General features: G+C 42.5%; 1 protein-coding gene across 3 annotated transcripts; it reads left to right on the forward strand.

Moving 5' to 3' along the window:
• Positions 1 to 632: 632 nt before the first annotated feature.
• Positions 633 to 44,700, forward strand: pkn1b (protein kinase N1b). 3 transcript variants are annotated; one of them, XM_023957994.2, is made up of 22 exons: positions 633 to 1,581; positions 23,279 to 23,576; positions 26,909 to 27,054; positions 27,143 to 27,263; positions 29,425 to 29,570; positions 33,161 to 33,374; positions 33,461 to 33,655; positions 33,728 to 33,837; positions 35,046 to 35,189; positions 35,406 to 35,481; positions 36,459 to 36,591; positions 37,815 to 37,908; positions 39,222 to 39,313; positions 39,553 to 39,625; positions 41,415 to 41,506; positions 41,585 to 41,761; positions 41,849 to 41,911; positions 41,979 to 42,055; positions 42,129 to 42,271; positions 43,560 to 43,667; positions 43,751 to 43,831; positions 43,903 to 44,700. In XM_023957994.2, exons 1-22 carry the CDS (start codon positions 1,558 to 1,560, stop codon positions 44,104 to 44,106), a joined length of 2,811 nt encoding a protein of 936 aa, XP_023813762.1. In that variant the 5' UTR covers positions 633 to 1,557; the 3' UTR covers positions 44,107 to 44,700. The 3 variants fall into 3 exon arrangements, with proteins under 3 accessions (XP_023813762.1, XP_023813760.1, XP_023813761.1); XM_023957992.2 differs by lacking the exon at positions 633 to 1,581 and adding an exon at positions 15,852 to 16,116; XM_023957993.2 differs by lacking the exon at positions 633 to 1,581 and adding an exon at positions 16,793 to 17,155.
• The last annotated feature ends 8,897 nt before the right edge of the window (positions 44,701 to 53,597 follow it).

A 53,597-nucleotide genomic window follows, 5' to 3' on the forward strand; every position in this document is an offset into this window, starting at 1 on the left:
TACCAAACTAGAACCTAAGACATCATCCAGGTCTCCCTCCATCCCAGAAACCACCAGTTCCAGCTGCTCCTGCAGGATGGCGCTGCAGGTCTCACAAGGCAAACGGACTGAAAGACTTTTTTGTCTTCCCAGAGCTGTCAACCCACTGAACAAAAAATAAGAGCTCTAAGAAAACCACTGGGTCTCCTTATCAACATGTGCAATGTTTGGTTCAGAAATGAAGTTCACAATTCAACTATTTTATATTTTTATATTTTACATTTTATATTTAAAATGCCTTTTTATTTCCAACCCTGACTTTTTTATATATTCTTTTTAAACAACATCCTAATTGTCGATACAATGGCAAAAAAGGAAATTCTGATTATGGAGCAGGTATTGCACTTTTTTTTTTAAGGAAATATGTTTCCTTGTAAACTTCTAAATTAGACGCTTAAAACCATTTATTAAATAAACCTCAATGAAAGAAAACAACAGATTATTGACTTTATTTGTCCAAAGTCGTGAAAATGTCTTTTAAAATTGATTTTCAAATTAAAAATGTGAAAAGCAAAAAAATATAATGAAATAAAAAGAATTACAACGAATTAATCTTTACAAGTAATTAGTATCAGGAGTAATAATTAGTTGTTTGTCATTTCTGCTCCAGAGTTCCTATTGGCTCATCTGAAGACGTCACGGCACTTACCTTTCTAACATCTTAGGAGCCGCTCGCTATAATGTAATTGTATCCTGTAAAAAAACGTTTCACTTTGGAAAAGCAGGCTGCTGCTGACGTCTTAACCACATGGCAGGATGACTTTGAAATGCAATCAACAGGTTGCGGCAGGAGGGCGCTACACTGCTGCGGTTCAGTTTGCGGCTCCATCAAGTTACAGGAAGTTAGCTACGGCTGCAGAGCAGCCTCGCGAGGGTGTTTTCAAGATAAAAGCACTGCCTCCTCAAAAGTAACAATTTTAACCACAGTTGGAGAATACGAGCAATTTATTTTTCTGATTTAAATATCTGAGAAGCAAAAATTAATGTAAAATGAAGAACGTAGAAAGATTGTGGGCAGCTAGAGTAAATCGAACGTTTATTTTGAAAGTGCCAGACGGAAGTGGTAGGAACATCCTCTCTCTTCGCATCTCTCACCGGTTCTCTCAGCCCACCACCAGAGAGGAGCGCCGGGGAGGACGACCCGGCTGTTGAGCGGAGCTGTGGTGGTTCCGGGCGGGCTTTGGTTCTCCTGACCATGAAACGGAAGCCCAGCGGCGGCGCCCGTCCTCCCGCCTCCGGACACCCCCTTCCGCGCTGATGCGGACCACCGTCCGAGAGTTGACATCCTGCCGCCGGGAGGTGATGGAGTCCTCTCCCCTCTGCGCCTCATGAATTAATGACTCGACTCTGTCTGTGCCCTAAACCCTGGCACGACCGAATGTATTATTTTGAAAATTAAAGATTCATTAATGTGAAGGACTATTGACTCACCGGCGGACTTAACCCAGCATTTCTGCGATGATTTGAGGCTATAACCTGCGATAATAAACATCAGCTGAAGCCGTCTAATAACTGGGGATGGCCAACAACAACGAGCTGCAGGTGAGTTTCCCCAACTTTTGAGCCAAACCTGAGGGATTTAACCACCTTTTCTCCATGTTTAATGGGCCATACATTAACAAATAAACTCACTTCTGCATTCTGAAGGTTAACCTTTCATTGCTCAGCATAGTTTTCTGCTGTGCTCAACACATGGAAACCACACAGACACTGACTGCCTCAGCCTGGCACTGACTATCTGGTGAGAAGTAACCCCCAATCCCTCAGTTTAGGCTCCAACCTCCTCCTGTGATGTGCCATGAAAGCGGTTGTGGGGTCAGGGGGTCGGCTGTTGGTTACACCGGTGTCAGATCCACTCACAACAGGAGGGACTTGTCAAAAATGGACAAAGCTTTTGTGCTTACAGTTATGACTACATGCAAGCTTTGTTTTATGAATGTGTTGCTTTGGACCAAAGCTATGAAGATGTTGGTGGAAACGCTTGATTGACGTGTGATGTTCAGTAATTATTAGGGATGTGTAAACGATTCGCTTTCCCTGTATGATTTGGGTCAAACCGTAATTTTGGGGTCAGGCTTTTATTTGAGTTTAATTTTACAAGACAACGCCAAAAACGTAAAATAAAACACTCTTTGAAATGTACTAATAAGTCATGTAGAAAAACTTTTATTTGGTTTATGCTAAGCTTGATGTGATGTAATAAAAGCAATCAATGATCAATCCACCTTACACACGTGTGTGACACTTTTAACATAGACGTGCTGGTATGCAGTAGGATGCAACGATTCACTTTCCCCATAATTTGGTTCAGTAGTGGTTTGGTTTATCCCTGTGTCTTGCTGAATCCAGCTTTTAGTCGTACAGTGCTGCTCTGGCAGTTGTTGTGACAACTCGGTTCTGCGTTACGGGGAACGAGGAAAGCCCCTCCTGTTTTTCGTGGAAAGTCTGATGTGGGCTGACAAGAAGTGCTCAGACTTTCAGAAACGCAGAGGAACTTTTAACCCAATTTACAATCAGTTGATTGGCTGTTCAGCCCCTTTTTAAGGGTCACGGGGTTGCTGGAGCCTATCCAATTGGGCGATAGGATAGGATAGTTCTCCTGTCTATTACAGGGCTCTTCAGATCTGCATAAAAGTGATTTAAGCAGACTTAAAATGCTCACTGAGGGCTGTAGAATCTGAGATGAGATTCTCTAATCATTTGTTCTATTAGGTGAGTTAAAAGCTTGTTTCTGGAAGAACGGAAGACCAACTTCAAATCTTTGAATCGTAACAGACTGAGACCCGAGTCTCAGCCTCACACTGATAAATCCGATTTTTACCATCTCAAGTCACTGATTGAATATTTATGATGGTTTAGAGAAGCTGATTCATGCCTCCGTCTCCTGTCTGCTCTTCAGCAAACTGCAGCTCATTTACAGCACTGCTGCCAGAGTTTGGACCAGAACCAGAACCGATCACATCCCTCCTGCTCTCAAATCCTCACACTTGAAGTCCAGTTTTTGGAGGTGCTACTACGACTAGTGTTTAATCATTGAATGGCGTAGAACCTAAAGCACTTAACGGATGTGCTTGTGGCACCAAAATCCTGGAAACAGTTAGTTAGTAGAACCTAAAGTCAGAACCAGAACCAGGCAGGATGGAGCGGCTCTCAGCTGCTATGAAGGAGCTGAAACCATCAACCAGAGCATTTGTTTATTTCTGGTTACGTCCAAACATTTTGCAAAGAGGGCCAGATTTGGATTATTTAATGAAAATGTTATTGCAATTGAATACTTTTCTTTTTTTTCCCACAAAAACAGGTAGATGTCTAAACACATTATTACCCGAGTTACTGTGAATTTTATATTTGAAGATCAGAAATACTTCACATTGAGTTTTATGACAGGAGCCTGCGGGCCGCTGGAAATTTGAATGCAGTCTTTGCAGACTTTGGACATCCTCTAAAGGTATCTAAAGGTATCATGCGTATTTCCTAATATGGTAGAAAGAATAACTTCCTAAAATCTAGACCTTTGCCTATTCTTTTTTTAGTCTAGAGTTTATGTTTCTGTTGAAAACTGTTTCGGACAAGGACCGCTGTAACAGTTGGGTGATTTCCGAGCTGCAGTGAATGCATCAGACGTGTCGCTCAACACTACCGGCCTCCTTCTATTCTAGATTTCCGTTTTGTTACTTGGACCGGGTGTGTGGCGTCCATCAGCTGAAGGGGGAACAGCTATCGCTGGAGAATGAGCAAATCAGGAGAATCCCGGTTTAGAGATTCTCGGCTGGGTTTCATTTCTTTGCACATGCGTCACTGCAGCACCTTGAACAGCTGTCTGGCTGAATCTGCCCCTGAACTCTTTTCTACTGCAACAGCCTCATCCTCAGTGGGTCAAAAGTGGGTTGGGGTTATTGAGATCACTGGGCCACCCTGGTAATGACCACAGGTTCAACCGGCATGTGACGATGTCCCTCACCTGATTACTGTGTCCTCCATCAATCAGCAGGCGGGAACCAATCCCCAGTCTCCTCTTGCTGGATCCATCAAGAAGCATTACAGAAACGACCCAATTCTCACTCCTCCCCCCATCTGTCAAAAAGCCATTATCCCTTCACGGCCAGAAAGAGACTATTAGTGTAAAACGTAGATAAACTAGCCGGACTTCCCCTCTTCTTCTGAGCGCTCTCATTGATCCGCAGCCTGTTTATGTGTTGGCCAACCTCTCCTTCAGATGGCTTTAAAGAATGTAAATGAGGCCTGAAGCGCTGATTCAATAACACACACTTTGAGGACGGCGTGCTCTCTACCGCCGCCCTCTCATGAATTCTTTATTTCACCCGGTTTCCTGTGGTTATTCTGCTTAAGAGGCTCATCTGAAAAGTAGCTGCTACTCTAAGAGAGGAGGAGGAGGAGGAGGAGGAGGAAGAGGAAGAGGAGGAGGAAGCCACATTAGTTGTTGGTTTTATGTACTCACTGGTGTCATGCATAGTCTCTAGCTGCCATGGAGAGTAGGTTTAGGGGGCCGTGGACCTCATTCATCCTGGATAATTTTGTGTGTCCCAGGAAGCAAACTGTGTTTCCAGTTTGCTGGAAAGCAATTTTTTAATGAACTCCTGCCGCTCTGCAGGAACTATGTCCTAGAAAATTACTCAGATTGTTTCGATTTTGGCTAAAAACTGCACAATTAAAATACCACTGGGAACACAAAAGGTGATTGGAGTGGGACTTTAATGTTTTAACAGCCGTAACGAGGAGCAATGATCATGGAGGAAACCGGTGGCCCTCAGGATCCACGAGCTGCTGGTCCGTTAGATCGCTTTCTGTCCTAAAACGTCATCTCCAGCTGATAAAGCCGATTGAATGATTGCAAATCTTTGGCTGGTTGCTAAAGGGTTTGGTCATGTCGGCGTGCTTTACAGCTCAAACAATGGCGAAACAGCTGACTAGTTTCTGTCCGTGTGCCGGCGGAGGAAAAAAGAGGAAGATGAAAATGAGGATGTGCACTGATTCAAACACAGCTTTGAAAAAAGATTACATTCAAATAAAAAACAGGCTATTCTTTATTGAAAATCAGTGTTTATAAACACATTGTTGTTGATGTGAATTATATTGAAATATATTTATAGATATATAATGTCTGGGTTTTGGATCTCAGTAATATTCACTTTAGAAAATTGGTAGAAGGACACGAAAAAGCGCTTTACAATTAAAACAAAAAAAACACAATATATTTAAATAAAAGCCCAACCCACCATTCAGGCTTCCCACTCCCCTCCGTTAACCCATATGACCCATGACCCCACACTCAATGAATACTAATATAAGTAACTTCTACAAGAAATGTAAGGCTTGGTTCTGCTGTGAGGTAACAGTATTTGGGAATCTCTTCATACCAGGAGCCAGCTTGGCCGTAGGAACATCGCCACAGTGCCCACCCAGACCGGGACAGCAGTGGGGTCCACTCCACAGCCGTGAGGCTGCAAAGTGAAACTCCCGCTGCCCCAGCAGGGCGACAACCGCCGACCAAGCAGGAAAGCGCAGGGAGAAAAGATCCCCACTGGGGCTAAAATCATAGTACGGTGCTAGAATTAAATACTTTACATAAGATGTATGTAAAAACATAAAATTGAGAACAAGATTAAATGCATACAGCATAATTAAATAGATAGAATAATAAGTATTAAAACTAATAGAATAAATATGCAGATTCGATCAACTAAAAGCATAATTAAAAAGTTAGGTCTTGAGCCTTTTCTTAAAAACTTCTACAGTCTCTGCAGGCCTCTGATCATATTTTGAGGACTTACTATTCTATTTTCAAAGTCTTTGCACGGCGTTCCTTTCTCTGCTTTCTTTCTCATAACGCTAACGCTGCCCCACCTGACTCCTTATGATCCAACGCATGAACAGAGTCAATTTTTCAGTTCAACACATGAGGTGAACAAAATGCACAAAAATTAAATGTAGACACTTACAAAATGGAAATATTTTGTGACAGCTACAGGTGATGCACCAAAAATGCTTTTTTTGTCTCTTAAAACATGGCAGTCAGTGTAAAGTTACTTCTGACACCAACCCCCAGTGGTGGTTTAAGGAACTCCCACATTTGGCACTTCCTTGTTTGGATCAAATTTGGAAGGTGGGGGGTTTCTACCAAACATTTTGGGGATTTTGCACAAAATCTGATAAACCAACAATCCTCAATGAAATCCAACATTTTACAGCCAACATGAACCCTATCTGACCTCCCACTCTGGCTGGAGGACTCATGTTAAGGGGGCGTCTAAGGTTGAAAATAATTTAGACGTTTCTGTAATCACATTTATTCACAAAACCTAAAAACCACAAGGGCATTTTATAAGGACACAACGAGAATATTTAAAATTCAGTGAACCTTGAACATTTTTGGGAATGCTTGGGCTACACTCTGGTTATGGGCACCTCCCAGGTTTTAACTGCTTCTTGCTGTTTGATCTAAGGCTACGTTCACACTGCAGGCTGAAACGACCCAATTCCGATATTTTTGCTCCTATGCGACCTGTATCTGATCTTTTCACGATAGTCTGGACAACACAGATTTGATCTTTTCAAATGCGACCCAGGCCACTTGGGTATTTGGTCCTGAATCCGATACGTATCCGATCTTTTGAAATGGGACCTCCGTCTGAACGGCCAGGCCACATGATTCCGAACCGTACGTCATCGATACGCTACAAACTTCATAATTCTGCGTTGAAGTAGGCGGGAACGAGAACATAAACATAAGCATTGGACGATGCTGCTCAGACCAGTCAGTGGAAAGCAAGCCAGGTCACCGATTTGATTGATATTTGGGGTGACACCTCTATTCAGGCCAAACTCGAGGGCTCTCATTGCAACCGGGCGGTTTTTGAAAATGTTTCCAGCGAAATGGCCGAGCGACTTTTTTTCCTTTCCGACCGTGGTCAGAAGCGCGGGGGAGATCTTTTCCAGGGCCAAAGGCAGATCCTCCTCCGGGGTTCACTTCCCCCTTTGGACCCTCAGATTCTCCAGAGCGGGTTAATAAAGAGTCAATAGCATTTATTTTGGGGGAAGCCTTCTTTTATTACCGTTCTCCTTCCTTCGTAACACACAACACCAATGCGCGCACCCGACACACTTCTGCCCCCCCCCCCACACACACACACACACACTCCCTCCGGCGCTCTACGCGCTCTCTCCTCTCTCTTATTACACACACAGTGGGTACAGATGATCCTGGCTCCATTGCCTTCTTGAAATGAGAAGATTGTAATTGTGCTGGCTCCTTTGTGAAAACAAATGTAATAATGCAAAAAGAGCTCCGCTGTTGACAACACTGTTGTTTACATCCATTGTTAACGTTAGCTTCTTCCGCAAACAACGAGTGACGTCGTTCACCGTTGAGTTCTCTTCTGCGCATGTGGGTCACTTCTGGGTCATTTCATGGTCACACAGGAGATCACAAAAATTTGCATTTAACAGAAATGTGAACGGCCTTGCAAAAAAATCAGATTTTTTTCAAAAAATCGCAATTGTGCATTAAGCCCTGCGGTGTGAACGTAGCCTAAGAAGCCCAGTTTTCCAAATCAACTCTTGGTTTTAAAGGTATTGATCTAATATAATTTATAAGTCGTATGCTGTTCACAATAAAGGAGCTTATAGAATCAGAATTCAACAGCCCATTGAGACGACTATTGTTATAAAATTGGGCTATATAAATAAAATGGATTTGAATTGAATTGAACAGAACCATCGTTGTTATGCAGGTGGAGTCCGATCGGAAACTGAAGTAGAGAGGAGGGGGTTGTCTGTGTGACCCAGTTGTGGTTACTTGATGCACTGAGGTGTGCTGTAGCCACGCAGGAGTCATGTGATATCCCGTTGAAGCGGTGTTGGTCGGAGGCTTCATGGGAGCAGCCAGTGTCGGTTCTGTCAGTCCACAAGCTGTGGAAGTGAGAAGAAAAACAGTCATTGTAACCCGTGGAGACACTTGCAGGGTGGCCTGAACTCTGAGCTTTGAACTGTAACCCTAACTGCTGCTTTTGTTGTACTTTAAATCCATTTCTGGGCTGCTGGAACAGGGTTAGCATGAGCAGCCAGATGCCATTGTTCGCACAGAGTTTTTTTTACCCGCTATTAACAATACTCAGGATATAAAGAAAGTCATAGCTGGGGGAGTATAAATATCTCATAAATTTCTCAGTCTACGTAGAAAAATGTTTGAAGAAAAAGGGAGAATTGTATGGGGATTGGAAGTTTTGTCCTTGAAGAAGTCACTTTCAGCTGCTTTTATGGGATAAGTTACAAAAAATCCTTTGTGATTTGCTTGACCTTTTTCTTGGCTTAATTAAGTAAATTGCAACTTGTTACATCACTCAAACTTCTCCAAAAAACGGTCACGATAGTTTCAATCAATTTCTAGCTGCAGAAAATTCTAATTCTGTTCCTTTTTTGACCTTTTATATCCATTTTGTGTAAAATCCTGCTGTTTCTTCATTATGGCTAATTTAAGACGCTTTGGGAGCTAAATTGCTTTCGCTCTAATGTTCTACTGTGAGTCTGCAAAAGAAAGAAGGAATTATATTGTGGTCATAAGACTTCAGTTTAGTTATAAAGCGCCCATTTACAGTCATGGCTGTTTCAAGATACTACACAAAAGCAAAAATATCCAACTTAGATAATCTTTTTATGGTTGTTATAGTTTATTTCGGTCCAGATCTTTCTTAAGAGACTTTATTGTTTGAGTGTTGTTTTATTCCCAGACATAAAAATAAGATACAAGCACTAATGTCTTTAAACTATGCCTTAAGTCTTGTAAATTGGGTTACATCTACAATTTAATAGATAAGTGCAGCTGAGTTTTGTCATCTAGACTTTTCTCTGGAATTTGTGCAGTTTTTACCTTCAACACATGAAGGAAAAGGCTTTTTGGCTTTGTGGCACAGAACTCTGGTCTGCTGAAACATGTTAGAAAGTAAAATGAATGACTCCGCCCATTAAATGACATCACTGCATCAAAGACACCAAACTTGACACAGTAGAGCTGTCAGACTCAAAAATATTCATAGAAACTCAAACCATAAGGAGGTTTACAATACTGAGACGTAAAAAAAGTTTGTAGTTTAAATGATGACAATTTTCCAAACTCCTATTTTACCTTCAGTCTGTCTGCAGGTGAAAAATAAGCAAACAAAATATCAAGGCTGTAAATCCCTCAGTGAACCCATAGAGTGAAAATTTTAATGCTATGGGCATGCAGTAAGCGACAGGTCATAACAAACACTTATGCAGAACGCAAGGGTGAAGTAAGGGTGACATAGGTGAGACGCAGGCGTGTGGTATGAATTCTTTTTTTTTTAGACCCCCCCCTTCACTGTGAAAGGGGCCCACAAGTGCCGGGGACCTAGGTGGGAACTCATTGTGTGACTTTAGGAAAAAATTAGGAAATAAGATGATCAGAATGTAGTTTGTGTGGACATCCTCCTGGCCTCCTTTGGGTACCTACATTTGTTCCCATGATCGTAAAAATTGCAGGTTCGATTCTCGCCTTGCACGCCCATGAGTCGATGCGTCCTTGGGCAAGACACTGAACCCCACCATGCCTCTGGTGGTAAGCGGGCGCCTGTGTTCGGCAGCCGCCACCAGTGTGTGAATGTGTGTGTGACTGGGTGAATTGGACTGTGACTGTAAAACGCTTTGGGCCTTGTAGGTAGAAGAGCGCTATATAAGAATAGACCTTTAACGCCATAGATTTGTACACATGCAAATTTGTACACATTTGTACACATTTGTTCATATGCACACCTAGGTCATTAGTCAATAAAGAGGCAGTACTTGCACCTTACTAAAAGCAGGGATGTCCAACTCCAGGCGTCGAGGAATGGACTCCTGCTGGTTTTCCAGAAATCCTGCCTTCTACTAAAAACTTCCATCAGGCGTGTTTAGCCAGTAAAGCACTTCAATGGCAGGTTGGTTGGATAATATGTTGGCCCCTCGAGGCCTGGATTTTGACACCTCTGGAACAGAGTGTGACATACGGATATGTCATGAATGAGTACAACTTACATGAGTAATTGTGTGATACACTTACCACATGCACAAAAAACCGTATGTTCCATTTTGATGACGTCCCTTAAGGTGGACGAAGGAGCTTCAAGGGAACTGCAAGACACACCTGTGCTCCCCTTAAAATGCTGCCGCTCCTCTTGACAGCCCTCCATGGGCAGGGACAACCCAAAAACCTGTACGAGTGCATGTGACTAAGGATCTAGATGGATCCACGAGAAATGTATAGAACGTTTCAAGATGATTCCAGAAACCAAGGTTTGTCTTTTCAGACAATCACCAGAATGAAGGTCTGATGGTAAAAAAAAAGGCATATAACTTAAACACGTTCACTGCGGAGGTTTAACGCTTGTCTGGGGCAGAACACAGGCTTATGTCATTAAAACATATAATCTGTTAGCGAGGGTGACGGATATAAAAGAAAATAACTTTATAAATACAATTATTTTACAGAGATTACAAAAAATGTGTGGGGGAAAAAGTATATTTGAGTAACTTCAGAGGGGTTGAATTTTATTTTGTTTCACAGAGACATTGTGAAGAATTTTGGGAGATTCTGTTGGTTTTTTTCTCCCTATGGACGGCATCCCTAGGGAAGAGGGATAATCATGTGCTTCATAGAGTGGACCTCTTACCCCCCCCCACCCACCCTGTCATAATCATTATTAATCTTCCCTGCCCATTACCATCAGGCCTGCACAACCGTTCCATTACACCGTGGTGCTCTTTCCACTCGCCGTGTCCAGCACCAGCCGCTGTTTCGGACTCGCTTGAATATTTCATTAGTGTAAAGCGTCTGCGTCAAAGTAGGTCATTGAGTCATTAGAGTGAGCAGTAAGACACAGATCAACACAGCAGGACATCTTCATAACTGCAGATTTAAGCACATGTTTGATTTTGCTGGTGAAATCTCCGGTGAACATCGACGCCTGAATTGGACAACATCAGAGCTTGGATTGGTCCCAGGAAGTGGGGGGTGTGGTAATGGTTCCAACCCTGTAGTGGATGCAGCTCATTCATTTTTAAGGCTGCCTTTTTCTGGAGAGGATTCAGAGCTTGTGGACAATTGGGGTTTTGTTGAACCACATGGGTTGGTTACTTACTGCGAACTGAACAAAAAGAAGTAAGAAAGTTCCAAAGCCGACTAAGAATTGGTTGAGAGTTGGGGGACAGTCATAAAAGAGAGGGGACACAGTTGCTAAGGAGGCGAACTCTTGAACAAATAAATATCCAAACTGCTTTTAGGTTTAAGGTCCACACCTAAAAGCAGGCTTCCACGTCCATCCATCCTTCTGTTAGTCTGTCCATGTGTTCATTTCCAAACCTACTTCCCTGTTTGGTGTCACGGTGATGCCCGAGCCTACCTAGCCACTGAAGGGAAAAGGTGAGGTATGCCCTGGACAGTTCAACAGTTCTCCCTGTTCCTCTGGTGTGAATGTAGGATTATCCTGATGATAAAGGAGTAAAGACGAACCTAATTAGGTGAAATTTACAGTAAAAAAGAAAAACCCCACAACAGGAATCCACAAACCTCTAAGTTCGTTCCACTTCAGTTTTCTCTCCACTCTCAACAGTGCAGTGTGAAAGCAGTGTTCCCAGTTTGCTGGACTATGCCAATGTGAAAGGTCTCCTAAAGTTGGATCACAGTACTTTGACGCCTGGATGTGGACTTATTTAACGCAACATCTTGCTTATGTAGTTTTCTAGCTGTTATTTGCACATTTACTGTTGTATTTCTAGGAAGCGTCTGTTCATTCTTCGTATTTTGCTCCAATTTATGCCAGAATTGAGCTGACTCATGTGTCTGAAAAAAACACAAATATGTTGATTATCGTTGAGGTTGATGATTAAGATAGTGGTGATTCAGATGACTAATGACTGTTTTGATGATGGTAGTGGTTAGCATGCTCACCTCACAGGGCGAAGGTTCTGGTTCAAATCCCAGCTGGGTCCTTTCTGTGAGGTGTTTGCATGTTCTCCTCATGCATGTGTGGGTTCTGTCCCAGAAGTCAAAACACACGTCTCATAGGTGTGTTGGTGACTCTAAGTTGCCCCTTAAGTGTGCATGTGAAAGTGTGTGATTGTGTGGCCCAGTAGTGGATTGGCAATCATCCACCTTCACTTAACAGGGCCTGGGATAGGCTCCAGCAACCCCATGACCCCGAAAGAGAGGAGGCAGATTTGGAAGAAGGATGGATGACTGCTTCATGTGGTTTTGTTTTGGCTCTCAAACCCTGTCACTGAGCTTTAAGGAAGTCTGTTCTGTCTTCCAAACCATGAAGGGCCTCATTAGTTTTTGTCTGCACAACACAGTCATCCACCTTGCTGCCATGCAGGTGGTGCTCACTGAAGCCTTCAGAAAACAGCAGGTTATGTCTGCAGGAGTCTCGTCTCATAGTTTTGATAAACTCAGTTCTTTTTTTTAATTATTATTGACTGATTTTGTTTTACCCTGAAGAGCAACTACCTCTAGACTTTATGGACTACCGTCCTGCTGAAGAAGTCCTTCAGCGTCTCTTTTTTTCCTTTTGATCTCAGCCCGTTTTATGCACAGCAGAGGAGAATTCTGCTCTGTTTTATCCCTCAGACTCCAAACAGAGCACCTGCTTGTTGCTGCCGCACACACAATGGACAATGCCGGGTACACAAACACATTTACTGAGGTCTCTTGATGGTATAGACTATCTCACAAAGACACCATTCATGCCGACGCGCCGCAGCACACAGATGTGCACACCAGCGCTCACAAGACCCTCTTCTTCTCGGGGTTCCTCCGCCTCGTCCACATGATGCCTCCCATCAAAGCAGCACATGTTAAGCAACACTGCACTTTTCACAGCGGCAAAAGGAGATTTGCCATCAGAATTTCTCAGAATATGAGGGATTTTCAGGGATTATCAGGCAGTTGACACACAGTCCAAGGTACACTGCTTAAACTGTTAACGCATTCACGTAAAGGCAGGAAAAAGGATTCAATAGTCACATGTTTTAGTGTAAATCTTTTTATTTTAGCTATAAATTGAATTCGTAATCCAGAGTTAATTTTAAAACATGTGAGGTGGGATATTCCGATGAAGAGATTTTTTTCAAGTCACACTCAGATGAGACGATTTCTCCGTCTTCTGCTGGGATTACGGTACTTCAGAGTTGCTGCGAAATAAATAAATCAATAAAAAAACTAGTGGTAGATTAATCACATCCCATCGACGAAGTGGACATCCAGCTGCTGAGATTCAATCACATGCTATGTGTTCATGGATCACCAGTTGTATCCTCATCGCAATATTGATCACTAACATGGCAAGTTTTCCTCATATCGTGCAGCCCTACTTTAGATCCATTATAATTGTCATCATTTTATTTTCTCTTTGAGATTGGAAAAGGTGTTCCTCAGCTCCACAACAGCTGTACTTTAACCTCTGTTGGGTGTTTGTAGAAGCTGAGCTTTTTGGAGAATCCGACTTCAAATGGTCCTGTTGGTTCCAAAACCACAAGCTTCTGTCCTTTCTCGAACACAGTTATTGTTTAAGAAAAGCCGGCATTCTGTGACATCACATCCTGCCAAGATAGCTATGACCAAACCGCTAAAAAAAATGGGTTTAACTTTAGAAATATATAGAAATATATATATATAGAAATATAGAATTCTTGGAGTTATAGCTCTGATCTTAAATCCTTCGGCTGGAACACCAGTGAATGTGTCCTCTTTTTTTTCAGTTTTAGTCTCAGATTATGCTGCCCACACTCCCCCATAGGGAGAGGTCTGTCCCTGATGTGTTTATGCTGCCTGATCAGACCAGCAGACCACCCTGAAGCTCATTAGAGCAATCAGATTGAAAGTCTGCCCTCATCTCCCGCTATCACCTATCACTACGCTATTACTGGTAGAGTGGTAATCTCCGTTTTTATCTGCAGATGGGATAATCTGGCAGATTATTAAAGACAATCACAGGGGGAAATGTTTTTTTAAATTTTTTTATGCATTGATATCAAAACTTGAACAACATTACATAAAATCATGAATGTTAGTAAATGCTTTAATCGGACTGATAAGCGTGGAGTCATTTGGAAATGCAGCTCCTCCATGTTTTATTTGGAATAATTAGAGCTGGATGTAAAACAATGTCTTTGAATCGATGCAAATTGATGCAGAAAACTTGTTTTTCTGTTACTTTTAAAAATAGACTTCCTCATTTTAAGTTCTGCCATTATTTTGTCTGTACTACAATAACTTAAAGCAAAATTTGTTTGCAAGCAAAACAGTTAAAAAGTTATCAAACATTAAATGAAGGAGAATCAGATCATAAGTAATTTTAACCATATATGTGCCTATTTATGAATAGTAGCAATTCTAAATTCTTTATTTTTTAAGTGATTCATATCTTGAAAAGATCTGATTTTTCTACGTATTTTTATTTTATTTTATTGTCTTTTCCTTTGTTTTGTTGCTGGAATTGCTTGAAATAAATCGAATCAATCAATTTACCAAAAAACGTCATGTTAAATGAAAAGTCCTAATAAGTCAAACTCTGTCAGGATGACACGACAGCTGATTTTAAACGCCCTCCATGTGAATCATAAAGATGAACTACACTTTTGCATCTGTTTTTGTACATTTACCGGCAATTCAGTTGTTTTATTCTTTTGCATGCCTGAACAGCAGATTGATAGACTTTTCGTTTTTGTATCATAGCTTTTTATGACTTAGAGTTTTCTTTACATCTAAATGATTACAGTGCAAATGTCCCTTTAGAACCTATCGTTTGGCTTACATTTCACCAAAACACTTCTGACCTCTCAGACTTGTTCTATCACTTTACAGCAGCCAGAATAAAAGCCCTTCTCACTAAGAAGTCTATAAAAACCAAAATCCATGAATTCTTTGTGCTGGGTTAAAGGTCATCATCCAGTTTAAAAAATGTTTAATGAATTTAGTAGTTCTTGACGTTAAAAGTCTAATTTTGATTAGAAATGATTGGATTTTATTCATCCTAATTAACCTTAGACTGGTTTGATGATTCATGGAATAAAATGTCCAAGTGGTACAAATCTGGCGAATCTTGCTCCAGTTTTCTTTCACAGTCCTGTTCCTATAAACGAGAGACTTTGGGGTCGTATATTTCTGGTCGGGCACAAACCGCATTCATTCACGTCGCCTCCATGATCGCTTTTGAACTGGTTGGCCCTTCCGTTCTCTTTAAAAGGACGCCATCCACATGTCACTACCAAATCGGAGTCCCTGATTGGTCAAAGTTCAATGGGTTTAACTTTCAGCGTGTGTTCAGCTGCCGCACGTTTTGTAAGCAGAGCCTGAAAACTCACGTAAAAACGGGAAGCCTGAAACCCAAATTCCCAGCCCGGTGGGAATGATTTAGGATAAAGCCAAAAACCATCAGAGGAATTTTTGAAAACCAATACTGTATACGTAGATGACTTTCTGTCACGTCAGCAACTTTCAGTTCTGCTGGAATTGAAACATTTTTGTTTTTTGTTCGATCATCTGAGGTTTAACGTTTGGCGTAGTAAATCAAAATGCTGGAAATTTATTTAGATACATTTGAAGAAAGTTGGGTTGTTTGCTTAAAGCACGATGCAGAGAACATTCAGAAAACCACGGCGCCACCGCCACTTTGAACATTTCCTTCAGCGTGACCATCACTGAAGTCTGAATGTTGATGACCATGAGCAGAGCTGTTTCTATATTTGTTCCGTCTGATGGGGGTTAAGAGTCAAACTGTAACTTTAAGAGCAGTGATCGTAGTTCCTGGTAGTGTGGTCAGGACGCTTTTAGCTGCAGCTTCAACTCTGCAGGTACACAGGCTGGCAGGGTTCGGGGCTTCGGGCACAACTGCAGTCTCAGGAGCCTTTCGGAGCTTTCGGCGGGGTTGTGAGCTTTGTGGAGGACAGCTGATCCGTTTCCGTGGAGGTCACGGCCAGTATGGGTTCATGGGGGCTGCTACCTCAGCAGCCACCAGTCCTCCTCCCACGACCACCAGTACCACCAGTAACAGGAGACACAGCAGCTCGGTAAGAAACGATTTGAATACCTTCCTACAAATTCACAGCAGAGGATATGTGAGTGTAACATTATACTTTGTGAGATGGCTCAACTTCATGGTATTTCACTTCCTATTCCCCCTCAAAGAAGAAGTCGGTCGTATTGTGTGGACTTCTCTGTCCACTCTGCCAGTGTGTGTTGTTTGCGATAAAGCATTCGAACCACTGAGAGATTTATTCACATGCAGGTTTGACCTGCTTGGCTCTGTGTGGCAGAAGAGGACAAAGTCAGGAGGGAGCGTTTCCTTCTTCGGACGCCAGAAACCGCTGCAGGGTCTCAGTCCAGCCTGCTTTTAGAGCGTGTGTTTTCAGGATTACTACGCTTTTTCTCACCTCCATGGTTATCTTTACCTTCAGACTTTTCTTCCATCCCCTAAGGTTGGAGCGTCTGTCTCATTCCTTATGTTTCATTGATATGTTGTCACTTGGTGCTGTGGTTTTCCCTTTGACCCCCGCATTGGGAACCGTCGACCCCCCCTGCGTTCAGCCTTCACTGCAGTCCCCCCACATGCACAGAAACCTGCGAGGCGGACGGCCGCCTCAGTGCGGCCTTCTCTGTCACACCGCCTGTCTGTCAGCTGTAGAGAGGCAGGAAGCTCATCGACTGTGAACTCTCAGTTACAAAACCAACCAAATGTGAGTGAGTGCGCGCACAGAGTGCATGACGCCTCGACTATCAGGCGGAGAGCAGAACAGGAAGCAGCGAGGTGGAGCGCGGTCTCCCCTGCTCTTTCTTCCTCTCGTCCGCTTCGTTCACTTGCTCCAGATTTAGACTGGCCCCCGATTCCTGGCGTGAAGGACATCCTGGATTTCGAAGCGGCGCGGATAGTCCTTTGTGTTGGCTGATTGGTGCTGCCATCTGCGCTGATTTTGTGTGGCGGGCTGTGCGGGGCGGGGTGAGGCCTGCACAAGGCCAACGATGGCCGGCGAGGACAGACTGGAGTACCTGCCAGGGGGTCAGACTTTTGACCTTCTGGCTCCTGCCGAGCAGAGTGACTCAGACGCTCCGGTAGGCCACCACGGGCAGAACGGGCCTGAACGCGTCTTTTATGCTTTCTTTCCATCCAAACCATGGCCATCTTTGCTTTCAGCTTCCTCATTCACTTCCTGTGCGAGCCTCTGTTCTCTGCCACAAAAACCTGAGTTTTCACTCCTGTTTGCTCTCGTGCCTTCACCCTGCAGCGGGAGCCGTCTCGCACCTCTGTCCAGAAGTTCTTTGTGGTGAAACGCCGGGGGATTGAGTGGCATTGTGTCGAACAGCAGTGCGTCAGAGAACAAACTCTCCCTTCCTGTTGCTCGTGGAGGAGTCACAGCTCTGTTTTTGCTTCTGCCATCGATGCCACGCTCACTGAGACCTCTGCGTCCATCGTTAGCGCCAGTTTTCTACGGCAAAATCCGCCTGCAGTTTCCCTCCTGCAGAGCTGTTCTGTGACATAACATTGCATTAGGGCAGCAGCCAAAGTCCTGCCGGCACTTAGCCTCAAGCTGTGGGCTTTGACTGGCAGCTCAGCCCTCGCCTGACTGTTGTAGTGCATTGTGTTTGCAAATGGATTATGGTTTTATGAGTATGGCAACCCCCCCACCCCCGTGCGTATAGCTGGATGGACACAGAGACCCGAGAAGTTGTAATCAGAGCTGCTGAGCCGCATGGCTGCTGCAGTGAAAGGCCTGAGCCGCCTGTCTCGATATCAGAGTGGTGGAGGAGGTTTGAGTCTGAATGTCTCAAACCTGAACGACTGAACGTCCTCCTGCGGGAAGCAACAATACGCTCCATGTTTGATGGTAGTCGGTGTTTGGAAAGTCTGTTGCCTTTTATAGCTGCGTCACCTCTGACCTTTGTGCTACTGAGCCACAAAAATGTCGAAATATCTGTGAAATGCTGCAAGAATTTATGTGCAGCTGACCCACTCAGAGGAAAATCATGTTTTTAACATGTTCTTAAGCCGTTTTTCTTATGATGGAGAATATATTTAAAGAAAATTTAGCTTAAAATTGCACTTTTTTTCATCCAATAATTGTAAATCAGGGGCAGACAGAAAATGCAGATTGAAAAACATCATATTTGTGATGTAGAGAATACGCTGGGCAGGCCATAAGCTCCTAGCTCTCAATTATGGGTGACGGGAAAGGGGGAGGGGTTGCTCCCATTGAGTTTATATGAAGACGTCATCCATAGAAATTGCCTTACTTCTGGCTCCAACCTATTGAAGTCAATTCATTCGGCCTTTTTCTCGCGGTACGGACGTCACCACGTTGGAACCAGAAATCATCAGTAACGTGATTGGTCCAAGTTGGTCAACATTTCTATGGCAACCACTCTGGCTAAACGGGAGTGAGCTTATTAGAAGGCCACACCCCTACTATTTAAAACCGGACTTAGGAGAATCTGTCAATCTAACATTCTTAAACGTTCAACGTGAGACCATGTTGAGGCATCTGATTGGACAGTCGAGACCATGTTTAAAAGAAGTATCAGAGAAAGAACGACCAATAGAATGACTTACAGCTGTTTATTTCTCTATTGAAGTCGATGGGATTTGGGCCTCCAGGAGCCGATAGGGACTTTATATTTGGTTTGTGGTGGAGGAGGGGGTCACTTAGTCCAGTTCTTATATACAGTCAGCAGTCCCGCCCACAACTCAGAGGTGAATTTCTAATCAACTCCTGCTGCTCTGCAGAAACTATGTCCTAGAAAACCACACAGTTTTTTGGCCGAAAATAACACAATCACACCTAAAAGACCAATGGGAACACGTTTACAGTAGAATATCAGAGTGTGTCTTTAAAGTGGAGTTTAACATTATGAGAACTGGGGGAACTAATGACGGTAAAGCTGGAGCCTAAATGAGTTTTTTTTGGTAACAAGTGGCAGCAAAATTTCTTTGAATGTGAAAACTTTAGCTGAAAGCATGAAAGCACTGACTGAACGGTCACCACACAGAGAGTCTTGAACCAAAGCGAATGCCCATCCGTGTTTCCAGGAAAGAAAACTCTTCTCTTTCCTGGAAACAACAACCACTTTAAACCATTTTTTCACAGAAAGTTCACACATTGTTTCTCCCCTGCAAACTTCACGTTATTACTTTAGAGGCTTCGGGAAGAAAGAAACAAGATGCAGTGAAAGACAAGTGATTATTGTGGAGCTGGGAAGGCAATTCTCCAAATATGGTTTTCTAGATGTTAACACACGTCTGCTGATATTTAGATTTTGCTGAAAATTCTGCACAGCATCAGGGACTAACTGGCCTTTTGAGAGCTGGAACAGCTCTGGAACTGTGTATTTGAAGAAGAAACTTTTGTCACTTTGGACAGAAAATGGGGGGGGGGTCATACGATTGGTGGAGCCTACCCCCCAGCTATTGTGGGATGAAGTTGGGAGTACACCCTGGATGGGTCACCAATCCTCTTTTTTTTATTTCAGATGAAAACTTGTCCCAATTTCTTAACTTGACATAACAAAAAAATCACCTAGAAATCAAGTTAGGACATTGATCCATGAGCTGTTTAATCAGTTAAAAATGTGGCGGCCCATCTGTGGTCAAATCTGACATAAACTTGACTTCAAACATCTCAGATTTCTTATTTTACTCTAAATGGATTACTTACCAGGTCTTTTTACACAAACCGAAAGATAATAAGTCCAGAATTCAATTTTTTTTTCTTTTGTTAAATCAAATATCAATGGACTTTATTGGATAATTTCTACATTTGATGTCATTCCTTTTGTCTCCATTTGTACAGATTCATAAACACGTGTGTTGATATTTGCACAATTGCTTCCTTAAACAACAGCATATGAAAGTATTTTTGTCTTTCTTTTTGGAAATTGGTGTGGAAATAATTCCATATCCCTTATGGCTTCATAGTTTCATTATTTACATTACTGGGGAAAACATAACATGTAGAATCAGCTGGATCTCAGTGTTACAGGGTAGATGAAATGCTCTTCGTCTTTGATTGTCTGGTGACGATGAATCTGATTATATCACGCCTTTGCTGGTTTAAAGGTGTAGAAACATTGTTTTGGTCTCTTCTTTTCACAGTGCTTTAAAACTGATTTACAGTCATGTTTTTTTTTTTACACATGGTCTTTCCACCTAATATGAATTGATGGAGGTTCTGTGCTTAGATGGTTCCATTCCAAAGAAGCGGTTTGTTTTCCACAGAGGTGGAGTTAAGTCAGTCTTTGTCGTCTACCATGACTTTACACCTGTGTGTAGAGCTTCATAAAGAGAGGAGGAGATTGGAAAGAAAGACTTGATTGAGCTTTAACAAGTGCTGTTCCTGTCCTTTCAGACTTGTTTTGGCATCAACAGATGGACACGTTTTCTGTTTACGGACATTCAGAGGACGTCTGCTTTGTCCAACCAACGTCCTTCAGTTTATTTTTAGTCTTTAGAAAACCACAGTAACATGAAACTCCGGGTCTCTTCTCTTCAGACCAACTTGTGTGACGTTTCCATCACGTTGGCGGTTTGAAGGTTACAGTTTTGAGGTTAATTTCTCTTCTTGTTTTAATAAGCTAATCATGATTTTGACTACATGAAGGGGTTCTTTGGCCTGTGGAGACCTGGTGTGTTCGTCATCATTTATAATGACCAAGAACCAAAAGAGTATTGACACTTTATGAAGTGAAGCAGCTGTACTGTTAGCCCCCTGCTGGTAACATATCTAAGCTTAGGCCAGCAGTGGTTTAATAAAGTTTTCACATTTCTGCAAGTGTAAGAGAATATGTAGTGACGTGTTCATGGATATCAATGGAGGAAAGCATACAAAGATGATACCATCTACTTTTGAGTCGAATATTCTCCTTTTCCCTTTAGAAAAAAAATTATAATTAATATGCTGATACACAAATACACATTTGTATTTCTTTTTACTGGCTAAACTCCTGTAAGACTGTTGTTTGGCTGTAGAGGAGCAAAATTATTTTTTGAAAAAGGCAAGAACATTCCTTAAACAATAAAATGCAGACACACTGACCCTCATTTAATGAACCAAGGTAATAAATAAATCCTAATCCCAGAATGTGAAGTACAAACTATTGTATGTGCTTCTATTGAAAAACGAAACTTAAATCTTAAACTGAAGATCCTACTGATGCTCTCAAAAAATAACCAGTAATCTACTCACTGAAAAGAGAATGAATAGATCAATCAAAACTCTCATATTCATCAGTCAAAGTTTAAAAGCAGATTTGAGCAGTTTAAAAGTGAACCCCCCCCAAAAAAGTCATATTCAGACTATGAAGCTGACCTGGTAAAAAAAGGGGGGGGTACTTGTTAGTGTGATCCCCTGATGGAGCTGTGAGTGACGATCACAGCCACAGTTAGAAACATTGTTAGGGTTAAACTCCTGCCTATCCTACCTCTGAATTTAGTGCTGTTCAGGTCCCATTATAAAGGTTTTTGCTGAGAGCTCATGGTTGAATTAACTTCCCAATCACCCTTTTTTAGTCTTTGGGGACACATTCTTCACTGAGCAGCTGGTAAAAACAAAACAAAAAAACAAAAATAATAAAGTTTATAAATTTGATTTTTTTTTAACCCCCCCAGACCTGTCCACTCATTAAGTAAACAAAGGGATGTGATCATCGAGTCTCTTCTGAGAGACAACAGTCTGTTGTAGCTCAGACTCTGACTTATGTGGCATCTAAACTCAACATTTAGCGGCTGGGTAGCTCGGTTGGTAAGGTGAAGAGCTGCCACGCAGGAATCCAGACCCTTAATGCTACTACTCCTGAGCACGGTTCAGCTGCAGCTCACCGCTCCCCCAGGGGATGGAGAAGAATTTCCCATTGTGGGATAAATATAGTATAATAAAATAAGAAGATAAAAATAAAATCATCAATGCAGACACCGTGGCCTTTATTGTTTAAATTTACCCTTGATTCTCGTTCACGTTTTAAACATGAAAGTTTAACAAGAAAGAGTTTCAGATGTTAAAAAGAAATCCAAATATGATTTTGAACTCATTTCTGTGATATAACATCACATTGAATCAGTACTACAGGGTTCCATTAGCAAATATGTAAAGTAGTAACACTCCTAACATTCTAATAAGTTTAGAAAAACTTATATTAACCTATTTTTTGAAATAAAATGGATTCTGATATTGCAAAACACTGGGAAGATAATGTCGAATGCTTAGTCAACGCTTCTACTTTACTTGAAGGCCCAAAGTGCTTTACAGTCAAGTACACACACATTTACACACTAATGGTGCCAACCTACAACGACCAGGAGCAATATGGGGTTCAGTGTCTTGCCCAAAGCCACTTCAACACATGGGGGGGCATAGTGGGAACCAAACCTGCGTAATTCAAATCAGAGGTCGACCGCTCTGCCTCTGCACCGCCTCTGCACAACTCCTTGGAATCAAGTGTTTAAATGCAAAGTCCCTTGAATTTCTGAGCTGTATAGTGGAATGATGTTCTTACTCTGGGTTGGTGAAAGCGGCAGAAAAATCTCACTGTGGAGGAGTGATAGTGGTATGGGCTGTTTTGTGAGTTGAGTTCTGAATGAAGGAAATGCCCTTTTTCCATGTTACTGAGGATATACAGGTTATCTGAAGACTTTGATGTGGAGGATTTTTGTTCTCTGTCAAAGTTTTCAACCTTCATCCCGATCTTTTGGTTTTTTAAATCATCGCCTCAATTATTGTTGTTGTCTGTTTTCATAATGTACCTAACACGAATCATGACATTTTGTACCCTTGCACATGTGTTTACTTATTTGTGACCCTTCCTGAAGCAGATGAGACCCAGATTGATTTTGGTGAGGATTAATGCTGCTGTAATCTGCTGTAATCTGGTTAGTGTTGATCGTCAGGGGAGCTGAGGCGAGCACTTAAGTGCTGCCTCTGCTTTGTTGCTGCCTCGCCGTCTCCGCTCAGAGCGCGGTCACATGATGGCACACTTCCTGGTTTCCCCTCCTCCAGTGGTCTATGTTCCTAGTTGTGTTTGACGGAACCTCAGCCCCCCTCCCAGTGGAGGAGACTACCTTTCAAATGACTTCTGCTTTAGATCTTATATTCTCTTTAGCTTTCCCTTTTGCTCACATAACTGCATAGCTGGTCTGCTTAGACCTTTCTCCATGCTCTCCACCATCTAATTTCTCTCTCCCCCCTTCAGACTGATCCCAATGGGCTGTCGGTACTCCAGCAGCTCGGCCTGGACCAGAACTCCGACTTCTCTGACTGCAGCGTGCAGCAGCGCCTGGATGAACACCGCGAGCGGATCCGCAGGGAGATCCGAAAGGAGCTGAAGATCAAGGAGGGCGCCGAGAATCTGCGCAGGGCCACGGACAAGAGGAATGTCCAGCAGGTGGACTCGCAGCTCCGCAGCTCCAAGCGCAAGCTGGAGTCCCTCCACGCCCAGCTGCAGGAGCTGGATGCTCACATTGTTGTCAAAGGCCAGGAGGAGAACAAAGGTATCTAAACCACAGAGGAACACACACATAGTGAAGTAAGAGAAGCATTAGAGCCAATAATAAAAAAGACCCCAAAATACTGTATATTTTATTGGATTGGGGTTTTTGAACATTTATCATAGTTTTGATAACACAAACCTACATAAAATAAGATGCACTCAATTGCTGCTAAAGTAGATCCATGAAGTTCTGCTGTGGGATCTGAGCCTCCAGCTTTATTCTATCAGATAATCCCACTGGTGCTGAAACCATTGGAAAGCTGGAGTTATGGAGGGCAGGTGAGCACATGAACTTAAACTAGTTCTGGTTCATAACTGGAGGAATGTTCCTGCTGACGGAGGACGTGAGTTATGTCTGCATCAGGGGTGAACAGGACAATCCTTAGATAGCAGAACGAGTTAAGGTTTCTCCGCAGAAAGTAACACAAAATGTCAGGTTACACACACTGTCCACTTCATTTGGTCCACCTTGCTAGTACGGATTGGACCCCCTTTTGCCTTCAGAACCGCCTGAATCCTTGGTAGCATAGATTAATCAAGGTTCTGGAAACTTTCCTCAGAGAGTTTGGTCCATACTGACATCTCGCAGTTGCTGCAGACCTATCGGCTGCACATCCATGATGCCAATCTCCCGTTCCACCACATCCCAAAGGTTCTCTAGTGGGTTGAGATCTGGTGACAGTGGAGACTGTTTGAGTCCAGAGAAGTCATTGTTATGTTCAAGAAACCAGTCTGAGATGATTCCAGCTTTAAGACATGGCGCCTTATCCTGCTGGACGTATCCATCAGAAGATGTTACACTGTGTTTAGAACGGGATGGACACGGTCAGTAACAACACTCAGGTAGGCTGTGGTGTTGGAACCATGCTCATTCGGTACTAAGGGGCCCAAAGTGTGTCAAGAAAATATCCTCCACACCATTATACCACCACCACCAGCCTGAACTGTTAATACAAGGTAGGATGGATCCATGCTTTCATGTTGTTGACGCCAAATCCTGACTCTACCATCTGAATGTAGCAGCAGCAATGGAGACTCATCAGACCAGACAATGTTTTTCCAATCTTCTATTGTCCATCTATTTTACTGAACATCCTCTGACCTCTGGCATCAACAAGGCATTTCCAACCACAGAACTGCCGCTCACTGGACATTTGCTATTTTTCAGACCATTCTCTGCAGACCCTACAGATGGTTGTGGGTGAAAATCCTAATAGATCAGCATTTTCTGAAATCCTCAGACCAGCCCGTCAGGCACCAACAACCATGACACATTCAAAGTAACTTTAACCCCCTTTCTTCCCCATTCTGATGCTCGGTTTGAACTGCAGCAGATCGTCTTGAACATGTCTGCATTGTGAACCTTGGTTTGGTGTTTGGTCGAGCTCCGTTTTGACTTGTCCCTTTGTCAGTCACACCAGTTTCAGGTTTGTCATGATTCACAGTGGCCTTCGATTCATTTAATTAGCCTCAGTGTATTTGTTTTGGTTTTCACGTCTTTCTTTTCAGGTCATCTGTTCTGCTTTGTCATTCTTACGTTGCTCCCTGAGTTTGGTCATGTTTAGGTTTGCTTATTAAATGTTTCATTGTCTGCCACCAAACCCGGTCTCCTGCATGTGGGGTCCTACATCACCAGCTCCCGACACTCTATGACTAAATGCATTGAGGCGCTCATGCGTCATGTGATTTGCTGATTAGACATTTAGGTGAACGAGCAGTAGGACTTATGAACTTGAACTTTCTTAGTTGAATTTCTGACCTGTCTTCCCACATGTTACTGTCTTCTAATGCTTCTATATGGTTTTAAACGATAACGTGATCTACTGGATCCGGCCACCCTCTTCTTGTTTTGTGATCCCGTTGGGTTCTGTCATTTATGCTCTGCTAGGGCAGCCGAGGTCAGCGTGAACCCCATAAAACATGGCGCCTAAAAAAAACCACAATCCACTGAATAGTTTGACACATTTTTGATTGGTTGGTTGATTAATTTGATTGATTTCTTTTTCTTTCCAAACACAAAATACATGATAAGAAAAAAATCGTATTATTTCCAATCTTACTATATTTTAAGCATACCGGTACATTTTTACACACTAAACATATAATTATTCACTTGAAAACAGAAGACTTTAAGAAAAAAAAAAAGAGCAAACAGCTTCAAGGTACCAAAGCAACGTCACAAAGTCATGATTGTCTGTACATAGTCCAATTAGCCTTCTCATTTTCTATTTGTTTCCAAAATTTTCAATCTATATTTTTTGATACTTTCATCCATGTTATTCCACAACCTCACCCCACAGACAGAAAGGCACAAACGTCTTGTGCTGTCCTTACAAAAAGATTTTTCTTTCTTGGTAAATGTTCTCCTACTCTTTTCTTATCAGTCACCAGTTAATATCTGGATTTATATCTAACTCCATCAAACCCTCATGTTTTTCCATTTTTCTGCTTTCAACCCATCAAGTTTGTGGGAAGAAAGTTCTTGTCCTGTTACTCCCAATTCCATTCAATCCCTCTTTTTTTTAGAAAGCACCAAATCACTATCAAGGTTGTCTTGCTGTATTGCACAAGTCTATAGCGGCATAACTTGAGGCGTGGCTCAGGGTCATCAATGCCAACTGAAGCTGAAATGAAGAGTTTTTTTTGATAAATACCATTCTATTTCTGAAAACTCTAGAAGACAACAAAGCAAACCCCCTGATTGTTCCTGTTTTTACAAATACTGTGCAGATGAATAAAGGACATTCTAGGAACTTGATTTAGATGAGAAATAAAAGAGTCCACGTAAAGGAGATGATGAGAAGTAATAAGGTTCCTCAATAATGTGAAAACACAACAAACACCACAAAGATGAATAAATGAGATTTTATCTTAAACTAAGAAGTGGTTCATGTCTGTTCAACAACTAGCTTGTTTCTGACTATAAATGAATATCTTTTAGCTACTGTAAGCAGTAAATAAACTTTTTTTTACGTGTATTTTGTGGCCTTTTTTGATTTTAAGTGGACTTCTTGGACGTTTGCTTTACACAGATTGATCTAAAATCGATGAAGCTGAAGTCATAGATGTTTTATTCTCTGACTTTTACAGTTATTTATTATTAACGTCCCTCTTATTGATCGTTTGTGGCTTCCTCCCTTAGACAAGCCTTTAAGAAAGCTGCCTTTTAAATGCATAAATATTTGCTGTGATGGATGCTTCATCGTGTTAACTCAGGAAAGCAGTTGAGTTGAGGTGAACTCATCTTCTGGGTTCCGAAGTGGCACTTTTTAGCCTGTAGGTCAGGGATCCTCTGATGAGATACTACCTCCTGCTCTTTGTTGTTCTTGGCAGATGACTCCAAGTCTCCGGGTTCGGTCAACCGGACGTCGGCCAATCAGCACCGCATCGCCGCTTTGGAGCGGCAGCTAAACATCGAGCTGAAGGTCAAGCAGGGAGCAGAGAACATGATTCCGATATACGCCAGCGGTGGAACCAAGGTGCATGTCTGACTGCCTCCATCTGCCACACTCAGAGGCTTAAGCGTAGACTAAACAAATCTTGTGTCTCTTTTGTGATCTTTACCAGGACAAGAAGCTTCTCCAGACCGCTCAGCAGATGCTGCAGGACAGCAAGACCAAGATTGACATTATCCGGATGCAGATCCGAAAGGCCATGCAGGCCACAGAGCAGTCCGAGGACAACCAAAGTACCTGCCGTGCTTTTGTGTTCTTCTTTCATCCCACCTGTCCCCTTTTTGGCCCAGCACCACTGCATTTTTTATGACACGAGGCATAATCGATCGGTTCTTGGCTCAGAGCTTTACAGCGTCCTGGCTTCCAGTCAAACACTCACACATTATAGCCCCCTCACTCCCCCAGGTTAGAGCCTTATTGATGTTCCTACATCTCTGATGTTGCCCAACAACTAAAAGCCGAGGCTCATTTAGCAGGGCTTTGAACGGAGGCGGGACCAATGGGGAGGATGGGGGCAGGGAGGGCGGATGACATGAAAGGGAAAATGACCAGGACACAACAGAGGGAACAACATGACTGAAACCAGCAGAACCACGTTGGATTATTATTCTCGTTCTGCTTTTCTTCCCGTTCTTAGAAATGAACTAAGCTCAGATCCAGCGATCGCCTCTGAAAGAAAAACAAAACAAAACTGCAGACCTTAAGCTCCTGGAAGTGTATTTTTATTCACGAGTCAACTTTTTCATTTTTTGGAAAACCTTTAGAATAATTAGAAATCCGGTGAGTTTAAAGAATTCTGATAGAAATGCTGAACAAGCCGGCACTCCTCCAAACAACACAAAAGAAGTGTTAGGCTGTGTCAGAATTCCCACCCTAATTATTAAAATACTTCATGGTGTGGAACTATCTAGTGCTCTGGATTTTAAAAGCAATTGGGACACCGTGCTCACCACCTTTTTTATTTTTTAATGGCTGATATGATGTCACCGATTTCACGGAGTTAAAATCTAATTGACATGGTTGTTTTGCGACGATTATTTATGAATCTACTGTGTTCTGAAGATAAAAACATTGATAGTTTATTTTAAAAAATACATTTATATACATTTTTTTGGCAAAAATTGTTCAGACGCAATGCATTGTGGTCTATATTCGCCAATCCGGTGAACATCGATACACACTGGTTTTTCACAGAGACTTCTGAGAAATTTCTGAGGGAACTCGATTTTGGAGTTGTAGATTCGGACAGCACTAGAAAATGACTAACGCACTATATAGTGAGTAGGGAAGGAATTAAGACATAACTTTTGAAGCATAAAGAAACTAAATACTTTATGTTAGGGCTCCTTTAATTCACGGAAACCCCGGCTGTATCTGTTTTCCTGTTCTTAATCTCTAAACTTTGTCTTCAAGTCCCAGTGCAATCACATTTGGATCTTTTTTCGAAGCGTTCCCAGTGGTTTTTGAATTATTATTACACTGTTTTTAGCCCAAATAAAAAAGAAAACAGTTTCTGCATAGCAGCAGAAGTGAAGCGATCAGCTATTCATTTTAGTGTCCATTACGTTTTTAAGGGTACCTGGATTATTTAAATTGATATATTTACACCAATTTAATTCAATTGTATTTATATAGCCCAATATTTACTACAATAGTCATCTCAATGGGCTTCAAAGCGATAGTTGTGTAATAAACATGAATCATAAAGAACATAAAGTTTTGACTCTTTGTTATTCTGTTTATTTTATGTAACAAAAAAACAACAACTCAAAAATACAAAAAGTACAGAAAATTTTCAGTCATTTTAGTCAAATTAGTTTTCTTTCAAGTTTCAAGTTTCTGCGCTCCCAGTCTTCCTTTCAGAGTACATGATAGCCCCCGAATGCTTCTGCGAATCAAATGCATCTTCTGAGGAAATATTGCTTTGCACGGAATTCATGAGAATGTCAACTTTTTGATGAAATACTTTTGTGGTTACAGGAGTTCAATGGAAATTCACCTTTGAGTTGTGTTGCCACGGAGCAACCCTGCCCTCTCTTCCCCTCCCCATTGCTGAGAGCTCTCTGTTTACATGCTCTCCCACAAGCTTACAGCTCCTCACACCCCCTACCTCCTATTGGAGCTATCCAGCCACACAGTTTTGATCCAGATTCCAGCTCAGACGAGGAAAACGATGAGGAACTGGATCAATTTGTCTGCAAGTGAATGCATCAGAGGGGAGCGGAGCAGGAAGCTTGCAGCCCCCCCAGTGTTTTTTCTACGTGACAAATACGATGGTTTCTATTGTTTACCTGCAGTAGCACACTATGCTGCGTGTTGTTGGGCCAAATCATGTCTCGGCAAGTTGTTGTTTGGTCCTATGGTGTTAATTAAAGCTGACGCCTTTTGTCCCAGGCAAGCCGGACCTGTGTGGGGTGGAGCTTCGTGTGGAGGAGCTCTGGCATCACTATCGGGTGGAGCACGCCATGGCTGAGGGCGCCAAGAACATGCTGCGGCTGCTGGGCGCCGGGAAGGTCCAGGACAAGAAGGCTATCAATGAGGTGAGGAAGCAGACAGAGAAGGCGTTGGCTTCAAGACGGATTCAGTTTCCACAATTTTTATAAATTCTTTTTGCTCCATTAGCGCTTTAATATCAATAATAATACCAGTTTTATTTGTTTTGAGCCTTTCTAAAGGTCGCCGTACAAAAAATAGGAACAGAATTAAAAAACACAGCAGCAGTAAAAGAAGTCTATTTCTGTAAACTTTTTAGATTTACTGACTTTTGACACAATTCACTAAAGGAGGAAATCCCTCCCCCACCCCAGGACCTGCTGATGATTGGAGGGTATTTTTAAAAGTACTTTTGAGACCGTCTGCAAAGCGACAAAGGAAACAAGTCTGTTCAGATTAAACCCGCCTCTCTAATGAGCCTCACAGTCACAGCAGGCAGCAAAGAAAATAAAAAAAAACTGTTGCTAAAAAGGACTTTGCTGGTTGTCACTTAGTTAAAGTGGATCAAGAGTCAGAAAGATTTCAGATGGAAGAGGCTACAGTAGGTTATGGTTAGAGCCTCATCGCTTGTCCGATACAGTATTATGGTTGCATCATGGTCGGGGTCAACTTTTTTGTCACTGAAACGGGCCACTTTATCATTTTTAAGGAGGATTTTTGGGGGAGAAGGAAACCATGAGCTGATACCAGGGCATCTAAAAGCTAATACTTTGATTATTGACTTTCATGCATTCATTAACAGCGAATTATCCAGAAAAGGAAAAGTGTGATGTCTTTGATGCCTGCATCTGTGTAAATTTCCACAACTACGAATTCCAACTACCGGTAGTCAGGGTCATAACATCACCCAAAGACGGGGAAGGAGCTGGAATGCTGCAAGTCAGGAAAAATAAACTAAACCCTAAAAATAAACAGAAAACTGCACTTTTTATCATATTGAGCGTCCAATCCAGATATGAAGGGCATGACACTCTGATGGTCATTTTGCAAAAAGTATAAAGTCTAAGCACAAAAATTGAGTGGCTGATGCCTAAGATTAGCTGTACAGGACAGAAAATGTTGTTTTTAAATCCTGCAATCATTCACTTATTTTATATCACCTGTTAAGGCTTTTTAAATATGGTTTAAATTAAAGTATGTTAACGAAAACAGAGTTTACCAGAAAAAAAAAAAAAACCTTGCGTTTGTTTACATATGAAAGATGTAAACAATTCCATTTTGAATTTTATGTTCATGTTGAAGCCTTTTCTGCAATAGTTCTGCACATGCCAGAATGCAGAATGCAGAAAAGTCCTGATTGTAACTTCTGCGACGCTCGCTCCGTCAGCTGACGAAGGTTACTCATCTCAGAAATGTTCTCTTGGTTCTGCAGTTCCAGGTCGTTACGGCCGATCTGGACACAAAAATCACACCTACAAGCTTCATGGTCAGATTTGTAACGCAGATAAAAATGTGTTCTTTTGCAATAAGGCAGGGGTCGGCAACCCAAAATGTTGAAAGAGCCATTTTGGACAAAAAAACAAAAAGCAAACATGTCTGGAGCCGCAAAATATTAAAAGCCCTATTTAAACCTTATAATGAAGGCAACACATGCAATATGTATCTATATTAGCTATATTAGCCTACTATCAAAATGACTAAGTTGTTACAAATACATAATGAGCATTATTAACGATTTAATGTTTATTTGCCTTGCAGTGCATTCTTCGGAGAACGACGCGTCACGTGACTGCTCTGTTGTGCAAGTTTAATTCATTATAATATCAATGAATTATGTTTCATTGCTTTGATAAAATTAAAGAAATGTAATAAACAAATCCGATTTTTGATGTCATTTTTATTTTGAGGATTCGAACACAAAACAATAAAATGGAACGTGCATGACGACGGCCCCCATGACAGTCAGCTTGCGCTCAAATGACAGAACAGCTTCAAGCATTTGCGGCGCCTGGAGACTTTCATTCAGCTCTTTTAGGTGGCTTGTCACAGTCATATCCACCAAAAAGTGCAGCTTTTCGAGCCACAGTATCTTCTAGTTGCGGGTAGTTCAGGTCTTTGCTTTTCAGGAATGCTTTCACGTGTTCTAAACAGACAAAGTGACGCAAAACGTCACCCCTGGACAGCAAACGGACTGTGTTGTGTAGCAGGAGATCAGAATATTCGCTTTCAACTTCATCAAGCAATACACGGAACTGACGGTGGTTCGATTTACATCAGCCACCTGCCTAGCGGTCCGCTAAAAGTAAAAAATAAAATAAAATAAAAAAAGCCCTGCTGGTAGAAACGTGTGTCGCAGGCTATGACGCAAATTTTCGTTGACAGAAATGTTGAAATTGTAGTGGCGGTCATGTGCATTTTAGGTCTGTTAGCAGCAGGGGATTGTGGGATTGTGGGATGATGATCTTATTAAGGCTCAGCATGAGCGTTTCTGTTTGCCCACGTTTCTTTTCATATGGCAGTTTTGTTGTTCCACCTTAGTTTATTCTTCCTGTTATGTTGTTTCTTTATGTTGCACCATGAGTGTGGAAGGGAGAGAGGTTGATCACTCCTGTCCAATGTTCAGTGTGGTGTGTTTTCAAAATAATTGGGCTTGATAAGCCGGAAAGAGGCTGCGCTCGCTGCTGCTCTTATCGCGTCTTCCTCTCTGAGGCTGTTCGGTGTCGTGCGGTGTTTGGGACACGGACAGTTCTCCAGCGCGGCTAGTTGATTGACAGCTCAACATTTTTGACAGATTGGCTCCCGTATCGTCCGCTGCAAGTGACGTACTTGCCAGGCGTTACAATATATTTTCTACACATTCTTACAACATTGGCAAACGTTATCACTGTTTGTGTTTTGTTTTTTCTCCTACAGAAACCATATTAAAACAAAAACTATATTTCTGTCCCCCATCTTTTTACATTTTCAAACATTTTGGAAAATGCTCCAGGGAGCCACTAGGGCAGCACTAAAGAGCCGCATGCGGCTCCCGAGCCGCGGGTTGCCGACCCCTGCAATAAGGTGTAAAACTATTGAACATCATGCATGAACAAGGCGCGGCGGGCAGGTTAGATAAATGCTGCTGATGAGCAAGGCAGCTTCTGATGTCATGGATGATAGAATAAACCTCAGGATCTTATCCAGACTTAGAATGGACTCGCATATGACTGAAGGGTTTTCAAGTCAAGTTAGTGTTAAAGCCGAGGTTCAAGCCAGAAAACCTTTAACACAATTTGCTTCAGGAACTAAAATTATTCATATATAAACCATTTTCCACATAAATAGACATTACAGTCCTTTTTTCTTTACAAATTACTTCTTCATGCCATTATTCACTTTTTATTTCAAGACTATTTTCCTAATAGATTAATATTATAACTTTTAAAATGTCATCAAAATGCCCTTAAAATATGACGTTGTTGATGTTTCTTATCTAACAAGCTTCACGTTTGCACAGCGACCTGAAAGTGCAGCAAACTGAACCGCCTATAATCTGTTTTTATTGAGACGCTGAATGTAAAGCTTCAAACTCTGTTTTGTTTTCTACGGCAGATTTGTTGTTTTGACTCAGACAATCCTAAAGGTTAAACCTGACTTCCAGCCTTCATCACAGTCTTTGGCGTTTCCTCTCTCCGTGACCTCTGACCCTCTCCCGCAGGCTCAGTGTGGTCTGAGCGGCTCCTCCCAGCGTCTGGACCTGCTCAGGTGTGCTCTGGAGCAGAGGCTGCAGGAGCTGCCGGAGGACCATCCCAAAGTCTGCCTCATCAAGGAGGAGCTGGTGCTCGCCTCCTCCTCTGCGTTCAGCTCCAGCCACAGCACGCCGTACGTCCACAACCAGTACAGCACGCTGAGCAAACCCTCGCCTCTTACAGGTAGAAGCTGCTGAAGGACGTCCGCTTGCACGGCGAGTCACGAAAGCAGTGAGGTTTTCGTGATTTTTGTTTGTTTTTTCATCCAGGTACTCTTCAGGTTCGTCTTCTGGGCTGTGTCGGACTGCTGGAGGTGGTTCCAGGGCGCAGCAAAGGAGCCCCTGTGGTTCTCCCCTCCTACTCGACATCGGATGGACGTCCCTCGTTCAAACTGAGCGGCCTCTACAGCCGCAGCACCAGCAGCATGAGCCTCAAGATCCCCAGCAAGAACGAAGAGCTCTCCTGTAGGTCGTCGTCAAAAGCTCTTTCTGTGAAAGGAGGCTGCAGACTAGTCCTGATTGGTGGCTGTTTTTCAGCGGAGGTGAGCGCTGTGCTGAAGCTGGAGAACACGGTGGTGGGACAGACGGCCTGGAGGACAGTGGGAGAGCAGGCCTGGGACCAGAGCTTCACTCTGGAGCTGGAGAGAGTGAGGAGCAGTCACAGTTCTCTAGCCTCTCTGAAGGACAGCAGCAGCTTTGCTACTTCATTTCAACCCCATTTTCTCATTTTAATCTCATACTAAAAATAACACTTTATTTAATTAAGTTTCCAAAACTATGACCTCAAAATTAGCATCTACATCTGACAATCTCAGGTTCAAATGCTTCTTTTAAAAGAATCTCTTCATCAAAATGTCCAGAATTTATTCTCTTTAAAGTTAAACGAAGTTGATTGTACCGCAAAATATAATTTATTTAACAACTAATAAGGTGTTTATTGAAATTGTGTTGGTGTTTAGCATCAACTTTTTAATAATTAATTTTTAATTCTTTCACCTTTCTTGCATATTTGTGCATTTTCACCAATATTTATTAGAAAATCCAGTAATAATTAGCACTGTTATCTCCCAAAAGTGAGTCCTACAGACCCTACAAAGTGTGGATTAGAAAAAAGTTGAGAGATTTTTAAAACTTTTCTATATTTAGTTCCTTAAATGTGGTTTTTATCAACTACCGAAAGTCACATGAAACCAGAGCTGAGATCGGAAAAGTGAAGCATCTCTTCTGGCTGATTAAAAATGAGATTCTGCAGGCGATCGAGTCAAAAGATGACGAACGTTGGAAGCTTTTAGAAGTTATTACATCTTCTCTTCTAGGAGAACTCTTTGGAATATCAGGAGAAATGTTAGGAGTTGCTTTAACTGCACACAAACTGCGGTCAGCCTGGCTTTTCATGTGTAAATCAACACAAAGTCAGCTCCAAACAAAGCATGGGATCGTCTCAGACTGCGCAGACGTCAAACCCTGTAGCAGACCAGCGCCGTTTCTGTCGGCGAGGAACAGGAAATGCAGCTGCTGCCTGTTCTGATGAGTCAGAGCAAAACTTTTCTGCAACAATAAAGTCTGAATGTAGTCCAAACACCACAAAAAAGCTCTCATCTGTGCCGCGTTCGAGGTTTTTCATCGTCTGAATGTTCGGCTTGAACCGTTCAGCTGTTTCTGGACATGTTATGGTAAAGAAATGCACCAAACTTTAAACGTAAATGCTAAATCAAACAAAACTTCCTGCCCTCACAGTGATCGTCATAAATACAGTTTTTATCAGCTCCAAAATGTTTTTCTTTCACATTTTATGTATTTCTTTTGGAGGGAAAAAAAAAAAAAAGTCTTCTTGACCTTTTGTTGTTTTCTTCAGTCGAGGGAGATGGAGATAGCCGTGTACTGGCGAGATTACCGCTCGCTGTGCGCGCTCAAGTACCTGAAGCTGGAGGACTTCCTGGACAACCAAAGGCATCAAGTGCAGCTGGAGCTGGAGCCCCAGGGCCTGCTGGTGGCTGAGGTACGACACAAACCCACAACAAACGCAGACTCCAGACGCACAATTCAACAAGTGCCGCTCCACGGGTGTGAATGCATATGAATGTCCCAGTGATGGTCAGAGGTGTGTAGTATTAGTATTATTAATATTATCTATCTGCCCGACATGTTTGCAGACTACAGAACATTCACAGGAAAACTGTTTGGTGCATGAGAAAAATAACAGTTTGCTTGTTAGGTGACTTTCTTCAACCCGGTTATAGAACGGGGTCGGCGACTCCAGAGGCAGAAGAAGGTCTTCTCCAAGCAGCACGGTGGGTCCCGACGCAAACACAAGCAGTTCAACGGACAGTTCAACAACGTTGTGTGTCTTTTAGGCAGAAAAAGGCAGCAAACTTTTTTTTCTCTTTGATCTCAACACAAAGCCGTGACGCCAGTTTGAGCCCAGAGTCAGAGGACAGGCTCCGCCCATCTCCTGAAGCCGCTCACTGGCTCCACACATAGGAAGTTAGGGCTAACAATGTTTTAGAACACATTGCAATTTAAAGTGGTTGTTTAAATGTTAAGGTCTTAGAGTGTGGGGCTGAGGGAATACCGGTACTCAAACCTCTAACAGTTAAAGACCCACTCCGGTCATCTTTGGATCTATTTTCAAAGCCTTCCTAGTGGTCTTTTCATTATCATTAAGCTATTTTTAGCCTAAATCAAAACACTTGTGTCATTTTCTAGGACATAGTTTCTGCAGAGCTCATTAGAAGCTCTTCTTCAGGTTGTGGGCAATACGGTTGGTGCAGAGCAACCCCGCCACCCCTCCCTGTCACCCATAACGAAGTGCTTAAATGTTGTGACCCGCCCAGCGTATTTTCTATGTCACAAATACACTTTTGCTCCCAATTCACAATCATTTGCTCATAGAAATACTTAGAAATGCAATTTTAAGCTTACTTTTCCTAATAAATGTCCTCCATTATCTTCAGAAAAATGCTTCAAGAACACGTTAACACAATTTTCCTCTGAGTGGTTCTTTTTGAAAATCTATTTTCATGTCAGACACGGAGGACTTTTCCTCCGCTCTGAAGTGCTTGTGGACAGCGGTTTTGCTTGATGCCTTCTCCATGAAGCTGTTTCATGACCCTGAAGGTTGAGAGGCAGAGGGAAGCCGCTCCACATCAACTGTTGATGACGTCTGCTGCTTCTTGGACAGACGGCTATAAACATTTAAGGAAATGCACGAGCCGCTCTGGATCTGCAGCACACTGCAACGCCCGCTGATGTCTGCCATGCATTCCAGGTAAAGCTTTCCTGCGGGCCCGTCAGATGAACGTGGACATCGCCACCTGGGTGCGGCTGCTGAGGAACGCCATCCCCAGTGGAAGCAACCCCCCCTCTCTTTTCACAAGCAACACGCTGTCGCAGGCCCCGGGGTACGTGAGGGAATCTAATGACCACACAGGTTCAAGGTTAAGGATACTTTTATGCTGTTTCGTTAGTATTAAGTTTAAGATCAAGGTTTGGATCTTTGACTGGATCACTTCCAAGGCCAGAACTCTGACGTGGATCCTTCGTTGTTTGGATTCTCCTTTTTTTTTTTTTTTTTAACCCTGTCCAGCAGCTAAGAAAACAGATGAGAGCTGAAGGCCTCGTGTGTCGGACAGATGTGACTGTTCTGAAACACGAGGTGTAGATTTGTAGTAATTTAGGTTAAATGGACTGAAAAGAAAAAGAGGGAAGAAGAGAGTGGGGTTAGAAATGGGGAGGGGGGGTTGAGTTCACAAATTGAAGGAGGAAAAGGGGGGGTTAAGGAAGTTGGAGGATGATTGCTCAAGTGGGGAGGGGGTAGAATCATAAAGCATCAACTTTGGATTAAAATTCTGTTGCAAACTATGGAGCACAAGGTCATAGAATAGAAAAACATAGAATTGCATATCAAAGAATAGCAAGTAATAAAATAGGGTAGCATAAAATACAACAGAAGAGCATAGAAAACAATAGAATAGCATAGCATAGAACAGTATAAAACAGCAAAGAATAGAATTGCATACAATACAATAGAGTAGAATAGCATAGAATAGAAGAGCATGGAATACAACAGAATAGAAAAACATGGCATAGAATGGAATTGCAAACAATACAATAGAATAGCATTGAAAAGCATAGCATAGCATAAAATAGAAAAGCATAGGTTAGAATAGACTACAATAGTATAGAATAGAATAGCAAGGCATAGAACAGCATAGAATACATTAGAATAAAATTGCATAGCATAGAATAGCATAAAATAGAAGAGCATAGAATAAAATAGCAAAGCAAAGCATAGAATAAAATATGATAGTATAGAATAGAAAGCACAGTATAGAATAGCATAGCATAGAATAGAACAGCAAAGCATAGAATGGCATATAATACACTAGAATAACATAGTATATAATAGAATAGCATAGCATAAAATAGAAGAGCATAGAATAAAATAGAATAGCCTTGCATATATTAGAATAGCATAGCATAGGATAGAAGGGTCATAGAGTCCTGTTAAATTATTAAAAAGGGAAAAGATAAACTTGCTCATTTTCCAACTGAATGAAATGTTTTTCTTGTGGGACGTTTCATTTCGGGGTGGTTTGTCTTCCTGTTTTCTGTCCGTCTGCAGAGAAATCTCGGTGGAGAAGCTGAATCTTGACAGCGACTCTCCGTCCAGAGCAGAAGTCAGGAGAGAGTGGAGCACGGAGGATGTCGCCCCGCTGGTGGGTCCCGGGGACACGGGGTGTGTGGGGGGGTGTGGCGGGGCAGGGGGGGGTGGGGGGTCTCGTGTTGCAGCTCAGACACAGGCCTCTTGTTGTGCTGCAGGGAAACCCAAACCTGCAGAGACACAAAGGCCCGCATCAATAACCTCTGGGAGAATTAAGGAAGGGGGGGGTTAATTAGATCAAGATTAGATCAGTCCTGGTGCTTTCCCAGCATGAGGATGACTATCTACCGATGTGTGAAGACTCTGGTACGTCTGAGGGTTGAGCCAAACCTAAAACTCACATTTATCTGCTAACATTTATGTTTAAGAGCTGATCTTTATTACATGGTCTTATTTTGCTATCAATCTAGCTCTTCTTCCAGTCCTAGGTTAAGATTTTAGCAGAAAACCTCGGTAGATTACGTTTAAGGCTGAGCATCAAACAAAGAATCTAATGAAGCCTAACGTTACCAACCATGAAGCCCAAATAAAACGTACATTTCTCCCGAACTTCTGTTGTGAAACGAGCGGAAAATTGTCAGAAATGAAAAGCTTCTGCTTTAATGGCCTTTGACAACATTAGCAGTAATCTGATTTGCATGTTCATTGCTTCTTTTAGGGACAATGAAATGTTCAAATCTTTTCTTTATGTCATGTAGTTTAAGTTATAAACCGACCAATCGGACGCCTCAGTCAAAGCATGTGGTCTGACGGGAAGGGGTGTGGCTTCTGGTTAGCAAGAGCGGTTGCCATAGAAATGTCGACCAATCACTGCTTGCTGACAACCTGTGGCTCCAACATGGAGGCTGAATTGACTTCATTCGGTTGAAAATCCTTTTCTATGGGGGGTGTCACAGTCCCTCCGTCCAGTCATCGTATACAGACAATTATTTACATCCAACCTGATGATTGATCGTATTACTTCCTGTTTTGTATTATTTGATATTTTACTGCATTCAAATGAAAAAGCTCATTTATGTTTGGGTTTTTTATAAGCACAGTTTTGAAAATCAGATTTTTTTGGAGTAATCTGTAACCTGTAACTTGTAACTGTGAGTTGAATTTGGGATTTCTTGGTTGTGTTTGCTGCTTCAGGGACTCAGACAGTGGGGGGGGGGGGGGGGGGGGGGGGGCTGTGGCAGATGGTGCTCAGTGGGTTTCAAGTATTAATTATGCTGCAGTTCCTTTATTAAACTTCTAATTAACACCGTGGGGGGGGGGATTAGGTCAGGCGTGATGAATGACTCCTGTCTGCTTTTACAGATGTTAGTTGCCCGCTTACCCCCATTTTCATCTCTCTTTCTGCTCCTCCCATGTTCGTCTCAACAGGATCAGACGCCGGTCATCGAGGCCCCGCCCACCGCTGAGGTCCCAGCCCACAAGCAGCCCGCCAGATCTCCGTCCCAGAACTCTTTACGCAGGTACGGCAGCTTCGCGCCTCCTCCCTAGCAGCCTCCGTTGATGCAATATGGCCCTCCCAGCATGCCAGCCGGCGCGCCCTCCCCCTCACAATATGGACCCGCGCCGCCACCTTTACTTTAGCAGCTGCCGCTAGAGCCGCGCTCCACAGAAATAGTGCGGGATGATGAGAATGAGTAACGTCTATTTGACATGTTTTACTGTCTTCAACCCACTTTCACCCCCCCTACCCCCCCACCAGAGCCAGCAGAGGACCGGTTTCTCTGCAGGACTTCAAGCTGCTCGCTGTTCTCGGCAGAGGACACTTTGGAAAGGTACTAAAAAAAATGGAGGACACACACTACTCACAATAAGCCAGGGATGCTGTGAAAAACTGACTGGATTACAGTGTTTGTTTCACCCCCCCTGATTTTCAGGGTAGGGGGGTAATCGTGTTGTGGTGAATGTTTTCCACATCCTGGTCTCACATTTCAGTGTGTCTGACTTATAGGTGCTTAAACCAAAAGATTCTTAAAGAAAAACCTTCTCAGTGTTGCATCAGTTTCAACAACCTGAGGGGATAAAAAGCGGACTTCCAAGTTCATCGTTCAAACATGAACACACAACGCCGCTTCATGAAGAAGCGGCGCCGCCTGGTCGTGGCGCGCCTTCAGGTCGGTAGAACAGATGTTGAGTTTCAGAGGTTGTATCCCAATTCCCGCCCTAACCCCATAACTACTAAAAACTATAGTGCAGCACGATGTAGTGCCCTGAATTTTAAAAGCAATTTGGACACCACGCTCACTACTCACTCACTAAAATATTAACGGCAGGTTTGACGTCATCGATTTCACGAAGTTAAGATCTAATTAATATGAGCGTTTTGCGACAATTATTTATGAGCCCACTGTCTTCTGAAGATAAAAACGTTGATGATTTATTAAAAGAATACATTTTTTTGGCAAAAATTGCTGCGACGCAATGCATTGTGGTCTACATTCGCCGATCTAGTGAGCATCGATGCACACTGGTTTTTGGCAGAGACATCTGGGAAATTTTTAGGGTTCTGGATTTTGGAATTGTAGATTCAGGCAACACTACAAAACGGCAAACGCACTACAGTGTAGATAGTGCACTATGTAGGGGTTATGGTGGGAATTCAGACACGACCATAGTGTCATCAGCAGACTTGCATTAAGAGTTTGTGACGGACCCATGAGTGGACCCCCAGTGATAAACTGTAACCATGACCAGAACCTAAGGACCTCTGACCTCAGACATGGTTTAGCAAACGCCACGCAGCTGCAGGCCCGTTTACCAGATGTGAGGGTTACTGGGGTTTCCAGACGAACCACTCATGACCGCTTTTGAATGCCAGGCGACCGTTGGAATTGACTCCACTGACACCACGGCACCGCCCTGAACGTTATAAATATAAAAATGTTTTTTTGCAATCAAATGTAAAACTATTGAACGTCATGCGCGAACCAGGCGGCGGTCTCAATTCATTAATCCTCTTCACCCCTGTCGGGGCATAGGGGGTCTACTAGGTCTCTCCAGCCTCTCCTGTCCTGGGCTGTGGTTTCTATCTGGCCCCATGATAATCCAAGAGATTTGGCTTCCGCCGGTCTCAATTACGCATAATTATTTATGTATCTATTCACTTGTTTGTTCGTTTGCTCCGATATCTAGTGGGCTGTAACTATACAGTCCCAATGCTTCCCTGTGAGATAAATAAAGTTGAATTCAATTCAGTTCGACCCCTGACCTGAACCCTATAGAGCACGTGTGGGACCAGAGACTTGATGATGGTACCCCACCCCCAAGTGACCTGTGGAAGCGTGAAACGCCCTCAGAACGACCCCATGAGGCCAGTGAGGAGCTGGAGATGTCGCTGTCATTGCAGCACATGGTGGAAATAACCGCCATTGACATGGTCAATGTTTGTTCTCTGTGTTTTTTACAATATCCATAACTTATTGTGAGTAGTGCGTTTTTCCAATCAACACTGAGTTATTCGGTTACAAATGTTTGATTACAAGACAACCTGTTCAGAAAAGTGACTTCCTGTCAACGAAATCTGAATTCTGGATTGAAAGCGATTTCGTTCTCCAAACTCCTCAGGTGTTGCTGTCCGAGTACAAAAAGACTGGCGGCCTGTTCGCCATCAAAGCTCTGAAGAAGGGGGACATCGTCGCTCGGGACGAGGTAGAAAGGTAACTGGGCCGGTCCGCGACAGTCCCGCCGCTCGCTCCGTCCCCCCGTGACTGAACCCCGCCCCCTGCTGTCTGCAGCCTGATGTGTGAGAAGCGCATCTTTGAGACCGTCAACGGCTCCCACCACCCCTTCCTGGTCAACCTGTTCGCGTGCTTCCAGACGCCAGAGCACGTGTGTTTCGTCATGGAGTACACGGCAGGCGGAGACCTCATGATGCACATTCACGCTGACGTCTTCGCCGAGCCGCGAGCTGTGTGAGTTCTGCGTGACGCCCTCAATCTTCTTTAATTTAGTTGTTTTCAAGCTTCTGTTTTGGTCTAACTTCTCCCTGATCTGGACAGCTTCTACTCCGCCTGTGTGGTTCTGGGTCTCCAGTTCCTTCATGACCATAAGATCGTCTACAGGTGGGCCCTTTTCCAGCACGTTCCTCTCCTTCCTCCTTCCTGCACTCACCTTCCCGCTCTGTTTCAGGGATTTGAAGCTGGACAACCTGCTCCTGGACACGGAAGGTTTTGTGAAGATTGCGGACTTTGGTCTCTGTAAAGAAGGTTTGTTCTCAGAACCGTTTTTTTTATCGGGTTCGCGTGTTTTCAGCCTGATTGGTTTTTATTTTCCGCTCAGGGATGGGTTTTGGCGACAGAACCAGCACTTTCTGTGGCACTCCCGAGTTTTTGGCCCCGGAGGTGCTGACAGACACGTCATACACCAGAGCTGTGGACTGGTGGGGGCTCGGGGTGCTCATCTATGAGATGCTGGTGGGAGAGGTGAGCTCCAGGAAAGCAGACTCCTCTCTAGCAGCTGATCCAAAATACATAGAGTGGAATAAATCCATGGCACACATCACTTTCTGGTTTATGTGCTGCACGTTGAGGCCTGAGCTCCTGTTTAGCATGAACATCAGGCACCGATGCGTGGTTTTATGTCAGAGGGACACAAACGAATGAAAGTCACAGAAAAAGAGAAGCTGTTGAAGATCAGAACCATGAAGAAAAAGGGAAGTCTGATTAGTTTCCTCTTTGTTTAAAATTCCAGAACAAAAAGTGCAGAAGACAAAAAAGAAGAAAAACAATCAGTCCTAATGCGATTTTTATGTTTAGATTTTGTTTTCAGTTTAACAAGAAAAAGCATGCATCAACAAATAAAAGGCAAAAAGTATGAATTTAAAAAAACTCTTTGAATGAGAAGGTATGTCCAAACGTTTGGTCTCTACTGTATATATGTCCTCCATCGTGAGATGGAAATGCCACAAGAACATATTAAAAAACACTATTTTCATCAGAGTGGATCTTTATTAAATATTGTAGCAATATACTGTATTTACATCACAGAAGAATCCACAGAAACACAAAAGAATGACAACATTTCACACACAAAAAACCTAACAGAAAAGGCCATGAGTTCACTTTTCCTGTTGCCCATTTGTGCACATCTTTTTGCAGATGTGTTGGACATGAGGACACATGTTGCCATAAACTAAGTATAAAAACGTTCCAGCTCGAAGTTCCAACTGTAAAAAAGAAATTTAATGCGACAGCACTCATGTTTTATCAGGCAAAACCTTTTTAGGTTTGATTAAACAAACCATGACGGAAGCAAGAACAGTGACATCTGGTGGCCAACAGACGTCATAGCAGGGGATCTCTGAATTTAGACTTTTTTTAAATAAGCTGGTTTTATTCATGCAATTGAAGAATTTAGGTTTTTATATTTGGAATGTGAGCTATAGAATCTTCCAAAATGATTTTGATTAAAAATTTTTTGATTTTTATTTATTTTAGGAGGAGGAAGTGATTCAGAGTTGTGCACTTCAAAAACAGGCCCCCTAAAAATAAGTCAAAAGCTCTTAAAAATGTGAAAGCCTTTTCATTCCTTTTTTTTAAGTCTGCAGATGGGGTAACAAAGATTATTTCGCTATTTCAAAACATTATCAATCAGATTAATTAGTAAATAAGCAAAACGAAATAAGTATTTTTACTTTCTGAAGATTTAGTTTTATCTTCCAAAGACTTCCTGAAGGTTGTTGCAGCCTTTTGACATGCTCTTCTGCTGCAGTCTCCGTTCCCAGGTGACGATGAGGAGGAGGTTTTTGACAGCATCGTGAACGACGAGGTTCGATACCCGCGGTTCCTCTCCACCGAGGCCATCGGCATCATGCGGCGGGTCAGATATCCCTCCCCGCTCCTGTTTGCGCATTTGTTCCTGAAATATGTGATTCTTGACGCGGTCTTGTTCCTGCTGTGCAGTTGTTGAGGAGGAACCCCGAGAGGCGTTTGGGCTCTGGGGAAAAGGATGCAGAAGATGTGAAAAAGCAGCCGTTTTTCCGGGTGAGAGCTCTGAAGCTAACAAAAAAAAAGGGGGCGTTGGCTCCAAACTAATGCCGAGGTGTGTTTTCCAGAACACGGACTGGGAAGGACTTCTCCACAGGAAAGTCTCGCCGCCCTTCGTCCCGACCATTGTGGGAAAAGAAGACGTCAGCAACTTCGACGCGGAGTTCACCGCCGAGCCGGCCGCCCTCACTCCTCCCCGAGAGCGCCGCACGCTCTCCCAAAAGGAGCAGGACTTCTTCAAAGATTTCGACTACGTGTCCGACCTCTGCTAAGGTCTGGAGAGCCGAGGTGGCTCCTCCCACGGGCTACAGACTCTGAGAGGAGGCCGAAACGCTCAGGGCTGTGCAAGCGGGACAGAAGATGAAGATGAGGATCATCCTGCTGAGGATGAAGCACCCAAACGTGGACTCAGCGCCACATATAAAGACTGCTGTGGTTTTTAGAGGAAGATAATGTAAAAACGTGGAAAAACCCTCACATGGAAAGAGGGATCCTGACAGGAGGCTGCGTCCGTCCGTCCGTCCCCTCAGTTCCATCCCTGCTGTGTTTTGCTGCTGACTGTGTGTTTAGCCGTGAACCGTCTCCCTGCTTCAGTCATGAATCTACACAACTGTGCTGCAATGTCTGCGGCCACTAGGGGTCGCCAGAGGAAACAAACTCCTCTGGAAAACAGGCTGGTTGGCCGCTGTGAAGGAGTTTCTGTTTTTCTTTCTGCTCGGTACAGATTTTCAACCACGATCACTTTTCAGAGAGAAAAAAAGCTTTTATTGGTTTTGTGATCTTATTGTTTTCCCCTCTGTGTTTGTTTGTTTGTTCCTGCTGATGTTTGTGACTCAGTAAAGATCTCAAACCAACACAGAAGCAAAGAGTTTTCCCTGATTGATTTCTTTCTTACGTATAAACACATTTAGAATAGCTTCAACCCGGCCGTCTCATGCCACCAGTAAGGGATTTTATGACTTTTTTTAAAGGTTTGGCAGTCCTGGTCGACAAAGATCAGATTGTTTTGTCTATTATTATTCTTTCTAGTGGCACCTTAGAATGAACATTTTTGCTCCAACACAAACTCAAAAACTCACCAAATTCAGTTTGAAGAAGAGTTTTTGATGACAAAGCTGTCCAAAAATAGCCAAATCTCTTATGGGGCTCCAAAAATATTTCCAAATCCACTAACGAAACCGAAACACGCATGTTGGGACATCCAAAGGAAGCTTTAGAATGAACCTGTGATGGCTGCAGGACTGACGGCTTGGCAGCCATTTGGTAGCAGCCCGTGAAACTTCACATTTTCCCCAAAACTTCTGTTTGAGCGATCTTCACAAAATTTCACACACAGGTTAGGTCTACACTACTGAAGTTTTGTCGACCTTTGACCTCGGAAAGAGCATCTTGAATTTTCAAGAACAAACCCTGCAAATCTAACCTCCTCCTTGGGATTTCGATCGGTCGCCTTTTAACCGCTTCAGTGTCGTTGGGAAACTACTTGGAAAAAAAGTGTTGGCTTTAAAGTTTGTAGATTTTTAATTTCGTTTGTGTGACGAGCTCACAAAGTGGCGTCCCCCCCGTTGTTCTGACATTTTTTAACAAAATTTATTACACGAATCCTTGGCTCAAGTCCATGAAACATTTTAGGGATGTGCTTGACAAAAAACCTCAGCTGCCAAGGAAATTCAAATGTTTTCTAATGTTTGTGTTTGTCACATGCAGATCTGACGAGGGCGACAGGGGCAGAAGTGGTAGCAATGGAGGAGCAGCTACATCTTTTTTATTTGCATTTAACTTTTTTGTTTGTTTTTTTAGAAAAACAATCATTTATTTTTATTGCTGAATTTAAAGAAAATGGAACAAAAATATTTTACCTAAAGACCTTTTTTCTAAACAAAAGATTTACCACAAAACACAAATAGCAAAATGACTCAAAAACTCCAGAATATTTGAATAAAAGTATATGGATGAATAAATTTACAAAAATGGGAACCTGAAACGTTCCTTCAGTTCTGCTAAACTTGATTTTAAATTAATTAATCTTTTTGACAAATTTTAGTTTACATAAAACAATCTCACCGGTTTTGTTGACGAGATCAAACTGGTTTTAAGTGAAAGACCAGGAAAAGGTGGCAGAAACCCAAGAACTCCAGGTTGTGCTCACAGATTGGGGTCACTGAGGCCCAAAGGACCTCAGATGGAGAAACATGAAGCGCCTCCTCTCTGATGGGGAGAGAGGCTCAGTTTGTGCACATGCTTGAAAGATGAGCTCTCAGTAAAGCGAGAGAAGGTGGTTTGGACACCAGCTCAGGAAGGCATTAAGCTCAACCACGACCCACTGTCAGAAAAAGTTGGTTGAGGAAAGGGATGCTTGAGCATTTTGCCGACACGGATGTCTATGTTTGAAATCTGAAAGTCAACATATCATATGTTCCTTGTTGTAGGCGTTGTCTTGAAGTGGAGACAAAGCAACTGGACTTAAAATACGTCTTCATGTAAAAGCTTAGGAGCTCATCCAAGAGGAAAAACCTTTCAAGGAAGACGTTTGGGATTCTTCAAATCATGTATGTGTAAAGGCAATTTTTCATTCAAGCGTATGATTTTATTTGTGTTAAGATGTGACTTTTTTTTGCCAGCAGGGGGCAGCAAAGTTTCCTTCTTTCCACGCACAGAGCCTGCAAATCAGAAACATAAATTGAATAAAAAGCTAAGTGTTTGTTTCTCTCTCTCTGCTTCTTAGACTCTATTTCTTTCTTTTGTAACGGTTAGGGTGACATTTTGTTTGTGGGATCAAAAGCTATCTAAAGCTACGTTCACACTACCCTCGGCAATGTGCGTTCAAGCGGCCACTTCTCATGAAAAGTCTACGTAAACACATAAATGCATGCAGTTCAAGCTTCCACATCCAAAACTCACGCGTAGCTACAGCAAGTTTGAATGGGGCTTTACGTACAAAACACACAGCCGTTGAACGTTTTACCAGGTCAAACCAATCAGGGACTCGGATTTAGTATGGATGCCGTCCCTTTATACACACGCAAGTGCCAATCGTTTAAAAATAGATGACAGAGGAGAAATGAATAATTACTGTTTGTGTCCGGTTGGAATTCTATGACCCCAAGTCTTTTAATAAACAGTATTAAAATAGAGCTGTGAAACAAAAAGCCCGGAGCCAGATTGGCGACACTTGCACCCCTTTCGCTTCAAGCCTCTTCCAACTGTAGATGTGGTACATGCTCTAGTAAACAAAAAGAAGAAGAAGCCCCCCCTGCTTGTGCATTGTGAACAGCATAGGTTAAACCTGCCTTCAAGAAAATGCTTTTGCTGTGACCGTAGCTTCACGTCTTGGACTTTGGTTCAGATTTTATAAAAACCCGTCAGCGACGGTCTGAACGTATCTCCAGGCGCACAATGCCTCACCTTTCTCCAGACGACAAACTTCCTCAGAAGATCCTCATTGCTGGAACCAAAAGTTCTCACCTAGAGGAAAATAACACCACCCTGCCCTGCAACCCACATGAGGACACAAACTCCACTAAAACTCCCTAGAGAGGCTTCCAGGAGGAGACAGCTCCTGCTCCACCACAAAGAGGGAGTTCACTGCAGGCCTGTCTTAGTGCAAAGACAGAGAATAGAGCAAATCCCTGGGAAATAGAAGGTGACCGGAACTGCTCAGCTTTATCATCTCAGATACCTTCAAACCTGAAACCTTCGCCCCCACTGGGCACAAGTATTGAGCATTGAGTATTGAGTATCAGCAGACGTGAATATTTGGAGGAAACCTGGATTTTTCTGTGAATGACCTTAATAAAGCAGGGTAAGAAGTGAGAGTGAAGGAGAGCCGTGGACGTCGCAGGGAACCCCAACATCACGGCATGACACTTTTCCAATTAAAATGGGAATTTGAACATCCACTGACTGTTTTGGCGTGGACACATTCACTGAGAGGAGCAACTCCAGACATCCTGTTGGAACTAGCAGCTGTCAAAACCACCTCGGAACCAAAGACATCTCAAAAGCGGCAGTCCGAGGTTCTGAAGAAAACAGTCTTCTGAAGAAACTCTTCCCAGAACACAAAGATGTTCATGGCTAATCAGTAGGAAGAGGAAATGAGGGGTTCAGCAGGTTATGGGTTCAGAACAGATCCGGTCAGAGATGTGGTTCTGACTGTTTTCTTATCATGATGTTCAAAACACACAGGTGTCTGTTAGAAAGAGGGATCTGAATGAAAGCAGCCGCTCGGTTTTTATCCAGGCTGTGGATTTGAGTCCAAGTTTAGCATCAGACGATGTTTATGTGTTTTTGGATAAGCTTCAATGCAGAATTTGACACATTATTGATGTTCTCAAAAGGTTTAATTCATTTCTGGGAGGAGAAAAGCTCAGTGGTTGTCCAAAATGCAAAATAGTGACAGAAGAAAACTGGAGCGAAAATACAATTTTGCCTATTTAAGCAAAGTTTTTTGTTAGCCACATTTTTCCCTGAAGAAAAATAAAACTTGGCAAGCCATATGTTTGCAGCAAAAGAGCAGCAACATCGAAAACAACCATTTTCTCCTGATCTCTTCCTTTAATAGCAAGTTTACATTCTTGTTTTTACCAGAAAAATACAAATCAATCTGAGCATCATTTGTCACCATGGTAACAAAAGCTCAGTTGCAGCCTGGAGACTTTGACTGAAATCAGCGCTGAAACATTTTAGGACCTCGTTTTTGAATAAAACTCATAAACTTATAAAATAAATAAAAATGGACAAATGCAGATGGCCCACAAGGATTTTTAAAATCATAGACTATTCAGTGCATGTTCATGTTCATCCACAAAATGTGCATGAACATTTTTACCCCACTGAATGAAAGAAGTGTGACATTTCTTTCTACAGGCATGCTGTGGGCGAAGGGTCAGAGCGAACACGTATACAACCCGCAAGAGTAAGAACTCACTAGGTATAGGATGTCTATTAGACATACATCTACTGTAGATACAGGACATCGCTACAACTCTATTTGTTACTCTATTAGATGTCCACCAATAGCGTCCTGACTGATGTCTTCATATAGAGATCTACTCAGAGAAATGAAACATTAGATTTAAATAAAAAAGTATCTTCAACAAGTCCCACAAAACTATGTTGCTTAATTTGAGAAAGACTGGATGACTAAAATTCAACAGAATATCTTGAATAAGTGCTTCATTACACAGTTATGGTAGGTTTACAAATGTAATCAACATTTTTGCATTGAATTGATTAATTATGTTATTAACTTAACATTATTGCATTAAATTTATTTATCTTTATTTTGAATTTACTTAACATTATTACCTACAATTTACTATATTTATGTTGAATCAATTTAACATTACGTCGAATTTATTAAATGTTGTGTTGAATTTCCTCAATATTGTGTTAAATTGTTATTGATTATGTTGAATTTAAAAACAATATTGTGTTGATTTTTTTAGTTATGTTGAACATCATCACATTGATGTCATGGCCTTTGATCAACAGATTATTCTAATAAAAAAGATAACATTTTAATAAAAATAAAGTACTTTGTTGCCTTTTACAATGATGTCATCTATTGATCAAAAGCCATGGCATCAGTGTGATGTCATAACATCATCACATGATCTGATGTCATGGCCATCACATGATCTGATATCATGGCCATCACATGATGTTATTTGATAGCCATGACATTGATGACATCACAATGATGTCATAGCCATCACAGTGATGTCATAGCCATGACATCAATGACATCAGTTTTATTGCCTGCAGAGCCTGCATATACCCTCACTGAACATCCAAAATCCATTTTTCAGTGACTTCAAGCTACGTCTAGCAAAGTACTGAAACGCTCGTTCCCAACGTTAAAGCCTTTTTTCAAGATCAAACCTGCAAATATTTACGATCTTTCTCAAAGAACACTGAATATTTCGCACATCTCTGATAAAATGGCTTATAACAACAGAAACAAAAAGAACTTTCATGGCCAGAAGCCTAGGAAGAACCACCATGGTGTTGGACATCCCCCTCATTACGATCACGGATATGACAATCCCTATCCAGTCGGGTTTAATCCCCATGTAAAGCAGAATTTCTCTGATCCGGACTCCCTCATCTCTGAGCTCAGAAAACAGATCAGACTGGAAGAGGAAGAGAAACATCGGCAGATCCAACAGAAAGCATTGGAAGCTGAAACAATGCAGAAGAAAAATGAAGCCTGCAGATTAGAAAACCAGCTGCTGCAGGAAAAGAACAACAACCTGCAGAAACAGAACCAAGAACTTCGTAGTCAAAACGAAGATTTAAACCAAAAACGCACAGCTTTTTCTTGCAACGAGACATCTTTCAACGCACTGAAAGAAAAACTGCAAAAGATGCGAGAGCAAGTTCAGATTCTCCGAGACGAGAACCAAAATGTGGATTTGGAAGAGATGCAGAAAGTGGTGACTGAAAGCCATGGAGTGACAGAAATGGTTAGAGATGAGAACTCTACGCTGGTTCTGAAAGTGGGAAACCTCCAAAAGGAAAACAATCAGCTGAAAACACAACTGCAAGCAGCTCCCCAGCATGAGGTGGCTCCTTTAACCAACACGCTGCCTGCAGAGGTGGAGGAGCTCAGAAAAACTCTTGAAGCTTCTCAGTTTGTGACGCAAAGCTTTAGAGAGGGGAACATTAAGATGATTCTGGAAGTCCAGGAGCTTAGAAAAGCAAAGGAGCAGCTGAAGGAGAATCTCCAGAAAGCTTCACTACAACAAAATGACTTTCCTGAAATGATCCATCAGATCAATCAGACTGATAAAGAGAGGATAGAATTAAGAGACCAGCTGTTTGAAGAAATTAAAACCACAGAGCTGCTCAAAGAAAGCCTCTTTTACCTGGAGGATCACGTGGATGAACTGAAGGACAAAGTCAAAAGTTTAGAAGGAAACACCACAGAGAGAAACCAATGTTTGAACCTGGAGGACTATGATGTGATAATAGAAGAGGAATGGATAGAGGAAGATGAAGAGATGGAGGAAAATAAAGAGATTGAGGAAAATAAAGCGATGATGGAAAATGATAGGGTGGAGGTAAATGAACAAAAAGAAGAAAATGTAGAAAAAAATGAGCTGGTTTTAGAAAAAACTGAGGAAATGTTGGATGAAAGAGAAGCTCAATTCATGACCAAAATGAAAGAATTGGAAAATTGTCTGCAAACACTCCAGCAAGATGTTCCAAAGAAACCTAAGAAAGGGAAAAATCAGGAAAAGAGAAAGAAAAAGGGAAAGAAAAACAAAGAAAGAAATGAACGGGTGATTGAAGAAACGGAGGAAACAATGAAGGACACAGAAGCTCAAATTGTGACAAAGATTGAAGAATTGGACAAAGATCTGCAAAACGTACAGCAGAAAAATACCAAGAAGATGAAGAAAAAAGAGAAAAATAAGAAAAAAGCAGAAAAAGACAAAGAGCAGAATGAAAAACATGTGAAGAGGTCCTCCTTCTTAATGTTTTTCCGTAGACTGTTTGGCTTGAAGACTTAAACCAGACCACTGCCCTGTTTTGGTCTTTTCTTCGTGTTCTAATGTAATATAATGTAATCTAATGTAACGGGTTAGGGTGACTCACTCCACTTAGTCGAGTGTTTTAAACTCAACTTAAGATGTTTTTATTTACAAGACCTTTTAGCTGACTTTTTTAGTTTTATTTTATTTGTTTCATTTATTTGTTTAATTTTTTATTTAATTTTTTTAATTAATTGGGTTTTAGTTGCTTTAAGCAGCTTGAATTAACTGCCTCCACCTAAAGCAGTCCTCACCTCCAAGCTATCAGTTCTAAAAGTAAAGCTGCAGACAAGATGGCGTCCAAACGTCATTAGCCTCAAGTGGAAATTCACCAGATTGTCAGAGTAGTAGCGCTTTTTTAAAAACGTTTGAACAAACAAAGGTGCTACGATTTCTGCTTCAGTGATGTCTGGTTAGAAGTAAAAATGGCGCCATCTTGTCTGCAGCCAGGTCCCCCTTATTAATGTAAGCCCCCGATCCCCCCCCAAATGAAGAGCAGACTTTCTGAGTCTAAAATCCTCTGAAGCTCTTCTACCAATTCGGCCGTCCACTGCCAGGTCTGTACCTCCAAACCCAAAAATTCATCAGTGGTCTCCAGCTCTGTTCCCCGTGAGCTGCTGCCCTGCTTGTTTTGTAGCTAACCCTGCTTCAGTGATTACTGGTCACCTGGATCAGGTGTGTTCAGTCCATCAAAAACTGGGCTCACTCGATCCAGCTAAGCAGGTTAGCTGCATAACAAGCAGGGCAGCAGCTCACGAGGAACAGGGTTGCAGACGCCTGATCTACACTCTGGGTGGAAATCTGTCACCAACATTGGCTTGAAAAAACAGGGGCAGCACGTTGGTCTGTTGGTAACATGGTTCGCTGACGGATCCGTGTCTGCGTGGGTTTTCTCCGAGTGCTTCGGTTCCCCCCCACTTATCCAAATTTATTATTGATCGATTGGTGACCTTCAAACAAGTGTAGACCAAAACATCCCCATTGAACTTCCAGCTTTTTAATGTTGCTGTGAAGGTTCACTAATCAAAGAGGTACAGCTCAAATTTTCCACATCCAACCCCCCCCCCCCTTACTAAAAAAATGAAATACTAAGAATTTTTATAATTATCTTAATTGAAAAAAACATCAGTCACCAAAATTAATAGATTACCAAATGAAAGCCTGGCAGTCTTGTGGGTTTCCTCCGAGTTCTTCGGTTTCCCCACAGTAATTGTTAGTGATTGGCTAGTGACTGATAACCCCCTCCCTGAATCGCCACCTTATCGTGGTGGAGGGGTTTGCGTGCCCGAATGATCCCAGGAGCTGTTAGCCGGGTGGTGTTCCACGTCAAACAGTTCATGGGAGACGGGCCAGACTAAGGGCGATTCAAGCAAAAACCTTTTTAATCTACCCCCCAACAAAGCTTTGTTGGCCCCCACCCTGGAGCCAGATGAGTTATTTCTGTCCTGAAGGCCCCCCACTCAGGATCCCAGCTCCACAACTACAAGGGAAATTGTCCTGAAGGTGTTCTTGTGGTTGTGATGCTGGAGCAGGACGAGTGACGGTGGGACCGTGGCCAACTTTGGTCAGGTGCTCCACAGTGGATCACTCAATCATTTATTTCCAATGAGTCTCCAATCTCCGGTGAATTCCACGGAGGACGCCTTCCCCGTTACTTTGCGGTAGGGGATGATCTGATGCAATCATTAGGCATCTTTAACTACGACCTCTCCCCAACCCAGCTGGTTGTGAAGAATGCCTTCTGGATATTCTCTGCACAGTGGCGTCACTATCAACGCCTGATTGAAGTCCACAAAGTTGCAGAGCGGACTGTGAAGGTAAAGCAGCTTCATCAGGCCCTCAGCACCACAGGAACCTGCAGTGACCGAGGCTGTGTTAACTAAAGAAGAGCTGCTGCACGGCCTGAAACAGTTTGCTGCCAACATCTCTTCCAGAGAGGCTCCTCAGCTGAGAGACTCCGTCATGATCCACTTTCCTGCAGAGGAAGCAGATTCATAGCAGCTTCAGAATGATGTATTCTGTCTTCCAAAGACCCACAAAGGCTCTTTTAGGAGCCATCCACAAAACCTTCAGGAGCATGAATTTCTCTTTTTCTCTGTTTATAGTTTATATTTATAGTCCTAACTTTGAAGGTATTGCATTGGTGTAGGAGTTCACCATGTTACTAAAGCATAACGCCTCTGATTGCTCACAGTTGGAGTTCAGTTCCTTTCCTGTATGTGGTA

The sequence above is a fragment of the Oryzias latipes genome, chromosome 8 (assembly GCF_053564925.1).
Source record: "Oryzias latipes strain Hd-rR chromosome 8, Olatipes_Hd-rR_3.1".
Lineage (NCBI taxonomy): Eukaryota > Metazoa > Chordata > Actinopteri > Beloniformes > Adrianichthyidae > Oryzias > Oryzias latipes.

Coding starts and splice junctions, on each gene's coding strand:
- pkn1b (XM_023957993.2), top strand. CDS start 17,066: ATGGCCGGCGAGGACAGACTGGAGTACCTGCCAGGGGGTCAGACTTTT. Junction 23,577..26,908: donor AGGCCAGGAGGAGAACAAAG/GTATCTAAACCA, acceptor TGTTCTTGGCAG/ATGACTCCAAGTCTCCGGGT. Junction 29,571..33,160: donor ACAAGAAGGCTATCAATGAG/GTGAGGAAGCAG, acceptor CCTCTCCCGCAG/GCTCAGTGTGGTCTGAGCGG.